We start from the raw sequence: 72,089 nt of genomic DNA, 5'->3' as shown, positions 1-72,089 counted from the left end.
TATATATATATATATATATATATTTATATATATATATATATATATATATATATATATATTATATATTATATATATTATATATATATATATTATATATATATATTATATATATATATGTCGTACCTAGTAGCTAGAACGCACTTCTCGGCCTACTATGCATGGCCCGATTTGCCTAATAAGCCAAGTTTTCCTGAAATAATATATTTTCTCTTATTTTTTTCTTATGAAATGATAAAGCTACCCATTTCATTATGTATGAGGTCAATTTTTTTTTATTGAAGTTAAAATTAACGTAGATATATGACCGAACCTAACCAACCCTACCTAACCTAACCTAACCTATCTCTATAGGTTAGGTTAGGTTAAGTAGTCAAAAAAGTTAGGTTAGGTTAGGTTAGGTAGGTTAGGTAGTCGAAAAACAATTAATTCATGAAAACTTGGCTTATTAGGCAAATATGGCCTTGCATTGTAGGCAGAGAAGTGCGTTCTGGCTACTAGGTACGACATATATATATATATATATATATATATATATATATATATATATATATATATATATATATATATATATATATATATATATATATATATATATATATATATATATATATATATATATATATATATATATATATATATATATATATATGAATGAAAACTCACACCCCAGAAGTGACTCGAACCCATACTCCCAGAAGCAACGCAACTGGTAACTACAGGGCGCCTTAATCCGCTTGACCATCACGGCCGTCAAAAGGAAGTGATAGCCGAGGCTATTTGAGCCACTTCCCCGACGGCAACTCGGATGGTAATCTTGGGCATAGCATTTCACCAAATCACCTCATTCTTTGGGGCACACGTGAGGAACACAAATGCGAACAAGCCTGAATGGTCCCCAGGACTATATGCGAATGAAAACTCACACCCCAGAAGTGACTCGAACCCATACTCCCAGAAGCAACGCAACTGGTAACTACAGGGCGCCTTAATCCGCTTGACCATCAAGCATCAAAGAATGAGGTGATTTGGTGAAATGCTATGCCCAAGATTACCATCCGAGTTGCCGTCGGGGAAGTGGCTCAAATAGCCTCGGCTATCACTTCCTTTTGACGGCCGTGATGGTCAAGCGGATTAAGGCGCCCTGTAGTTACCAGTTGCGTTGCTTCTGGGAGTATGGGTTCGAGTCACTTCTGGGGTGTGAGTTTTCATTCGCATATAGTCCTGGGGACCATTCAGGCTTGTTCGCATATATATATATATATATATATATATATATATATTTATATATATATATATATATATATATATATATATATATATATATATATATATATATATATATATATATATATATATATCCTCCTGTTTTGATAGTAATTATAGGAAGGATGAAGACTATAGAATATATACCGACCTACAACACAATAATAAAGTAGAGATCGGTACTATTGAATTTGGTCAAACAGATAAACGATTTTCTTCTTTTATTGTAAAGACAAATTAAACTAACCTAATTTTTTTAGGTCTAGTACACACTATCTGAGGCCTAATATAGTACATATGTATGCTACTATACTAGGTCTAGGAATATTTAAGTATGTTTTTAGCTTATTTTTTCCTGACTATAAAGTGAATAATACAAAATTCTATTATCTAATTGATTAGTATGTCAATGTTTGTACAATGGTGCACGTAGTTACATAAAGTACTATCTAAGCTGGAGGATGGGTTGATATGTCAGCAGGGTTACCTATGCTTGTGGCAGTCAACACCTTAGGGAGAGATTACCCAAATCCAGTTTGGCTGTCGCTGTTGTTGTTTTAGATTTAGCTACTCAGAACGAAATGTCCATGTAGCACTGGCTATCGTGAGCCCGTATTTTTTGGCTGTCCCACCTGCATGTTTAACTACCTCTTTCTCTTTCTCTCTACACCTCACTTTTCTCTAAATTCGATATGTACCATTACAAGTGTGCACATATTCAGTCTCTATTAATACTACTGATAATTACTATAATGATGCTTCATGATAGCCCTCCAATAATGCAAAGATGATAGTCACTGTTTTAGCGGCAATCACGAACTTATTAGTTCATGTTTGCCGCTAAAAATGTAATTGAATTTGATCTGTGAGAATTATAATTTTTTTTTTTGCATAAAAGAAATACACAATGTACAAAACAGACACCCGCCGAATGAACAATTCATGAACACACAGGAGCCAGGGGAAAACATAAAAATCACATCCACACACAAGCACGCCAAAACACACCCACAGGAGCAACTTGTGGAATATGTGCACACAACCACAACAGAAACAAAACAACCACACACACACACCCCGCCCATCCCCCGCCGAGGAGGCCCACCGGAGGACCGGGGACCTAAGACAAACCGGAACAAGACCCACCCAACCATCCCACAGCAAACATCCACGAGCCCAACCCACGACCAATCACTCAAAAGCAGCCCCACGAACATACGCACCAGTAAACCAACCGCAAAAATCATCCGGAAAAGCACACTGCAGCCACCACCAGGTGTACCGTAAGTGGCCTCTCAAAAACCTCAAAACCCTATCAACCCCATAACCCTGCCTCTGGCCAACCCACACACAATACACATATTCAGCGACAAGAAGACATAGCGATTTACGCACCCGGCGAGAGCCCGGCGGAAAAGACAAAAACAAAAACCACAAAAAACCACCCGACATCCCGGCCCACAAACCACGGCCAACACAGCACGAAACCAATCAAGAAAACCACTCAACCTCTCACAAAAATAGAAAACATGCAACTGAGTCTCGGGCAAACCACAGCGGATGTACGCGTCAGAGGCGCGCAAACCCAACATGCACAACCAGTCAATTGTCGCCAACGACAAATGCAACTTGCGGTACAACAAATCCCGCTGCTGCAGCGCCAAAAACCGCGCCCCTAACGCCGCCCACACCTCCTCCCAATCCCAACACGGGAATAAAGTCTCCACCTGTGGCCGAACACGACAAAATAGAACCCCATAAATCGCCTTCACAGAAAGAGACAGATAACCCGGACAACGACAGACAGCCCGAAGAATGTCAGGAGTAAACAGGAGGGGTACAAAAGGCCACCTCCCGACAAACACCGCAATCCACCTAAAAACTAAACCGGACCGAACAATAAAAAAATACACAAAGCATTGAGCCCCCCACCCAACCCTGACGCAACGAGACCCACAACAGCGCCCGAGCCCTGGTAAACACCAGGAATGCCAACCCCACCCTCCCACACAGCTAACATCAACGTCGAGTGACGAACCGGGTGGTAACGACCGCACCACACGTACCTATAAACCTGTCGTTCGATCCCCAGAGCCAGCCAGCGATCTAGGGGGAAACACCGAGCCACGAACCAGACACGTGACAAAACTTTGCAAGTAACAAGCAATACCCGCTGATAAATCGTCAACAGGCGCGCAGCCAACAACCCAACCGCAACACCAACACTACGAGAAACCGCTCCCCAATTAAATTCCAAAGATCTCTCATAAGAAGCGAACCAGGTGATCCCCAGAACATGCAGAGAGGAGACCACCGGAAACCAAGACCCCTCCCACATAAGTCGAGAGGACCACCCACCGATACCCATAAGACCAGACTTGGCACGATTGACCCGGGCCCCAGTGGCCAATTCAAACCTCTCAACCAAGACCTGGAACAGAAGAACAGACCCAAACAGAACCCGCTGAGGCCACGAACAGGATGGTATCATCTGCATAACTGCAGATGGGTAACCGAAGAGCAGACGGCAGCCGGGGGAAACGGATCAACGCACAAGCTTTGACCGCCCAAAAAAAAGGCAGCGACAGCAGATGGCTGCACCACCGCACCAGAATCAGGAACACCACAGGGCTGGCCTTCAGGAGACACTGTATCAACACCACCCCCGGCCCCGGGAAGCGCACCAGCCACTGCACACGGGCCGCCCGCCGGCACCACACCACACGCGTCGGACTCCAAGGAGACACTCGGGTCGCGATGAACCTCCGCCGCCACCAACACAGGCGCACCCGAAGCAGGAGCCGCGAGACCAGTAGAGTCAACAGACAAAGCAGAGAACCCAGCAGCAGACGGAGAGGCAAGGACAGCAGGGGAAAACGTCTCCAGAGGCACACCCATAGAGCCCGGACCCACCGGGAGCGCCCCAGCCTCCGGCATAAGCGGAAAATCATCCGCATGGAACACCGATGGGTCCTCCGCGCGAGGGACACGGCAAGCTGCAGCAAAATGGCCCACCTCACCACACCGGAAACAGGAGCGAGTCTGCCCCTGGTAAAACACAAACACGTAAAACCCACACACAGCCACCCGGGAGGGAATAGCCCCAGAGAGCCGCATGCACAAAGTACACGCACCCATACGGAGCCCCTTCAGGCGCCCACTAAGCAGACAGGTATGACAGTGCCCCACCACTTCACCATACTGACGGAACGCAGCGGGCAGCTCATCCTCTGGAAACTGCACCGGCGCACCATGGATGCTTACAAACGTTAGGGGTTCCCACGGATTGGAGACCTCCACCGTCACAGCAGAACCCGGAAGTACATGCGTCAGCGTACCCCAGTGGCGCACAAACAGTTGATACACACACGCCGAGGAGAACGTCACCACCACCCGGGTAGGGGAAAGTTTCTCTAAACCGTAGAGATCAGGGTACTCCACTTGCAGGACGTCCATAAAGCCAACCTCCACCAAGGGCCAGTCAACGGGCGCCGAGAAATCAAGACGGGCAGTGTCGACCCGGCGAACACGGCCAGCACTAGCCGACGCCATAACACCCGCCGGGTCCCGGCTAATGGCCACACCACACCGTCAACAAGACGACCACCACACAGCAGCTACAGGTCAACACTGACAGCCCGGGCCGAACGTCAGCGCCCTCCGGTAGCAGAGCGGCGAATCCATTGCCCCTAAAAATGCAATTGAGTTTGATCTGTGAGAATTAGTAAGGACATTTCAAGTTCAAGTATGTTTATTGAGACAAGAAAGAAATACATCTCAAAGGGATAGAGTAGCTTAGGCTATTCACCTGTTCTTGGCGAATTTTACTAATCCCATTCCTGATGCTAAGCCACATATATATTTGTAAAACCTAGTCTCCCAATAAAGGGTAATGACAGCAATTTACAGATTAGTGGCGCATCAAACAACCCATTTTGAACTAACATGATTTCTTGGAGAATCCCTATATCGCATGGCTACCCCTGGCCAACATTTAAAGTTGAATGAATAGAAAAAGTATATATAGCAAACTATTATTTACGAACATGTATATAAATATTAAAACTGATGGGGAGAAAGGAGATTTCAATACAAACACGAATTATTTATTATTGAATGCATGCTTGTTGGTAGAATAGGAATGCTGGAGAGGGTAGGGAGTTCTATGGAATCCCATGGTGGCGACCGTGTGACTTTTTTTTCTAGGGATATTTCTGCACGGACCCTAAACCTCTGACTGGCCCACTAAGTGTTGCTTGTTTCTGTTTTACTTAGGCGGAGTATGAGTATTTTAGACGCGTATGGTCGCTTCAGAAAGATTTTGCTCCATGTCTTTAACAACTTCTCCTGCTCTGTTTAATCTAAGGGGCCATGGTACCAGGATTTAAAAAATTGTTGTAGGGTATTCATAATTTATTATCCTGATACATGTGAAAGGTGCTGCACCTAGGCCATGTTTCAGCATCTCAGCCTAAATAGAGACGGAGAAAAAAAGAAAAAAAAAAAAAGAAGAATTTTTCAACCATGTTCAATTGATTTCACAGCCCACAATTGTGAACCAAAATCATTTATACGACACTCAGCTATGACCTTACTATATAATAAAGATTTGCATGTCACATCATTATCCCATATGTATTTAGTGCAATAATACAGATTTATAAAAGTTTCCAAAAACGTATGCAACAAAATGAAGTGTATCATTACTTATAAAATCAATAAATCTACGTAGATAAGAATAATGACATGCTTTTATAGAGGCGTAAACTCTACATATAATGTGCAAGTTTCATGTAAATTGAATAATAAATAAAGGCTGTGAAACGAGATCTAGTTGTAAAAGTTGGAGTTGCGTAGCGCGCTCGACAAGTTTACTCAACCTGCGGTCACTCGTGACTGGTGATTTACGCATTGCGGCCAGCTCGTATGGAGAGCTCGCATGCATCTAGCTGTCAATGCTTTTCTCTTGTTCGTTTGGTAAGTCATATTGCAGTACAAATAGCAAAAATAGCATGTTCTGGGAGATATTGTGTGAGCGCGTCAGCATACATCCTCTCTCCATGAGAGACACGCAGTCACTGACGGCACCACCCTGTGTCAGACGATACTGTTGCCATATGTGTTAGTTTATATTCATTTTATGCATAACATGTTATTTTCAACGCTATTACGAAAAATAAGACATCTACAACGTAAGATACAATACCCCGCGGCGTACTCACGGCGCGAGGACCAGATTCACGAAAGCTGCAGCGGGAAATTTGACTCTAATTACGTTATTTTTCAAGATATCATTAAACGGTTTGGACCACAGTGTTGCCAGAACGTTGTAGTATTTTTCGTAATTTTTCGTAAATATTCCATTTTTCATCGGAATTTCGGGTACCATGGGCCCTAAGTTGAAATCTTAATGGGTTTGTAATAACTGCACTGTGTTAGATAATGTTCCAGTGGTCTGTCGGGCATTTCTCCACAGAGCTGACATTTCCTCTTATCTTCTGGAATCTGTAAGCCTATTTCCCGTGAACATGGGTATCCAAGCCTGATGCGCTATAAGTGTACTTATGTCGTTGTATAGACTTGAGAATGGTCCAGGGTGGACCGAAACGTCGTCGTCCCGTCACCTTCTAGTGTGTGGTCTTGTCAACTTGTTTTACTGCCTTCTTTTCTTCAAAATAAGTGTTTCGTAGAAGGTTGAATTTTCTTTTACCAACCAGCAGATTCTGATGTTGCAACTGCTGCGTTGCAGTCTCTGTACATCTTTTGCATTGCTCTATTTATAATTATTTTCTTAATCTGTGATAGACTCTGTGGAATGTAAATGTCTACATTTGTTCTCTTAGTTGCAAGTTTTGCAGCTTCGTCTGCAATGTCATTTCTTATTTTTCCCATATGACTTGGCACCCAGTTGATAAGTACCCGATGGCCTTGACATTTGAGTGTCTGCAGTAATGATATGACATTTGTGATCAGATGGATGTTGTCATGTATGTGTTCTTGTTGCATGTTGTTGGTGTTCAGCAAGAGCATGTTCCAAAGCTTTTTGAATGGCTAGCATCTCTGTTTGTAGAGATGAACACCCATTTGCGAGTCTCCAACTATTTACAAAGTTGCCTGCCTTAAATGCAGCTCCGGTTTCTTGTCCGTGCTGGTCTACTGACCCATCTGTGAAGTAAGTGAAGCTGTCAGATGCCAAGTTTGCTTCTATATGCATCTGTACAATATTACGTAGTAGATGAGGATTAGTCTGGTTCCTTGTTTCTTTCAAGAGCTATAATCTTAAAGTCTGCTGGCAGTGATTCCCAAAGGGATTGCATAACGAAGTCTGTGTGATTTTGCTCAGATATTGATTTTGCTTGTTGAATGTCATTTTAGAATCTATCCACACTCCGAGATATTGATATTGTGTAACCCGCTGAAGGTTAATGTCTTGGATGCGTAATGCCTTTCTGGAGTGTTGCCACCTAGTCTCATTGCCTTAGACTTCTGTGCAGATATTTTTAGCCCTAAAATGCAGCATTCAGATGTTACTTTATCTGACGCCCCCTTGTGCTTTATTTAAAAGTGAAGGAACTACAACAACTAATGCTATATCATCAGAATAGCTTAGCAATTTAACCCCTGCAAATGTCATGGTATAAGGATAATAAATATCCTTTCCCATAACGATATTAAAAAGACTAGGACTGAGGACTCCTCCTTGTGGAGTCCGATTCTCATGCAAGTGGTACTCCGACACTTGTCCTTGCAACTTTACTCTGGCATACCTGTGACTTAGGGAATCTTGAATTCATAATAGCATATTTTCATTTACAACTTTTTTAACTAGGGTGTGTCAACTTGCTTGTGGACTTGCAAGTTCGAATGCTTTTTCTAGATCAAGGAAGATCAACTCTTCCTAGTAATGTTGCTATGCAGTTGGCAGTACCTACTTCTCTAGTGAAGCCAAATATGTGTTTATGCAGGTCTCCAGTCTTCCACAGTAGAGTATTTAAGACCATCCGTTCTTCAGTTTTTACTAATGCATATGTTAATGAAAGGGCTCTGTAATTGCCAGGTTTTTTCGGCTTAGGAATCGAATTGATGTCTGCTTTCTTCCAAGAGGTCGGTTGTTTGCCTAGCTGCCAAGATCCATTGATGACGTCCAGTATTCCTTGCTCTCCAGCAGGACCTGCGTGTGCGATCATTGAATATGTAATGCTATCAGCACCTGGTGCAGTGTCCTTACCACCTTTTTTGGCTCTGATTAGTTCTTGTTTGGTGAAAGGGACAATCACATTTGTCATTTGTAGCTACACTCTCATGAATGGCTGTTAACCTCTCTCTTGTTTTAATTGTTCTTGCTGCCTTCTGACCATTGCAGGAAGCTGATATGAAGCTGCTGTTTCTACAAATTGGAGAGCAAGTCTCTAAGTTTCCTGCAATGGTTGAATACATGCCTGTGGTCGGGCTGGTCGACCTGATATGGTTTTAATCTGACCCCATATCTTGCCAAGACTACTATGTTCATTTAGAGTTTGACATCACTCAAACCATCTTGCCTCCTTTACCTCTCTAGAAACTCGTCTTGCTTCAGATATCACCGCTCTTAGCAGAGTTCTTCCTTCTGGTGGGTTATTTCTCTTTAGATGTTTTTTGTAGATGTTGACTCTGGTTTTGTTCTCTAACTTCATTACTATAGAACCAATAGTTGTATCGTTTTGTGTTTTGGGGGATAATTATTGGAATAGCTTTGTTTGCAGCAGCTGCAATGGCTTCCTGGAGATTGGTCTCTTGTATGTTCAAATCCTCAGGTGACGTGTATAGTGCATACCATTTTTCAAGTTCCTCTTGGTATATATTCCACTTGGCCTTTTTAAAATTTCAACTAGGTTGTGTAGGAGGTCGTTCTATGTTTAATGTTGTGACAGTAGGGTAGTGGTCACTGGTGATCACCGGGTCTACCTCCCACTTCGCCTGATGCTTGAGTACTGTAGAGATTTATGTAAGAGCAAGGGAACCCCGTTTGAATGTGAGCGAGTTCCCAGTGTTAAGAAGTTTAATTTCAGGTACTTTTCGCAGAGCTGTAGCTAAAAGGCGAATATCTGTATTGGCTGGCCCAGTCGCACCAGCCAATACACTCTTGATGATGAGCATTAAAATCTCAAGCAATAATTTCATTTTCATGCATGGCCAAACCAAGCACTGCCTCTGCTTCTAATTTATGCCATGGGGGGCTTACATACGTTGTATATGAGGAGCTCAGTATTAGGCATTTTCACTGTTACTGCAAACACCTCTACTCTATCCACATGAAACTGTGTCTATTTCCTTGCTGTATATGGTGTTCATAAACCCTCTTTGTCTCCCCTGTTCATACGGTATAGTATAGTGCTTGTGGGAAAACTTGACTCATGTAATTCATTTAAATTAATTATAATTTTTGATAGCTGCGAAGGACCACCAGTTTTTGAGAAAAAGTGGAGAACAGGGTAGAGCTAGTGGTTGAATATTTTACTCCAGAAACTAGTGTCCTATGGATGTTATTAATTAATATTATATTGAATATTTAAAGGGACTGTATTATGAGTCAACTTCTCTCACCCAAAATGGGGGGGGGTTATTACTAGAAATTTATATATATATATATGTAGGAACTAGTGTGGTTCGTCGCCAGTTCATTAAGGACGTTAGTAAAGATTATAGAATCCGAAATTGAATGTAGATTCTAAAAGATCATAATATAATAAATGATTAAATGTATGAAAAATTATCCAATCATAGGAAATAATAGGTGCAAACTTATTGAGCACTGAGCAGTAAATTATTGATTTATGTTACTCCTCTTGAATATTATGTGCATAAGAAATTACATATTAGAAATAATAATAGTAAAGGTCAAATATTCTACGAAATGAGAGTTAAGGTTTAGCTGTAAGAAGACTTCACTAAACCATTTTACTACTCGTAGCCGTGATCACATCATCCAAATAAAGGAAGAAACACCAGTGGTGAACATCGTAGGTGGAGGAAGGAGTGCTTGGTTCATCCTCGCCTACACGCTGTAATCAGGGAAAATTCAGTAACATTTGACTAGGCTAGAAAATTATTCCACTATTCGCTGAAATTGGAGAATAACGTTGAAAGAAACTAACGTTGTGTTTGTGGTCGGCGGATGTTATAACGACAGGCTACCCACAGTAATAAACTATAGAATGATGCATCAAACTACAATGTATACTTAACGTAGGCATATTGGAGCACTTATGCCTGCCGATATCACGTCTGTTGGTCCCTGACGCTCACTGCTGTGGATGATTAATTGCGGGACATGACTATCTTCGTATACGCGTAATTAAACAACAACTAGTGTTGGACGACCAAGTGATCTTGATATAATGGCTGCCACTTGCAGAGGCGTGTGCGCTCGTGGCAGAGCCGAATGCTTGAAAGGCGCCTCCTCTCATGTCTCAGAGTAAGAGTAGAATGCGCCCTTGGTCAGTTAAAAGCAATGACCGATCTTCAGGCCAATTAACGACCTGTCCTCTGAAAAAGAACGTCGCTTTTGGCCGTTTGCCCGTATGGCCGAATTTGGACGTAATTTGAAAATGAATAAAAAATGAAAATAAATTTGGGATTTTTTTTTTCAACAACAGTAAATTAAGGGTCCTCTGATAGGTTAGGTGGGCAGGAAATTCTCATAAAGTTTCAAAACGTTATGAAAAACGTTAATTTAAAGTGTCCTCTTATAACCTCTGCGTGTACACCGGACGACTCAAATAGAAAACGGAACAGAACGTCACTTTTGTGAGTCGATTTCGTTTCAAATTACGTCCAAATTTGGCCATAGTGCGCATACGGGCCAAAAGTGACGTTATTTTTAAGATGACGGGTTGCATTAAACGCAAAGGCCATAATGTTGGGCGCAGGCGCTGTTCAGAACACGCCTCACTGGGGAATGCTTCTCCCTTGCACGCTGCTAATATGGCGTCTCCTTCCCTGGCTGCAATACACATGCACAGTCTGCTCAAAGTGTTCTTGAGCTTAAAGTATTTTATTTTACTTATAATTATTCAGGGAAGAAAGGACTGGTGACAAATGCTTATGTCACTAATAAATGTATTAAGTTGCAATATATTTTTGCGCAATGTAAGTTAGCCTATTAAAACTGCATTAAGAAATTTTATATAAATCGATTTATACTAAAATAATTTCCACTGTAGTTATTAATACACCTAAATGAACGAGTTCAGTAAGCAATAATATGCTATGTAAATAATCAACTAAATAAACGATTATCCTTAGTAAAGGAATGTAATTAACTAAACTCTGTTTAGATGCAACTAAATGTGGAGAGATTCATGTTTTAGCCTGTCGTTCCTCACGTCGTCACTCTGACTAGGAAGAATTTGGCAAATATATTGCTTCGTAATAAAAACATTATTTGAATTAATTCTACATTAGTAGTGTTAGTATTTACTATGGGTTAATACAATAATGATGTATTATAATACAATAATGATGTATTAGTGTTGGAAGATTTCCAACAGTGCTGATATCCAGCTAATCTGAAGGACTTCGTGGCTGGGAAAACAGTTTCTTCCAAAACGATTATATCTGCCTTCGTACTGATTACAGCTTTTTGAAGGGTGTGATTTTTATTTCCAAGAACTTGTATGTTCCATTACAGTATTCGCAATGGCCAGACGATGTTTCGGTTGGTGTTGCATGTTCTAGTAGAACTCCTCTTCGGAATCGACGTCTACATTTTCCACCTCGCTAGCCGTGTCGCTGCAAATCGGGCTGCATTGACTGCTCATGGTCACCCCCCTTCATTGTTGGAATCTGAAAATCCCTGTTGTCCATCACTTTACTGTTGGTATTGCTGCACATCGGACTGCATTGATTGCTCGTGTCTGTTTCTTGTGTTGTCGGAATCTGTGCATCTCTGCCATCCAGTACTTTGTTGTTGATAATGCTGCATATTGAGCTGCATTGATTGTTCATGCTCGCCTTTTGTGTTCATGGAACCTGTGCATCTCTGCTGTTCAATACTACTTTGTTCGTGTTGTAGCATATCAGACGGCATTGGCTGTTGATGTCTGTCTCTTGTGCTGTAAGATTCTGTTGGTCACTGCTTCTTGCAGTTGTTTTTGTGAATGTTGATGGTCTGGTGTCTTGACTACCCGACTGTTGTTGGTAGTCTGTATGTCCTTGTCGCGTTGTTTCTCCTCTTGTGTTTCGTCTTGTCTCAGACTGTCTAGGTCTTGAGTAACGGTGGTCTCCTGCACGATCTTGTCCATTATTTCACAAGTGATTTCTTGAGTCTGTTGTTGCGAGGCATTATACGTCATCTGTAGGCAATTGATAATGGTCTCTGCCATGATCTTTATGATGTTTTTCAACTGGACCTCGGAAAAACTGTAAATTTGTTGTGTTGATTCCGAAAGTAATTGATTTCTGCTATTTTGCTTTTGTTGTATTTCTGCAGCATTTGTGTGTATTTTCTGATTGGGAATGAATAGATTCGGGAAATTTAGTTCTGTGAGAGTGAGTCTCTGATATGGGTGTGGACGATTGATCCAGACTTTGGTGTTGGTGTGTGTAGTGCTGGTCTATGTGTTTATCCTAGCCTGAGCTGTCTGTACCTTTTCTTTCCTTGCAGAGCAGGTTGTGCTCCAGGCATGACGTTTGCCTTTACAATTTGGACATTTGGCTGTTGTGGTCTGGTTTGCCTTGTGCTTGGCCATACAGTCTTAGGTTGGATGCCTCAGGCTGCACACTCCGCATCTCTCCTGTCCAGTGCAGGGTGATTGATGATGGCCGTACTTCTGACATCTGAAGCACCGCAGGGGTTCCGGGACGTATGGTCGCTGTCGGTACATTCTCCAATTTCCTTGGTTGAATGTTTCTAGCACAAGTCCCTTGACGGTCACCAGAACCCGACGGGTCGCTGCTTTGTCTACTTTTGTGGGGCATCGTTCCGCATTCAGGATTTGCTGGGGTTCTAGTACTGGATCCAATGGAAAGTTGATTGTGTATCCCAAAAGCACGACTCGTGTGTGTCATTCTAAAGGGTCCAGCTTTTCTAAACAAACAGGTTTTCCCTGCAGGACTGTTACCTTTTCTAAGTAATTTGCAGTCTGTTGGTCTCGTGGTGTCATTATAATCTCTCCTCTCAGGTTGACGTCGATGGAAAGTTTGAGCTCTGGTTATTCCTTTTCCATTGCCGTTACTATTCCATATGCAGTAGGCAAGTGGTCTGTCTGCATTATCTTGAATTTAGGAAGATGTGCAGAGTCTAACGATGACTGGTGGTGTCCTCTCCTGTCTCATACTGTTGTCCTGTGGCTAGACTGTGGGGATAGGTACATTGTCTGACACTGGCTGGAGTGTGACTGGTATTATACTCTCCTTTCTCATACTGTCGTCTTGAGGCTGGGTTGTGGTCAGAGAAGCACTCTCTGACACTGGCTGGTGTGTGACTGGTGCTGTCTTCTCTAGGTCCATTATGTCTAGTGTCTTGATGGTAGAAGTACTTTGTGAAACCTCGATAGCAATTTTCTTCGGTGATTGCTGCACCTCGGTCCACTGTCCCTTGTTGGGATCGAACTACTGGGTAAGGAGTTCACCCAACACATTTACCGTCAAGCACGATATGATATTGATGTCAAGTTGTCTTCATGAGGTTTAACCATTTAGTAGGGCATGGTCAGGTGTCTTCCCAACCTAGCCTATCGTCAGGTGCGACACACTTCATTGACTGGGTCCTGACTAATTATGTCCACGAATTAAAACACTTTGATATGAATGTATCACCAGCTACTTTAAATTATCCAAATTAATCATAAATGCACACTATGTATAATATGTACAGATATATAGGTTGCGTCATGAAATACGAACACATTATTCATCCCCAAGCAGTCACAACATTTCACACAGCACCAACAGTTCATCAGACTATTTCGTCTTCCTTAATTCCATGTCAGTACTGTGTGCTATCCTCAGGAGACACGTAAAACGAAGATATAATACACTGTCACAGAGTAGGGGCAAGGATGGAATCACATCCGTCGACGTCAACCAGTAAGGACGTCATATCGACGGGGTGGGAGTGAGTAGAGTACTGTCTGCTCCAGTTTCTGCCGGCGCTCATTATCTCGTCCGGTGACTCCGATTGGCCATCAGAATTCCCGCAACCGGACGAGCCATGCCGCGCTTGTTAAACAACCCTCACGGTCGTTGACCTCGGTCCTCCTGTAATAACAATATATACATGAACGATTTGTAATTTATTTTGTACTTCTTATCGCCGGTGGAATTTAAATTCTTCCTAAGCGTGACGAATTAACACTTTTCTCACTCCCTGTACGTAACACCCTCCTCGTCTGAAAGCTGCATCCATTGCCTCTTTCTCTTTGGCTTCCCCATGACGTCTCCACGTAGTAAGGACTGATTCACTGCCTTACTTAATGCCTGAGACACTCCTAAGCCTGGAGAAAGTCATTCCCCTTGAACGATGGTCATAAAATGATTCCTCCAGGTGGAATCAGGGATACCTAACACCTAATTGAGCTGTTTGGTCTACCTTTCCCTGTTAGGCTAAGTAGACCTCCTAAGGTGCCCCCTTGTGGCGATGCCACTAGGGTATCGCCTTGCCCTGCAGAGTAGGACTATATAGTGACCAAGTCTGACTATATAGTGATATGGCCCTTACAAAAAAAAATCTGTCATGGGCAATGAGTACGGTACTACAGTTTGGGTCCCCTGCATACTGGGTTGCACAGAATGCCAGCCAGCTGGGCAGCAGATAATAAACAACGTTGTTTGTCCATCAGTTGTAGACAAAATCGGCATTGTTTCTTTCCAAACAAGATATTCTCTGGATCTCGGAGTTTTGATGAGTTCTTCCTCGTAAAACTGCGATGATTTGAGTTGATGGGTGCTCAGAATCTCAAGTTTTCCAAGGAACGAAACCATGTGAGGTTAGCTTGCGATGACACCAGCAGTGAGTCACCTGTCTGACTTCACCAGCTAACATTTTAAGAGCCCATCCTTACAGCAAATCCATTCCCATAGGAAACCACAATCCCCTTCAAGCCACGTGGATAGTTATCTCGATACTTGTGATGATCTGAAAGCATATTGCGCTTCCAGTAATAGTTTACATGTTAATTGGCAAGTGACCATTTGTCATAAACAGAGATTATTCTCAAGTTATAATGTTATTTCATTACTAATCTTTGATACAATATATAAAAATTGTATGCTGAAAACGATTTCTTTGAAGAATTAGATTTTCTGCAAATGGAATTCACGGGCACACTGAAACAGTTTTTGAAGTCCATATTTCACATTATCGTCAATATTACACCGTAATAATGTGAACAAATGTACTGAAAATTAATCTAACCTAACCAAACCAAACCTTAACCTACAGTTACCTTAACCTAAAATATCCATGGATATAGAGTAGATAATAGCACTAATTATGTAGTCTTTTCTAAACCATTTCCTAGAGCGGATCTCCTCCCTGAAGATATGTTGCATTTTAAAGCAGAAGGAATATTTTATAGCAGAGTGTATATATAAACAATTATCTACAAAGATGTACGTATTTAAATCTTTTAACTAAATCCTAAGTTAATTTCAATACAATACACGAATAATCATTGAATGAATGCTTGGTATAACAGTGTGGCATGGCAAGGTGTACTAATTGTTGGGAAGTTTTGGTGAGGGGAAGAGGGAGGGGGGGAGGGTTTGTCCCACACCCTCACTGCTATACTCAGCCAATATTTAAAGTTAAATGAATAGAGGGGGAGTATATATAGCAATCAATTATTTACAAACACGTATATAACTATTTTAATTGGTGGGAAGATCTCAATACAAACACGAATAATATATTATTGAATTCATGCTGGGCAGGTTGGCTGGCGGGGGATAGTGGATGGTACCTCCAACACCCACGTCTACACCCTACTACCCACATTCGGGAAATTCGGGCCCACCCCCCCCCCCCCGGTGAGTACCGGGGGGTGGGCCCTTCCACGGCCCACCCCTGGTACTCACCCTTGACCCCGCCCCTATCACCCTTACCCCCCCCCCCCTCCCCAACATTCAAACAACTTGCCTGTAGACCCCAGGGGCATAAACCCAAGGGATACCCGCTGACATTCACACAAAATTCGACATTGCCAAATCGGTTTTGACAAAAAAAAAATTCGCACGGGTGTTGACCTCATTGCTCCTACTGGGTGTTAATATCAATGGTTCTGTAAGTGCGATCCATCAGTGTATTAACAAGGCCAACGCCTACCTGCTGATTGTTCACAGGTGGGGTATTTAAAGCGTAGTTCAACGTATGATGTTTGCTCACGCAGTGAGTCAAGGTACGTATCGTTGAAACTTGACAGTAACTGGATGGGTAAGTGAACGAGTAACCTTAGTCTTCGTTAACGAGCCATTATATCTCCGTTTACCTCAGCCCATCACTATTCACCTAAACACACATACAACCATACACCTCAGTGTACCAAAATACTACTTAGCACTGTATACACATCAACATCTATCTATAACACTAAGAACATCATTATATGCTTCAGCATATGACTATACACTTCATCACATATAAATTCACCTGTTACGAACCCGGATCCAGCGTCCATGCCTGGAGCAGTGACAAACACGCCATCTGTGGGTCAGCTCCCGAAACCCCCGCCAAACGAACGACGACACCTAGTGAGGACAGCGTGTACTGGCCTCGAGGACCAGTTTCCAGTCTGGTTCAGCGCTCAACACCGCCGCTCCTGACCTCTGGTGAGGTGGTGCTCCGAAGACAGCGCCATCTATGGAGTGGATATGTCGGGCGTTTGTATCTGAGCCTGTGAGTGTGGTGTTTTAGTGTCCCTGTTATTGATGACGTGTCTGCTTACAGAGCCGACCTGGGACCACTGTGTTGAAGGTGGAGTCAGTCTACCCGAGGCAGCTAGTCTCCATACAGTGAAGTTTGCTGCAGCTTTTGTGACGTCGTCCCCCTGGAAGAACACTGTGGTGTGTTAAGCCTGCCAGTGGAGTGGCAGTGGAAGGATTTACCCGGGACCGACGGTTGGAGACGATAATCCACTGGGGTATTGAGGACAGGAGGGTGATTGGTGATATCACACGAGACTCCTGTCTAGGGCGTACCCCTTTTATCGTTCGTGGAGTGGCCGTGCCAGCCTTGGTGGCTCAGTACCTGCCAGCAGACCTGCTGGACGTGTGGTTGACGGCCTCCACGACGGTGCCCCCAGTGGACCTGTGTTGTGGCTGACCTGTGGCCAGGGTAGACTCGGCGTTCTCAGAGGACACGTCTTGAGGCCACGAAGAAAGCACCGCGGACTCAGCACCTAGCTTCGAGGATCCATAGTCTCCAGCAGAAGACTACAGTGTTGATCCCCTTTGTAAAGTGTTAATACCCCTCCCCCTTGTGTACTCTTTTACTTTTATATATTTAAATGGTGATGGTTATATTATATTATATTAAGTTCTTACCTTTCTTTCCCTACTCCCTTTAAGTTACTTGCGTCACGGATCGCATCCCTTGATAGCCTCTACTGGCTTGGGGCCGGATATATATATCTTCCTCTAACTACATCAGAGTAAGAACCCCGTTGCGTCCCGAGAGGGCCGTAACATCACCTCAGCACTTATCCATAAACATCACATCTCCTTACTCCTCAGCATATCACCACATTTTTCAACACTTTGTCACATTTGCTATTCGTAGTCAGTCGAGGCATTCCTATAAATGTAATATTACGGGCTCAGGATTCTAAGGGATAATTGAGGTATATGTGTTTATGTAACCAGATACTTTCAGACGCAATTTATGATATTCATTGCAACATTAAAAATTCCCTCCTAATCTTTCTTATGATTCATAGGTTCTTAAATGAGCTCCAGTGCATCAGTGTTAATTCTTTCCAGAAGCAGTACCACAAGTACAGGAAGTGATGATGTTGCTGGTTATTATGCTGCTGAAGGTGGTGGCAACGCTGCTGGTGGCGGTGGTAGTAATATAGCTGAAGGTCGTGGTAACACTACTGTTGGTGGTGGTAGTAGCACTGCTGAAGGTGGTGGTAACACTACTGTTGGTGGTGGTAGTAGCACTGCTGAAGGTGGTGGTAACACTACTGTTGGTGGTGGTAGTAGCACTGCTGAAGGTGGCGGTTACACTGCTAGTGGTGGAAGAACCAGCCAGGCTCCTGCCAGGAGCGAACACTGGGTTTTGTTGGGAGACTCTCACATGCGTTTCGTCCTGGCATCTTTGGTCACACGCTTCAGAAGCCCCACACTCCAGTACCGAATAGGAGAAAAGGTGAGTAATATTAAGAAGAGGCATAGCTTTTGTCACGAGGCTAGTTGTACTATCAAGACGTGACACTCATGAGGCTAGTTGTACTATCAAGACGTGACAGTCATGAGGCTAGTTGTACTATCAAGACGTGACAGTCGTGAGGCTAGTTGTACTATCAAGACGTGACAATCGTGAGGCTAGTTGTACTATCAGGACGTGACAGTCTTAATAGTACAACTCTGCAGCGTCCACAATTAATTCACTGCGGCTGTCTGTTGCAGAACAGTAGTAGAAATTTATAGTGATTCATTTGCAGTGACAAAAAGAATAATGAAACAAATATGCGATGAAAATTTTACTGACCTATTAATTTACAAAATCTGAAAGCTGAAGCATTAAATAGTATGACGAATACAGGAGGAGACATATATATAGTTGGAACTAATAGAGCATAAACTCGACAATGCTATGCTATAGGGGAGAAAATATCTCTGGGATAAAGATGTTTCTGGAGGCTTCTTTAAATTCAAATGTCGAATCCACAATGCGCGTCAACTTCATGAAAGAGAAAACATGCATTCCCTTGAGCATTATATTGTAGAATGTCCCTTATTGACCGAGTTCCAATCCCCTGGGTTGAGATATACAGAACTCAGTATATACTATCTGAATAATTGAACACTTGATAATACAGTGGACCTGTAACCAAGATTTATTATATAATAAACCAATTATGTAATGCATGCAATAACGTGATCTTGTAAAAGTTCTTTAATTACAGTCTGTGGCCTAGTGCTTGCCTTTCTGTGATATTATATGGTCAAATTATCCCTTTGATGGCCCCCGCCTGCAGTTCAGACTGCTGCTGAATAATAAGGGCAACATAATAAACTCTTTCATCCAAAGTTAGATCTTGAGTGACAAGACCATATTGTAAACTCAAGAAATATATTACAAGAAAACAACAACAACTACACTGTAAATTTTCTTTAGACTAACCTAAACTGTGCCTGTATATTCCTGTTGATTGGTCAACAGGTGAGTCGGAGTAGTTTTGGATGAATCAAGTCACCAAGAAACAGTACATTTAATCTAGTAATTAAGCCGGGGGAATGAGTTGGACAGTGGCAGCCAATGGGTGTAGTCGTCTGTCACTCCTGGCTGCTGTTACTGTCTAGTAAGCCCGCTACGTCTCCTGGGCCAACCCGTCCTCACACAAGGTTGTTTAAAGCAGCGACCGTCCTCCCCCAGACCCATTCTTAAATTTTATTATACTTATATTAAAAATTGGTTTGTTCTCATATATAAATTAATATTATTATACATAAAAAAATGTGTATAGTTAGGCGTAGGTTGGGGTTTGGTTAGGCATTTAGGTTCTGTTTGCGATTATTTTTATTTGAAGTGACTTACCTTGCGGTTACCTGTAAGGATTTCGGATTCAACGTCCCCGCGGCCCAGTCCTCGACCAAGCCTCCTCGTTGTTCGACTGGTCAATCAGGCTGTTGGTCGCGGCTACTCGCAGCCTGACGTATGAATTACAGCCTGGTTGATCAAGTATCCTTTGAAGGTGTTTATCAAGTTCTCTCTTGAACACTGTGGGGTCGGCCAGTTATACCCCTAATGTGTAGTGGAAGCATGTTGAACGTTCTGGGGCTCTGATGCTGATAGAATACTCTTTTAGAGTACCTATTGCTCCTCTGATTTTCAATTAGAGAATTCTGCACATCCTGCCATGCCTTCTGATATCATGTGATGTTTTTTATGCCCTCTAATATTTCCCAAGTGTAAATTATTATGTATCCCGCTTGCGCTCAAGTTATCAAGTTATTTTCAATCGGTTATTTTTCATGCAGCTGTGACGGCTACATTATTGTTTTCATTAAAGTTCTTCCGATATAAGTACACCCAAATCCTTTACATTGTTTTTTTTTCGTTATATGTTATGATTTGACTGCGTTTTGTACGTGGTTTCTGTTTTTATAGTTTTATTTTTTCCGTAGTGTAAGAGCTGGACTTATCTTCATTATATACCATAATATTTTCTGTAGCCCATTGAAAGACCTGATTTACTGTTGATTGGAGGTTTGCTGTGTCCTCTATGTTATCTACTCTCATAAAAGCCGTAGTGACATCTGCAAAGGATGATATGGTACTATAGTTTGTGTCCTTGTCTATGTCTGATATAAGGATGAAAAAGAGTACTGGAGCAAGCACCAGTACCAGTTCCCTGGGGAACTGAGCTCTTCAAGGTTGATTGTCTGGATTTTTGTTGACTTATACATTGAGTTCTGTTAGTAAAAAAAAAAGTAGATCTATCTGCATATTTTTCCAGGAATTCCCTTTGAACGCATTTTAAGTTGCATTCTTACACCATGGTCACATTTGTCGAAGGATTTTGGAAAATCTATGTAAATTACATTAGCGTTTTGTCTTCCATGGCATCTAAGGCGATGTCATAGTGGTCCAGCAACTGTGATAGGTAAGAGTGCCCTGTTCTGAAATCATGTTGTTCAGGGTTATGGAGATGCTGTAATTCCATGTATTTTGTGATCTTACTTCATAGCACTCTTTCAAAGATTTTTATGATGGGTGATGTTAGTGCTGTGGGAACCGACCTCTGAGATTTATATTAACATTAATTTATGTTTTTCGATAGCAATTTGTATGATGTTAGGGGACTGTATTTCTGCAATAATCTCACAAATCGAGTCTTACACATTAGAGGGGGTTTATATTAAATTTATATATATGCAGCCAATCAAACTACAGTATTAAACTACATATATTAGTATAATAAAATTATGAGGCCTTAGCAACTGTACTGCTTCCTCTTCTATTATTCCTGTCAAAGGGCACTAGCTGTAAAGCCTGAATCCTAATATATGACAGCTGTATCAGATGAAACATTTGTTATATTATTTGATAAGGACCAAGGATTAATTACCTGTATTGAGTCATTGCCTCAGGTACTAACCAGAATTAATCCTATTTACCTAACATTACTGGCCAATAGGATTTCGGAAAGACACTTCCCTTGTTTTGGCGTTGACTGCGTGTTGATGGTAGAAGCACTAATTTGATCTCCATAACACTTTGTCCAAGGGAACATATAGGAGCTGAACTCACTCCCCAGTGACTCTGTTCTTAACAATGGCTGACCTCACTCACCACTGATGCCTCGCTCTCCTTGTCCATATGTCAATAAGTGATAGAAGGGTCACATTTACTCTATTTTGATACTGATAATGAAGTAAATTCAAATGAGATGATTTACGATGTTATAAGTCCAAAGACTATGGCATTTAAGAATAATTCCCAACAGAACAGCTGGTGAATTTATAGCGCTATGTGGCAATAATATCTTGTTTTCTATTGATGGAAATTTCCACTGTGCTACATTTTCTATGGGTTAACTTGTGTATACAACAGCAGCAATATTATCTGTTTATTGTATTTAATATTAGTAAATGGTGTCGGGTTTTCCGACATAATTCCTGGGGGACTGCTCACGGGTCGAAATCCTATTTAGAACAGATGAACACCGATGCTCCTCCTTTGAATTATTAGATTAATTTGATGTTAGTAGTTAGTAATCACACATTTGTGCGTCTGTTCGTACAGGACGGATGTCCCGTACTCAAGTTGCAGGGGTTAGAAGTCTAATGCAGTTTTATTTCCCTGTTAACTCTTTGGGATGCTAAAATTCTAGCCTAATTACATATCAACCAAGAAGATGGAATGTGATCAAGTACTACAGTCAACAAACAAATCGACAAGGGCCGTGACGAGGATTCGAACCTGCATCCGAGAGCATCCCAGACGCTGCCCTAATTGACTGAGCTATGACATGTTCAAAAGGAGTTGAAACCGAAGTTCTACTGAACTTACTGGAGCCTGCAGCCTCTCCGAGGCACAAACTAGGGTTTTACACAACTCCCCCCCCCCCACTGGTTTGTTCCTCGGAGAGGCTGCAGGATCCAGTAAGTTCAGTAGAACTTCAGTTTCAACTCCTTTTGACCATGTCGTAGCTCAATCGATTAAGGCAGCGTCTGGGATGCTCTAGGACACAGGTTCGAATCCTCTTCACGGCCCGTGTTGATTTGCTCATTTGATGCATCATGCAATTGTGATTTCTGTGTGTACTACAGTCAAGTATGATGTGAATGAAAAAAAATGTGAAGGGCCTGTGATAGTGTTTTTATTACAGTTCTTGATGAATATAAAGTTAAAAAAATCAGGGCCTGGTGCAGAGTGCATAGGCATACTGTCTATGGCTTCTTAAAAATCAAGTGGGTACAGGGTGACATTAGATATATGATTTGATGTTGGTATCACATCCATTAAAAAATCCTTTTGTGTTATTAATCTTCAGTGTGTTTAGCGGCTCGCTGAAAACAGAGTTGTTCTGATTCCTCATTATTTCGTTCATTTCTTTGATGTCATTAGTGAAAGTTTCATCTCCCTTTCGAAGGGGCCCGATAATAAATGTAGTTTTTTTATCTTGGTTTTGCATAGGAGAAAAAATATTTCGGATTTCTCCCTATTTCACTGATGGCCTTTTGCTTTTTTTGTCTCCTGGATTTTGAAGGATTCTTGTAGCCTTAGATCAATCTTTTTTTTTTTTGAGATATATACAAGAATTATTACATTCTTGTATAGCCACTAGTACGCATAGCGTTTCGGGCAAGTCCTTAATCTTATGGTCCCTGGAATACGACCCTCCATGAAGAATCGTTTTTACAACCATGTACCCATTTTACTTTTGAGTTAAACAGAGGCTACAGTTAAGGATTTGCACCCAGTAAATCCTCCCCGGCCAGGATACGAACTCAGGACAAAGCGCTCATGGAACACCAGGCGAGTGTCTTACCACTACAACATAGAGATTATATCTCATATTTTTCTATTTTGACTATTTTTTTCTAAAATTGACTATTTTTATTTTTCTACCTAGCCTTCTTCGTCGTTCTTGAGATAGGCTGTGACTCTCAAGTTTTTCTGAGATTCGTTTTCTTCCCTTATAGGGGGAAAGCCGTTCATTTTTCAATCTGCAACTCTTCCTCTTTTTTTTCTTAGGGGTATGCGGTTGAGCATATTTCTAGTGCTACAGAACTTAATTTTTCGAGGCATTGGTTCAGGTTTGCATTTTCAAGTTGTTGTTCCAAGCTTATTTCTCTGAGCTCTTGGTTTATTTGCTTCCAGTTTATCTGTTAATTATTTAAATTGAATTTGCTGAATTCTCCTCCTTTGGGATTCGGGACTGGTTATGCAGGCCTACTCCCCTCGCTTGTCAGAACTTCAATTATGTTGTGATCCGAGTAACAGGTATTTGTAATCATTATGTTCCTGATCAATTCATCATTATTAGTGAAAATGAGGTCCAGTGTGTTCTCTTTTCTAGTTGATTATACTATTTGCTGGTTTATGGCAAATCTGTCGCTCATCCGTAGCAGGTCGTCTGCATATGACGTCATATAGGCTACTTTCCCTATTCTCCTATTTTCTCGAGGATAACTGTATTAGCTATGGTCCTTCCATTTCAGATGCCGTAGGTTGAAGTCCCCAAGTAGAATGATGTTTGGGGCGGGAATTTGGAGGTTTTCTAAGCACTGTTCTATTTTCATTAGTTGGCAATTAAACTGCTGAGGATTTGCCACCGGGGACTTATATACATGAGAAATAACTACATTTAGGATATCTATTTTGGTTATCAGAACTTCCACCATATCGTTTGTGGTGTTCTGGTTGATCTGAGGCTCTGGAAGGGAGGCCACTGTATTTGTGTCCTCTCTAGCATTTTAACGAGTTGGTGGTAGAGTCTGGACATATGTAGTCATTTGTAGTCCTCTTCCACTTGCTAAAATATCATCCAGATAAATATAGGTGTAGCTGTTTTCATCGTGACGACCTGTCGGTTTTATTCGCTTGGTACCTCTTATATGAAAAGCTGGACATTCTGTGTTGAGACATTTTTTTCTGATTTACAGAGTTCTTGCAAAGTTCTGGGTAAAAAAATCACAGATTTTAGTACATAAACCTGAACTTAGAAGGTTTCTGCATTTTCTAGGATGATCGTATTTACATATTCCTATTTGTTCTTCTCGATATCGCATGTTTACAGATACTTTATTTATAATATCAACAGGTTTTGGGGGCCTTGTTTTGTTGGTTTCTCTTTGCCCGACCCTGTCAAGACAGCGCCTGGTTCTGGCGCTGATACCACGCCCAATTCTGGCGCCAAGACCGAACTCTGCTCATGACTACATAGGTGAAGTATTTATAGAATTGGGGTTCGAACAGAGGACGTGAGTGAAGCACTTGTTCCGGAATTGTTCGGACGTCATTAGTTGTGTGTCGTGTGTAAACTGCTTTTTATTCATAAACAAGGGGTTTGGCGTCTGGATTATCGAGTTTGGATCTTTGTATGCAAAGCCAGGCTGCCTTTGGAGGTGCATACGCAGGTATTCCGCCTTCTAGTACCCCTTGGTGCATCAACGGAGCGTGTTCTACTATAGCTCACAGTCCATCTATGGTGTTTAGACAGACTTTGTCGGCAAGCCTTGAGTTCACCAGACCCCGGTCCTTATTGAAGACTTCAAGTTGTCGATTGCTGCAACCCGTCCTCAGGCTAAGTTTATTCCATCCAGCAGACGACCCTAAAGGCGCACTCATAAACTTTAACATGCTATTCATTCAAAATAGGAACTTTCTCAAATATAAATAAATATTATTATGCATTAGCATATTGTGCATATTTAGGCAGTGGTTACATTAGGTTAGTTGTTTAGGTTCTGGTGGTAATTATGTGTATTTGTAGTAAGTGAGTGAAGCATTTCAACCCTCTTCGCATACAAAGATCTTACGGACCTACGAAGCAAGTTCTGTCTAGAAGCAGGAATGTGAGCACGAAGATAGTGAAAGGGATTCCGTCGTCGTTGTCTGTGGCAGGGAGCATGGTTCATGTAGTATATCAAGGGTAAGAGAAGACCTGTTTCCAGTGCCGACGGCTTAGTCATATGGCTGCTATGATCATATGGCTCCAGAAGATCATGCGGCTGAATTCACGGAAGCAGACAATCCGCCAATGGCGGGTTGCGTACAGAATAGGAAATGTATTCCTTTATCCTTCAGTTTCGTGGATCGTGCAAAATGGGACCAATGCATTTGTTGTTGTTGTAGTACTGGGTTAGATTATGAATGAATCGGCGCTTTGTAACGACGAGTCTCATTGGTCAAAACACCACACATCAATTGATATAATTCACACTGCTATCAAAGAGAAAACTAGTATAGAGCAGTAAATAAAATGAATATATGTAGATTAGTGAAGAAGGGAGGGAACACGTACTCGAACGAACACGAAAAAGGGTACTCTACTTTTGTACTTAAGAGTTTATTAACGTTTTATGAAAACGATGTAACGTATGATCATTTTACTTATTGGCATTTGGCTGTTGAGGCAGAGAAGACGTGACGTCATACACAAACGTTACCTTGATCGTTGTTGACCGTCAGTCAACAACACAGAGAACGTTCTTTAAAGTTGAAAGCGGTTTGCAAAAATGTACATTTGCGAATATAGTTGATATACTACAGGAGACTACTAGTGGTCGGTCTCGAGCGATGAAGACTATTTGCATTGAATTTTGTAACTAGCTCATCATGATTGTAACTTGCTCAGCTAAATGAATTTTGGGGTTCAGTCCCTGAGCCCTTTATGTGCCTCTGTAACTCTTCCACTACCCACCACAGGTTGATTATGGGGTGCATAATAAATTAACTAAACAATACTAGTTGATATTCTTAATACAAATAATGGTATTAAGCACCAATTACTCATCAATATCTGAAGAATACAGGAGACTTATAGAGTATTATAATTAATTAATATTTAACATTACTGACCGCTGGAAGACAAAGTGAAATGAATTGGGACTATGTGCCATATGTATTTGATTCGTGATTACAACTATTATTAAATTAATTAATTAAGTACTTAAATACATTATGAAATAGTATGTACAATTCATCAAATAATTAGGTGAAACAGAGACTCGCAAAGGAAGACACACAAGAGACTGACACACAGAGACACCCAAAAGACACACACACAGACACAAAAACACACACACACAAAAGTATCACAAGTGAAAAAGCAACATAAGAGACACACAAGAAGCCTCACAAGAGACAAACAAGAGACATATAAGAGGCATAGAGACACACAAAAGACACAGAGACACACAAGAGAAACATGGACACACACACATGAGACACACAACAGACACAGAGACACACATGAGACACAGACGAACACGAGAGACACACAAGAGACACAGATACATACAAGAGAAACAGACACACAAGAGAAAAATAAACACACTAGAAACACACAAGGGACACAGAGACACACAAGAGACAAAGAGAGACACACAAGAGACACATAAATATACAAGAGACACAAGAGACACAGCAACACACTGGAGACATACAAATGACACGCAAAAGGCACACAAGCGACACAGAGAAACAAAAGAGACACAAGAGATACATTAAAAACACATAGACCAACAAGAGACACATTTCGTACACACAGAACCACAAGAGACTGACACACATGATGCAGACACACACGAGACATATATTAATATACACAGAGGCACAAAAGGGGGGGACACACAAGGGTCAAAGAAACAAACAAAAGACACCTAAAAGAAACACAAGAAGAACACAAGACACTCAAAGACACACAAGAGACACAAAGACACAAAAACACACAGGAGAGACCCACAAGAGTCATACAAGAGACACACAAGAGACACATAGATACACAACAGACACACACGAGTCATACAAAAGACACACAGATACACAAGAGACACAGATTCACTCAAGTGATAGTCAAGAGACACACAAGAGGCACAGTGATACACAGCAGACACATAGGAGACATAAGAGACACAGACACTCACTAGAAACAAGAGACACAGACACTCACTAGAAACAAGAGACACAGACACTCACTAGAAACAAGAGACACAGACACTCACTAGAAACAAGAGACACAGACACTCACTAGAAAGAACAAGAGACACAGAGACACAGAAGAGACACACAAGAGACACAGATACATATAAGGGACACAGAGACACAAAAAAACATTGAAACATAAGAGACACAGAGACACACAAGAGGCACAGAAACACACAAGAGAAACACACAAAGAGCCCAGACGTACAAGAGACACACAAGAGACTCACAAGAGACACAGAGATACACAAGAGATACACATACGATACACAGAGACAGACTTACAAATGACAGACACAAAGAGACACACCGAGACACACACAATAGATAAGCAAGACTCACAGAGACACACAAGAGACTCAGAAACACACAAAAGACACACAAGAGACAAAAGAGACACATACGACACACAAACACACACAAGAAGAACAGAGACACATAATGAAAACAAAGACACACAAAATACACAGGAGAAAAAAGAGACACACAAGAGATACTGAGACACAGATCCACACAAGAGACATACAGACACACAAGAGACACAGAGACACACAAGAGACACAGAGACAAAAGAGACACACAAGAGACAAACACAAGACACAGATGCACACCAAAGACACCAGAGATAAAAAAGAGAAACAGAGGCACACAAGAGATACACAAGAGACACAAAGAGACACACACACAAGAGACACAGAAGAGGCAGAGAGGCACACAAAATACATAAAGACACATAAGAGATACACACACACACACGCACACACATGAGACACAGAGACACACAAGATTCACATACATACACGAAACAGAAAGTTACCCATACAGTCACACAAGATTATACACAAAGTTATACACAGTCACACAAGAGACTCACAATAAACAGATACTCGCAAGACACACAGAGAAACACAAGAGACACAAAGACACGCAAAAAGCAAACAGGCACACAACAAACGCAGAGACACACAAGACACACATAAGTCACAAACGAGGCACAGACACACACAAAAGACAGAGAGACGCACCAGAGACACAAAAGAGACACAATTGAAACAGACACCCACAGGAGACACAGGGATAAAAAAAAGAGACACTCAAGATACAAAAGAGTGACAGAAACACAAAAGAGATACAGAGACACACAAAAGACCCTTAAGAGACACAAGAGACACAGACCCACACAAGAGACACATAGACACATAAGAGACATAGATTCACGCTAGAGACACAGACATTCAAAAGACATTTTGAAATACAAGAGCCACAGAGACAATCAAGAAACACAAAGACACATAAGAGACACACAAGAGACACACAAAAACACAGATACACTCGAGAGACACAGATTCACACAAGAGACATACAAGAGACACTCAAGAGACACAGACATTCAAGAGACACACAAGAGACACAGACATACAAGAGACACAGACATCCAAGAGACTCAAAAAGAGACACAGACACACAAGAGACACAGAGGCACACAAGGCATAGTCACAAAAGAGTCAGACACAACGAGACACAGAGAGACACACAAGAGACACAGCGACACACAAGAGACACAGCGACACACATGATATATTTAAGAGACAGAGGAGACACAGAGACACTCAAGAGACACAGAGACCAACAAAAGACACATAGACACACAAGACACAAAATATACACACAAAAGACAAAAAGAGACAAAAAAGACAGACACACAAGAGACACAAAGGCACATAAAAGTCTGACACACAAGAGACACAAAGGCACATAAAAGACTGACACGACAAGATTCAGACACAAAGCGACACGGAGACACAAAACAGACACACAAGAGGCACATAAAAAACACACACAAGAGGCACATAAAAAACACACACAAGAGACGCACAACAGACATACACACACGACACACACAAGAGACACAGAGACATATACGAGACACACACAAGAGGCACAGTGACACACAAGAGGCACAGTGACACACAACAGATATAGAGAAAAAAAGATTCACAAAAGACCCAGAGAAACACAAGTGATACAGACACACAAGAGACAAACAAGAGACACACAAGAGAAACAGAAAAATACAAGAGACACACACTCGTAATACAGAAACACACAAAAGACACATACGAGAAACTGAGACACACAAGAGTCAGACAAGAGACACAAGATATACAGAGACACACTCGAGACAGAAAGACACTCAAGAGACAAAGAGACACAGAAACAGAAAAGAGACATATGGACACACAGAAGACACACAAGAGACACACAGGAGACACAGATACACTGAAAAGACACAAAAGAACACAGAGACACACAAGATATACAGAAACAGAAAAGTTACATATGGACACACAAGAGACACAAAAGTGAAACACAGGAGTCACAGATAAACAGAAAAGACACAGAGACACACAAGATAGACACAAGAGACACAGCGACAAACAAGAGACACACAAGAGACATACAAGAGACACGGAGACACACGAGACACAAAGACAAGCAGAAGATTGCGTGACACACAAGAGACAGTGAGACACACAGGAGACACAGAGACACACAAAAGACAGAGATACACACAAGAGACACTGGGACACACCAGATACACAAAAGAAGGACAGATATACACAAAAGATATAGAGACAATCAAGAGATACAGAGACTCACATGAAACACATAGACAAGCAAGAGACACAACAGGCACACAAGAGACACATAGACAAACAAGAGACAGATAGACAAACAAGAGACACAACAGGCACACAAGAGACACAACAGGCACACAAGAGACACAGGAGCACAGAACAGGCTCGGAGACACACAAGAGACTCTGAGACACACAAGAGACTTAGGAGATACAGAGACACACAAGCAACAAAGAGATACACACAAGAGTCATAAAGACACACACAAGAAACTCAGATATACACACAAGAGAAACAGAGAAACACAAGAGACACACAAAAGGCACAGAGACACACAAGAGACACAGAGGCACACAAGAGACACATAAGAGACACAGAAAGAAACAAACACGAGGCCCAGAGACACACAAGATAAACAAAGACATCAAGAGACACAGAGAAACACAAGAGACACAATGACAAACAAGAGATACCAAGAGACACACAAGAGACATACAAGAGACACAATAGATACAGAGGCACACAAGATACAAATAAGAGACGTAAGAAACACAAGAAACACGGAGACACACAAGTGACACAAGAAACACACACGAGACACATATACACACACAAGAGACATAGAAATACACTAGAGAAACTCAAGAAACTCTGAGACATACAGGAGACATAGAGACACAAAAGCGACACACAAGAGACGCTCAAAAGACACACAAAAGACATAAAGACACACAAGAGACACTAGAGACAGACAAGGGACACACAAGAGATACACAAGATACACAGATACACACACAGGGGGCACACAATAGATATAATAAAGACACATTGGGTACTTACAGGCACACAAGAGACATACACACAGGATGCAGACACACAAGAGAAAGACACACCAGAGAGAGACACAAAGAGACACAGAGTCACACAAGCGACACAATGACACTCAAAAGACACACAAGAGTCGAAGACAAAGAGACACAAAGACCCACAAGAGAGACACAAAAGACATACACAATGAGACAAAGAGAGACACACAAGAGACACTGAAACACACAAGAGAGACACACAAGAATCATACACAATGAAACACACAAGAGAGACACACAAGAATCATACACAATGAAACACACAAGAGAGACAAAATTGAAATGCACAAAGAGACACACAAGAGACACACATGTGGCACATAAGAGGCACACAAGACACAGACACCTAGACGCCTAATAGACACAAAAAGAGACACACAAAAGAATCTCAAAAGACACACATCGAGACACACAAGTGACACACAAGCGACACACACAAGACGCACTAGAGACACACAATAGACACAGAGACACTCAAGAGACACAAAAGAGACACATAAACAAACAAGAGACACACAAGAGTCACACAAGAGACACGAAAGACACAGACACACTCAAGAGAGACACAGATACACACAAGAGACACATAAAATACACATAAGAGACACAGACATACAAGAGACACACAAGACACAGACACAAAGAGACACAGAGTTACAAAAGAGACACATAGACACAAAAGAGACACTCAAGAAATACACGAGACACACAGAGACACAATGAAAACATAAAAACACAAAAGGCACACAAGAGACACACAAGAGAGACATAGACACACAAGAGACACACAAGAGACACAGACACATACAAGAGACACACAAGAGACACAGACACATACTAGAGACACACAAGAGACACAGACACATACAAGAGACACACAAGAGACACAGACACATACAAGAGACACACAAGAGACTCGCAAGAGACACACACGAGAAACAAAGAAACACAAGAGACACATAAGAGACACAGAAACACTCAAGAAACCACCAAGAGGAACAGAGACACACAAGAGACACAGATACTTAAAATAGACAAAAAAGAGACACACAAGAGAAACAACAGACACAGAGACAGACAAAAGATACACAGATACACACAAGAGGTAAAGAGACACACAAGATACACAGAGAACATAAGAGTTACACCTCAGACACACACGGGACTCAGATACCCGTAAGAGACACAGAGACAAACAATAGACACAAAGACTCACAAGAAACACACAAGAGGCCCAGAGAAACAAGAGACAGATACACACATTAGACAAACAAAAAAAACACAAGAGACACAAGGGACACAGAGACACACAAGCGGAACAGAGACACACAAGAGGAACAGAAACAAACTGTAGTCTCAAAGAGGGAATCAAAACAGAGCCACACACAGAAACTATTTGGATAGAATTAAACGAAAAAGCTAATAATATTATAATAGGAGTAATATATAGGCCACCAAATTTAGACAGAATGGAAGCAAAGCACCTATGGGATGAAATATCTAGAGCATCTAGATCTTACAGTATTTATGTCATGGGTGACTTTAATTTTAGCGGAATAAACTGGTTGAACAAAACAGGGAATAGAGAAGCAGAAGATTTTCTAGAATTAATTGACGATTGCTTTCTTACGCAACACATTAAGGAACCAACACGGGAAAATAATATTTTAGATTTAGTGTTAACTAACAGGGAAACGCAAATTAATGACATCGAAATAGGGAGTGAGCTAGGGAGCAGTGATCACAAAGAAATCAGATTTAGCATAGAATGGAATAGACCAGTAGGAGAAAATTCTGTTAAAGTGCCAGATTTTCGAAAAGCTGATTTTAATAGCCTAAGAAATTTTTTGGGTCAAATTGATTGGAAAGTCTTGGGTATGGGGTGTGGGCCGGTCTTGGAGCGAGACATGAACCCAGCGATAGGTGACTTAAATGGGGATTTCGATGTGGATTCAATATATAACTTATTTAAGAATATTCTAAACAAAGCACAGGAACGTAGTATACCATACAAATTGAATAGATCGAATACTAATGACCCAAAGTGGATAACAAAGAATTTGAAGAACCTTATAGGTAAAAAGAGAGCTTGGTACAAAAGGATTAAAAATGGGGAGGTCACTTTAGAACAGGAATTCGTACAACTGGTTAGAAATGTTAAAAAAGAGATAAGGAAAGCAAAAAGAAACTATGAAGTTCGCATAGCAGGGCAAGCAAAGACAAATCCTAAAGGGTTTTTTCAGTTATATCGTACTAAGACTAGGGAAAGGATAGGTCCATTAAAAACTGATACAGGTCAAATAACAGATAGTGATGAAGAGATGAGTAGTATTTTTAATAAATATTTTGTATCTGTATTTACTAAAGAGGAACTTAACAATATGCCTTCAGCTGAACAAGTCTATGTGGGTGGGGACGAGGACAGGTTGACGAGTTTAGCAGTTACCAGGGAGGATGTTCTTAAACAAATAGTAAAACTCAAACCAAACAAATCCCCAGGGCCGGATGAAGTGTTTGCCAGGGTGCTTAAAGAATGCAAAGGGGAGCTTCGTGACCCACTGTCAACCATATTTAATAAATCAATAGAGTCAGGCAGAGTGCCAGAGTTTTGGAAAGTTGCTAATGTGATACCAGTTTTTAAGAAAGGAGATAGATCACTTGCGTCTAACTATCGACCAATTAGCCTAACGTCTATTGTGGGAAAGTTACTCGAATCTATAATAGCAAATAAAATTCGTCTTCATCTTGAAAAACATAAATTAATAATTGAGTCTCAACATGGTTTTATAAATGGCCGGTCATGTTTAACAAATTTGTTATCTTTTTATTCTAGCATTGTTGAGGCAGTTGATAGTGGTAAGGATTGCGATGTTGTATACCTTGACTTTAGCAAAGCTTTTGATACAGTGCCACATGAAAGACTGATTAAAAAGATAGAGTCTCATGGTATTGGGGGAGCTATATTAAGCTGGATTAGGGCATGGCTATACCAAAGGAAACAGAGAGTTAGTATAAATGGAATCAAGTCAGAGTGGGAAAATGTTGTAAGTGGAGTGCCTCAAGGCTCTGTCCTGGGACCTCTGTTGTTTATAATATATATAAATGATTTAGATTCAGGTTTGAGTAGCAACATTTGCAAATTTGCCGATGATACGAAAATCGGTAGGGAAATTAATTCGGAGGAGGACTCACTATCACTTCAAGTTGATCTAGATAGGGTTTTGAAATGGTCAAAGGATTGGCAGATGCAGTTTAATGCTGATAAATGTAAAGTTCTGAGGTTAGGTAATGATGATAGAGTTACAAGATACGAGCTAGATGGTGTTGTGATTGCGAAGTCGGATTGCGAAAGGGATCTGGGAGTTATGATTAGTAAGAATTTAAAACAAAAGGATCAATGCATAAATGTTCGTAATAAGGCAAATCGGACACTTGGATTTATTAATCGCAGCGTTAGTAACAAGACACCTGGTGTGGTTCTCAAGCTATATCTTGCTCTAGTTAGGCCCCATTTAGATTATGCAGTTCAGTTTTGGTCGCCATATTATAGAATGGATATAAATTCACTTGAACGTGTCCAGCGTAGGATGACTAAGTTAATTCCCCAAATTAGAAATCTTTCATATGAAGAAAGATTAACAAAGCTTAAGTTGCATTCACTGGAAAGGCGAAGAGTTAGGGGCGACATGATAGAGGTTTACAAGTGGGTGAATGGACATAACAAGGGGGATATTAATAGGGTATTAAAAGTATCAACACAGGACAGAACACGAAACAATGGGTATAAATTGGATAAGTTTAGATTTAGGAAAGACTTGGGTAAATACTGGTTCAGTAACAGGGTTGTTGATTTGTGGAACCAATTGCCGCGTAACGTGGTGGAGGCGGGGTCCCTCGATTGTTTCAAGCGCGGATTGGACAAGTATATGAGTGAGATTGGGTGGTTATAGAATAGGAGCTGCCTCGAATGGGCCAATAGGCCTTCTGCAGTTACCTTTGTTCTTATGTTCTTATGTTCTTAAACTCGAGACTCAGACACACAAGAGAATCAGGGAAGCACAAGAGATACTCAACAGACACGCAAGGAACACAGATACACACAAGAGACACAAAGACACACACAAGACATACACAAGAGACACAGATACACATAATAGAGAGTCAAAAGACAAACAAGAGACTCCACAGACTCAGAGACACACAAGATGAATAGAACATAAGAACATAAGAACAAAGGCAACTGCAGAAGGCCTATAGGCCCATACGAGGCAGCTCCTATTTATAACCACCCAATCCCACTCATACATGTCCAACCAATGCTTGAAACAATCGAGGGACCCCACCTCCACAATGTTACGCGGCAATTGGTTCCACAAATCAACAACCCTGTTACTGAACCAGTATTTACCCAAGTCTTTCCTAAATCTAAACTTATCCAATTTATACCCATTGTTTCGTGTTCTGTCTTGTGTTGATACTTTTAATACCCTATTAATATCCCCTTTGTTATGTCCATTCACCCACTTGTAAACCTCTATCATGTCACCCCTAACTCTTTGCCTTTCCAGTGAATGCAACTTAAGCTTTGTTAATCTTTCTTCATATGAAACATTTCTAATTTGGGGAATTAACTTAGTCATCCTACGCTGGACACGTTCAAGTGAATTTATATCCATTCTATAATATGGCGACCAAAACTGAACTGCAAAATCTAAATGGGGCCTAACTAGAGCAAGATATTGCTTGAGAACCACACCAGGTGTCTTGTTACTAACGCTGTGATTAATAAATCCAAGTGTCCGATTTGCCTTATTACGAACATTTATGCATTGATCCTTTTGTTTTAAATTCTTACTAATCATAACTCCCAGATCCCTTTCGCAATCCGACCTCGCAATCTCAACACCATCTAGCTCGTATCTTGTAACTCTATCATCATTACCTAACCTCAGAACTTTACATTTATCAGCATTAAACTGCATCTGCCAATCCTTTGACCATTTCAAAACCCTATCTAGATCAACTTGAAGTGATAGTGAGTCCTCCTCCGAATTAATTTCCCTACCGATTTTCGTATCATCGGCAAATTTGCAAATGTTGCTACTCAAACCTGAATCTAAATCATTTATATATATTATAAACAACAGAGGTCCCAGGACAGAGCCTTGAGGCACTCCACTTACAACATTTTCCCACTCTGACTTGACTCCATTTATACTAACTCTCTGTTTCCTTTGGTATAGCCATGCCCTAATCCAGTTTAATATAGCACCCCCAATACCATGAGCCTCTATCTTTTTAATCAGTCTTTCATGTGGCACTGTATCAAAAGCTTTGCTAAAGTCAAGGTACACAACATCACAATCCTTACCACTATCAACTGCCTTAACTATGCTAGAATAAAAAGATAACAAATTTGTTAAACATGAACGGCCATTTATAAAACCATGTTGTGACTCAATTATTAATTTATGTTTTTCAAGATGAAGACGAATTTTATTTGCTATTATAGATTCGAGTAACTTTCCCACAATAGACGTTAGGCTAATTGGTCGATAGTTAGACGCAAGTGATCTATCTCCTTTCTTAAAAACTGGCATCACATTAGCAACTTTCCAAAACTCTGGCACTCTGCCTGACCCTATTGATTTATTAAATATGGTTGACAGTGGGTCACAAAGCTCCTCTTTGCATTCTTTAAGCACCCTGGCAAACACTTCATCCGGCCCTGGGGATTTGTTTGGTTTGAGTTTTACTATTTGTTTAAGAACATCCTCCCTGGTAACTGTTAAACTCGTCAACCTGTTCTCGGCCCCACCCACATAGATTTGTTCGGCTGAAGGCATATTGTTAAGTTCCTCTTTAGTAAATACAGATACAAAATATTTATTAAAAATACTACTCATCTCTTCATCACTATCTGTTATTTGACCTGTCTCAGTTTTTAATGGACCTATCCTTTCCCTAGTCTTAGTACGATATAACTGAAAAAACCCTTTAGGATTTGTCTTTGCTTGCCCTGCTATGCGAACTTCATAGTTTCTTTTTGCTTTCCTTATCTCTTTTTTAACATTTCTAACCAGTTGTACGAATTCCTGTTCTAAAGTGACCTCCCCATTTTTAATCCTTTTGTACCAAGCTCTCTTTTTACCTATAAGGTTCTTCAAATTCTTTGTTATCCACTTTGGGTCATTAGTATTTGATCTATTCAATTTGTATGGTATACTACGTTCCTGTGCTTTGTTTAGAATATTCTTAAATAAGTTATATATTGAATTCACATCGAAATCCCCATTTACGTCACCTATCGCTGGGTTCATGTTTCGCTCCAAGACCGGCCCACACCCAATACCCAAGACTTTCCAATCAATTTGACCCAAAGAATTTCTTAGGCTATTCAAATCAGCTTTTCGAAAATCTGGCACTGTAACAGAATTTTCTCCTACAGGTCTATTCCATTCTATGCTAAATCTGATTTCTTTGTGACCACTGTTCCCTAGCTCACTCCCTATTTCGTTGTCATTAATTTGTGTTTCCCTGTTAGTTCAACCTGTCCTCTTAAAAAGAACGTCAACATTTGCCGTTTGACTCTACGGCTGTTTTTGGACGTTATTTTGTGTAAAACTACGTCTATTTTCGCTTCCATGGACTATCTCTTGTTATACAATGAAATACCACACTCTTATTATTCTATAACTCACTGACTATGCTCTGATATTTGTTCTTCAAGTAAAAATATATATATTTTTGCCTTAATTAGGCCATAATCCAGAAAATTCCAGCCTATCGATCTTTATATTTAGGAAAACATCTAATAAATTTGGAAATGAATTTTTCGTTCGCCGACAGTTGCCTGTTACTATTTAACCCTCTATGCTTTAATGTCGCTGGTCATTGTGACTTTCCCAGGATTTATATATGTTTTGTAGTAGCATTTAGTCAGACTACAGTAATTTAACTAATGGGAAACCTCTATAGTTGTCGTAAATTAATAATAATCATTTATCAAATAATAAATTAGCAAACATATGCAACATTTTATGTTACGACTTTTCGGGTAGGCCGTTCTGTTTGTTTACAACCCCAATGGTTCAAAATACACAATACTTTTAATATATAAGTGACTACTTATGCTCTAATATATGGTCCTCAATGAAAATTATCGTTTTTTTTTTGTTAATTTGTCCATAGTGAATAAGATTCCTTACTGTTGATCTTTATATTAAGAAAAACATCTAAACAAATTGGTATTGTGTTTTCGTTCAGATAAAGTTTCCAGATACTATTTCCTAGTTATCAATTAATGTAGGTGGTTATTTTAATTCGCGGCTACCAGGGGCTTTCTCCCATTATACAATATAAATGTACTCACTAACTATTCTCTGGTATCTGTTCTTCAAGTAAAATTACCTATTTTTTTGTTTAATTAGTCCATAATTCATAAAATTCCTTCAGGTCGATCTTTATATTTAGAAAAACATCTAATCAATTTGGAATTTAATTTTTCGTTCACCTGCAGTTACCAGCTACTATTTCATTGTTATATTTTATGTCGCTGGTCATTACAATTTTCCAAGAATTTAAACAGCTAAACAGCAAGTAGCATCTTGTTAGAGTACAGGAATTTACCTATGGAGAACCTCGATAGCTGCCGAAAATTATTAATGATTATATATGTAATTTAAAATAATGAATTATATACCATTTCGTATGTTACGTCTTTGGCGGGTAGGCCGTTCTGCGGGTTTACAACCGAATTGTTTTAAAATCACACTGTTTTAAATGTATGAGTCACTAGTATGCTCTGATATATGTTCTGCAATGAAAATAAAGATTGTTTTGTTGTTAATTACTCCATAAATGTGTAATGTGTTAATTCAGTCTAAAATCTTTTTGCAACGTTTATATGCGATATACGTAGCTGGAAACTACCTAATATTTAAAAATAATAGTTACAACATTCTATTAATATATAATGTTGAAATAAATATCACACAAAGTCTGTATATCTGTTTATAGATGTCTTATAAAAAAAAATTTAAAATAGTATTAATGATGTTTGTGAATCTTGAGTAAAAATTATGTTAATTATTATTAATCTAATTGTTATTATTTTAAGTAAAAGAATTGCAAGTATTCGCATAACCACGGGATCTCTGTTTGTGTATGAATGCACGGATTTGTTTTTGTTATGAGAGGGACGCCTTAGAAAGCATGGTGTAGGCCACCTGTGGCTCACATCCGATCCCACGATCGTCGTCGCCCCTAAATCAATACAACAGGTATTTAGTATTTACGATTATAATAAGTAATATTTCTTTTATAATAATATTGCAGCAGGTGGTGTAGTGGTAGGACACTCGCCTGGCGTTCCGCGAGCGCTATGTCATGGGTTCGTATCCTGGCCGGGGAGGATTTACTGGGCGCAATTCCTTAACTGTAGCCTCTGTTTAACGCAACAGTAAAATGTGTACTTGGATGAAAAAACGATTCTTCGCGGCGGTTATCGTATTCCAGGGACCTGCCCGAAACGCTACTCGTACTAGTGGCTGTACAAGAATGTAACAACTCTTGTATATATCTCAGGTTAGGGGCTAGGCATTTACACTCTTAGGTCAGCAAACTAGCTAGAAGGTTAGACTATTAGACTCCACTGGTCAATCGGGGCCCTGCATGACTCAGCTTATCCTAACCTAGCCCAGCTTAAACCATCTTAGCATAGTTCATTCTAGCTGTGCATAGTGCTTGCACAGCCTTGCTTATCCTAGTTTACCTCTTCCTAGCCTACCGTAGCCAAGCCTATCCCAGTATACCCTTACCTAGTCTTGCCTAGCCTAACCCTGCCCTGCTTTTAAACATGACCAGTCCTTCCTACCCTAGCCAAGCCCTGACCAGCTTAGCCAAGCCAATCCCTGCCAAGATTTAGCATAGCCTTGCCTTTTTATTAATATATAGAGGGTACCACCTCTGGTTGAGTATGTAGGAACCCTCCACTTATAGGGTTGAGGGTTCCATATATATATATATATATATATATATATATATATATATATATATATATATATATATATATATATATATATATATATATACATATATATATATATATATATATATATATATATATATATATATATATATATATATATATATATATATATATATGCGGAAAATTCACAGAGAAATATGCAATGAGGTGAACGTTTCGGCTTTGTTAAAGCCTTTGTCAACACCAGACTGACCACGGGATCAGTTAGATCAGTTGCGTTAGGTCAGTCTGGTGTTGACAAAGGCTTTAACAAAGCCGAAACGTTCACCTCATTTCATATTTCTCTGTGGATTTTCCGCATAAAATGATCAGTGTTTTGTGATCGTCAATTGCATATATATATATATATATATATATATATATATATATATATATATATATATATATATATATATATATATATATATATATATATATATATATAATATAAATAATGTGTGTGTAAACATGCCACGTGTGTGTAAATCACAAAAATTGACACTTGATGAAAAATGTGACAGTGTCAGACCACGGAGGAAGAATTGAAACAGGAATTTCCTTAAGTACTTTCATATATTAATACATCTTCAGAAGGAATAATTTTTTATATAAATTAAATTAAAAAAAAATCATTCCTCCATGGCCTGACACTCATATATATATATATATATATATATATATATATATATATATATATATATATATATATATATATATATATATATATATATATATATATATATAATGTGCGTGTGTACTCACCTAGTTGTGCTTGCGGTGGTTGAGCTCTGGCTCTTTGTCATGTATGTATGTATTCATATACTGTATATATATATATATATATATATATATATATATATATATATATATATATATATATATATATATATATATATATATATATACATATATATAATATTTTATATATCCTGCCTGAAATGCTGCGTGTACTAGTGGCTTTACAAGATACTTCTTATAAAGATAGCATTTTGTGGTTATTCTCTATATCTGGTTCACCTAACAGTAAATAAGTACCTGGGAGTTAGACAGCTGCTATGGGCTGCTTCCTAGGGATGTGTGTGTGTGTTTGTATTCATGTTGAATTTTACAAAGTAGGAAGAGATGTTTGTAAAAAAAAAATCAAATATTTTTGAAAGTATAAGTAGATTTGATATTTTTCTTTAATTGTTTATGTCTGCTGTCTCGCCTCCTTTATAAAATGGCATCATTCTTGCTTTTTTAAGGATATCAGGAAAAGTAAGGCACTCCAGAGATTTGTTGACTCCTTCCTAGTGTTGCCTAGCCCAGCCCAGCCTAGACAAGGCAGGCTGGGTATCCTAGCCTCACACAGCTTAGCCCCAACCTACATGTAGCATCCCAGTCCATCCTAAGTGATCATTACCTTACTGGCTGTGTTTTCTCTTCAGCCCTGAATGTAATGTGGTGGAACATAAGCAGATACATATCAGGTCTTAGAGAATCTGTACTTCATACATTTCTTAATAATGTCTCACAAATATTTAAATAATTAAGCAAAAATTGTATAATAACTTCATATTATTCTTGCAATTTATTTTTGCATTTTTATTATACAAAATTTACATTTTAAAAGATTACCTCTATTTTTAGATTGATGACTTGAAGACTACAGTGCCATCCACAGCAAATCATGGTCTTAAAATATCTCCTAGCAATGACGAGACCAATTTTCACAGAGATCAAATTTTTGCTAAGCAGTAGTCACAGGTAAATATATATTATATATATAATATTATATATATAAAATTAACTACTTCATTGCTCAAAGCACCTTTAGACATTCTGAGAGTTGTGCTATTTTATTAATGAATTAATTAGGCTATATTTTAATGTTTTGTAATGTTTTCATTACTTTTTTTGTTTTGAAATATAAATTGCTGAGTTTTGAAACATTTTGACATTAACTATACCTGAATATTTATAAACAAAAAAATACCAGAACTATGTCCTTGACAATTGCACTAAGAAGTCTTTGCCAAAATCAGGTGCTCAGTGCAGTAGTTAAAAACTTAAAAGTTGTACCACCTCTGGTGCAAGATTAGGGACCCATAGCCTCAGAGAAGAAAATAGAGAGTACTCAGAGAAGGCCTTGAATAATAGGCAGGCTGTTTGTGTGTGTTTCGACGGTAAGCTTGCTGACACGAAATGTAGTTACCTAAGTGTAGTTACAGGATTAGAGCTACGCTCGTGGTGTCCCGTCTACCCAGCACTCTTTGTCACATAATGCTTTGAAACTACTGACGGTCTTGGCCGCCACCACCTTCTCACTTAACTTGTTCCAACCGTGTACCACTCTGTATGCGAAAGGAAATTTTTTTATATTTCTTTGGCATCTTTGTTTAGTTAGTTTAAATCTATGACCTTTTGTTCTTGAAGTTCCAGGTCTCGGGAAATCTTCCCTATCGATTTTATCAATTCCTGTTACTATTTTGTACATAGTGATTTTATCACCTCTTTTTGTTGTCTTCTAGTTTTGGCATATATAATGCCTCTGACCTCTCCACATAGCTCTTGCCCTTTAGTTCTGGGAGCCACTTAGTAGCATGTCTTTGCACCTTTTCCAGTTTGTTGATGTGTTTCTTAAGATATGGGCACCACACAACCGCTGCATATTCTAGCCTTGGCCGAACAAAACTCGTGAACAATTTCTTTAGTATTTCGCCATCCATGTATTTAAACGAAATTCTGAAGTTAGAAAGCGTGGCATAGGCTCCTCACACAACGTTCTTTATGTGGGCCTCAAGTGATAGTTTTCTATCTAGAATCAACCCTAGACCTCTTTCTTATATCAGAATTATATAAAGATTTCTCACATAATTTGTAGGTTGTGTGGGATCTATGTTCTATTCCACATTCCATAACATGGCATTTATTCACATTAAATTTCATTTGCCAAGTGGTGCTCCATATACTTATTTTGTCCAGGTCTTCTTGAAGGGCATGACAATCATCTAAATTTCTTATCCATCCCATTATCTTAGCATCATCAGCAAACATGTTTATATAATTCTGTATTCCAACTGGTAGATCATTTATGTAGACAATGAACATTTCTGGTGCATGTACTGTGGTACTCCACTTGTGACACTTCTCCAGTCCGATTGCCTCTGATTACTGCCCTCATTTTTCTATCAGTCAGAAAATTTTTCATCCATGTTAGAAGCTTACCTGTCACCCATCCAAAATTTTCTAGTTTCCAGAACAACCTCTTATGTGGAACTCTGTCGAAAGCCTTTTTTATGTCTAGATAGATGCAGTCGACCCAACTACCTTTTTCCTTTAAAATCTCTGTGGCTCAATCATAGAAACTGAGTAAATTCGATACACAGGATCTTCCAGATCGAAAACAATACTGTCTGTGTGATATTATATAATTTCTCTCAAGGTGTTCTACCCATTTAGTTTTTATTATTTTTTTTCAATCTTTTCACTGTTACACTTGTCAATGATTCAGGTCTATAACTGAGAGGGGTGGGGTCTTCCCTGTTGCCACTTTTGTAGATTGGAACTATGTTAGCCTTTTTCCACATGTTTGCTATGACTCCTATACACAGGGATGCCTGAAAGATCAGGTGAAGTGAAAGGCTGAGCTCAGAGGCACATTCTCTCAGAACCCATGGTGAAACTCCATCTGGACCAACTGCTTTGTTCTTACTTAGCTACTTTAGCATATTTTCCACTTCATCTCTAGACACCTCTATACGCTCTATGATGTTCTCAGAAATTCTTATTGGTCTGGTTCTCTTAAGATTTCATTTTGTATAAACACACTTTGGAACTTTTGGTTTAATGTTTCACACATTGCATTATCATTTTCTGTGAATCTGTTTCCTATTTTCAACCTCTGGATATTATCCTTTACCTGCAATTTGTTGTTTATGAATTTGTAGAATAGGCCCAGTTCTGTTTTATTTTTATCCATTATCCCTTTTTAAAAATTTCTTTCTGCCTCTCCCCTTACTGCTGTATAGTTGTTTCTCGCATCTTTGTATCGCTGGTATGATTGGGGGTTTGGCTTCTTTCTATGTTGATACCTGCTTGATGGGGTTCTGCTCTTCTACTCCCCAAGCCCGGCCCGAGGCCAGGCTCGACTTGTGAGAGTTTAGTCCACCAGGCTGTTGCTTGGAGCGGCCCGCAGGGCCACATACCCACCACAGCCCGGCTGATCCGGAACTTCTCTTAGAAAACAGTCCAGTTTTCTCCTAAAGATGTCCACGGTTGTTCCGGCAATATTTCTTATAGTCGCTGGGAGGACGTTGAACAACCGCGGACCTCTGATGTTTATACAGTGCTCTCTGATTGTGCCTGTGGCACCTCTGCTCTTCACTGGTTCAATCTTGCATTTTTTTCCATATCGTTCACTCCAGTACGTTGTTATTTTACTGTGTAGATTTGGGACCTGGCCCTCCAGTATCTTCCATGTGTATATTATTTGGTATCTCTCTCGTCTCCTTTCTTGAGAGTACATTTGGAGAGCTTTGAGACGATCCCAATAATTTAGGTGTTTTATCTCGTCTATGCGTGCCGTATATGTTCTCTGTATTCCCTCTATTTCAGCAATCTCTCCTGCTCTGAAGGGGGAAGTGAATACTGAGCAGTACTCGAGACGGGACAACATAAGTGACTTGAAGAGTACAACCATTTGTGATGGGATCCCTGGATTTGAAAGTTCTCATAATCCATCCGATCATTTTTCTGGCTGACGCAATATTTGCTTGGTTATGCTCCCTAAACATTAGATCGTCGGACATCATTATTCCCAAATCCTTGACATGCTGTTTTTCTACTATGGGAAGATTCGATTGTGTTTTGTACCCTGTATTATGTTTCAGATCCTCATTTTTGCCATACCTGAAATTTATCACTGTTAAACATCATGTTATTTTCTGCTGCCCAATCGAAAACTTTGTTGACATCTGCTTGTAGTTTTTCAATGTCTTTCATTCCATTTTTGTGTCTTTTGGGATGTGGCCCTCTCTCAATTTCTGTTGAACCAGTCCTGTTTTTTGGCCCTGCATCTCTGTTTTGGTATGAATGTTTGTGTGCCTTCATTGTATATTTTGCAAAATTTGGCATACATTTAATTTACTTCCCTGTCTAGCAACAAGTCTGCCTAATTACTTATTAAAAAAAAATTGAAGTTCCCCATAGTGACCTCTCTCTCTTGAAATCAAGTTTATCAACTGTTTCAATGTCCCCATTTTCTGTGTGTGTGTGTTTGGAGGCTAAGCTTGCTGATACCATGTGTGTGTGTGTTTGGAGGCTAAGCTTGCTGATACCATGTGTGTGTGTGTGTGTGTGTTTGGAGGCTAAGCTTGCTGATACCATGTGTGTGTGTGTGTTTGGAGGCTAAGCTTGCTGATACCGTGTGTGTCTGTGTTTGGAGGCTAAGCTTGCTGATACCATGTATGTGTGTGTGTGTGTGTGTGTGTTTGGAGGCTAAGCTTGCTGATACCGTTTGTGTGTGTGTGTGTGTGTTTAGAGGCTAAGCTTGATGATACCATGTGTGTATTTGGAGGCTAAGCTTGCTGATACCATGTGTGTGTGTGTGTTTGGAGGCTAAGCTTGCTGATACCATGTGTGTGTGTGTGTGTTTGGAGGCTAAGCTTGCTGATACCATGTGTGTGTGTGTGTTTGGAGGCTAAGCTTGCTGATACCATGTGTGTGTGTGTGTGTGTGTGTTTGGAGGCTAAGCTTGCTGATACCGTTTGTGTGTGTGTGTGTGTGTGTGTTTAGAGGCTAAGCTTGCTGATACCATGTGTGTATTTGGAGGCTAAGCTTGCTGATACCATGTGTGTGTGTGTTCGGAGGCTAAGCTTGCTGATACCATGTGTGTGTGTGTGTTTGGAGGCTAAGTTTGCTAACACCGTGTGTGTACTCACCTGTTTAAATAATAATAGGGGTGTGTACCACCTCTGGTGCAATTGTAGGGACCCACAGCCTTGAAGAAAATAGAGTATTCAGAGAAGACCTTGTGGATTCTCACTGAACACTAATCTTTTCTTCTCCTATCACCCCTCTTATTTTGTTTTATGCTGTATTCTATTATATATCATATAAATACATAGCCAAATGGCAATATTTATTATGTCTATACAAAAAGAAGACATCCACTTTATTTTTTTTCTCTCCTTTGTTTCTATGTGGATTTTGTTGTGACTAATGATTCTCCTCCTTCCCATCAACAGGTCTTCCTCACTGGGCTTGCTCGGCTTTTGTGTTACTGTGAGGGTGCCATCATCGTTTACCCTTCAAGACTGACTCATGCTGTCATTGCATTTGTGGACTTCCCTTCACAGTAAACAGTCCTTCTCCATATGGTGATTGTCCAGGGCAAGCAGGGTGTGACTGCCATCTTGGAGAAGCAGGGTCTTTTAATATGAAGAATCTTCCGTCTTCTCTACTTACGCCAGCTTGTGCCGGCCTTGCATTCTTGTTACTTCATGGCCCTTGGGCCTTTTTTATTTATTTTACATAATAAATTTTTTTATTAATACCCGTGTTTCACAAGAGATCCTTAACATTTTAAGCACCAATTGTATTGACATTTTAAGCACCAAATGTACGTCTTGTAACCTTTAAGACATAAATAGACAAGACATAGATAAATGAGTGAATAATACTGAGTGACTAGGTTAGGGCGAGGAACATAGTACAGTGTCTGGCTTTGGAAGAATGCCTACTGTTTTAGAAACCTTATTGCCATGATCATAATCGTATGGGTTAAAAAGCATTTGTTGTCACTCCTACACTGTGGCTTGTTGAGCTTGAAACCTTTGCTCCTTGTTCGTGTTACATCTGACCTTTTGAAGAAATTGTATGAATCAATATCCTCCAAATTGTTCAGTATTTTAAAGGTTTCGCTCTATTAGTCTCTCATTTGCATATATCTAAGTATATAGATTAGATATAGATTTAGATTAGATTTTTTAGTCAGGTAAAGGTACATACATTGCAGATGAGTTACAAAGGGAAAGACATTGACTAGAGTTCACTAGCTCTATTGGAAGAGAAACGTCTGCAAGACAAGTGTGGGCAAAAATTAAGGTAGCAGCGGCTCACAACGACCCCCAACGGCTTCATTTTGTATCTTCTCCAACTTGCCCATCCTACCTTTACCAAAACAAGAAATGACAGGTGCAGCATAATCAATAAGAAATCTTACAGTACTCAAGTACATCATTCGTAGCACTTGGACTCCCACTCCTTTCCACAGCATGCCAAGGCCTTCAGAGGTTGTAATCTCTTCCGACATTGACTCAACAGTCTGTTCATCTCAGTTTCCAAACTCTCATAGGTATATCCAACATATATGCCTAAATATTTATATATATTAACTAGATTTTTACCGTTTATTTCCAATATAATGGGCCTCCTACTTCTACATTCAAACTTTAGTTTTGTCTTCATTAACCACTAGTCCCATGTGGTGACACTGGTTTCCGAAATTGTCCAACACTGTTTGAATCTTTGAAATATCTTTGCCCTGAAACAAAATATACCATCAGCATATATGATTGGAGTTACCCAATTTGAGTATTTCTCAGATGCTATCTTATTCATTAGTACATTAAACAGGGTGAGACTCAACACTCCTCCCTGAGGTGTGCAGAGTTCTTGACCTTGATACCTTGAACCATACAACCTTGATACCACACCTGAGCCTTCCTTTCCTGAAGATAATCCCCTATCCAGCGCAATAATCTCCCTTCAACACCAAGACCAGCTAATTCATATAAAATAACCTCTTTGTTGGCTTTATCAAAAGCTCCTTATAAATCAATAAAAATTCTATAATAATCATTACCATTAGCTAGACATTTAATAATACAGTCAGAGGTACTTTTTCCTCTGAGGAACCCGAAAAATTATTAGACAGCTGATCACCTATTATATACAAAAGTTTATTTAAAATGATCCTCTCCATCATTTTACAAAAACACGAGGTTAAAGACACAGGTCTGTACTCTCCATTGGCTTTAGGGATAAGGATGATCATAGTTCTTTTTCATTTACTGGGAATTCTGCCCTCTTTATAACTAATATTAAAGAGGTCTAACAGCGGGCTTTTCGTCATAATGGCAAGTTCATTAAGTATTTCATAAGTTACTCCATCCTCCCCAGGGGGCGGTAGATTTCCCAACTTTAATCGCCGTTATTAGTTCTTCTCTGGTAATACCTGTGCAAGTGACATCACCACTGTTACCTGCTGTAAGTATAAAAATCTTTCTTAGATCTTTCCAAGAATCAAACGACTCTCTCGTTACAGCGGGTAATTAAATGAACTAAGTTTGGCAGCTTCCGCCCATTTGTTTACGAGACCTTTTGCAATTCCTTATGGGTCAGGATGTGCAACAAAATTATGCTTTTTACCCCTTATTTCATTTATGTCTTGCCGGATTTCCTTCAAGTTTGTTACTCCTAACTTTCTCTGCAAACTCCTGCCAATACTTGCTCCAAATTTCCTTTCTCTTCTCCGCAAACTTTTATGGGGGGATGCTTTTCTATACCAGATGTTTTCCGGTTCAATGTTGCATTAAATACATCTACCTCCTTAATTAAATCTTAATAAAATGCTTCTGCCGAAACTGGCTTATAAGTATCATACCAAGACTTAATATGACCAACAAGACCCCTTAATTCTCCCTTATTAAACTTTAAGCTTTTCCTCTGAAGGCAGGCATGCTTTTTATCTAGTTTAAGCTGTATTTGTAATGCAAAATCTCTTAGCATTTCATCCACAGTAAGACAATTCTCCTCTATGCCCTCAGCATTTATCAAACAAGCATAATCTAATCTCCCTCCCCTCAGATGAGTAGGAGAGGGCTCGCCCAGCAGTTGAACATCTTCATGTTCAACATGTTCATCTTCATGTTCAGATTGTTACCATCCCTATCCCCAGTTTCCTGGAGTTCTGCTATGTTAATATTCTCTCTAAGAGTATAATAGTGTACATCCACCGCTCTAGTTTTTAATCCATTAACGTTCCAAGATAATATTATCAATCTACTTTCATCCATGAACTCCGTAATATTTTTTCTTTCTCCTCACTTGCACAACTACTACTAACATCGAAGGTAATAGTATTCATATATATTTTCTTTGTTATTTCTGTATACCTTTTTACTTTAACGAAGGTACCCCCCAGGTGTAGGGAGGAATGATCTTTTCCAGGTATATTTTGAAAATCAGCATCGTTTTGCCACGTACCGCTTCGGTGGGAAGGCGGTTCCATGAGTTAATAACTCTGTGGGTGAAAAAGTATCTCCTGTAACTGGTAACTGGCTATTCAGACGAAGGACTTCGGGTAGATGTAGTTTACATGGACCTGAACAACGGTCGTAGTCTGCTGTCTGCTCTGTGTCGAGGCTGTAGCGTCTTGGGTCGATTAGAACTGTACACGCCGAGTGCTACATTCTTGACTGGAGATTGTACTGTGTGCTATTCGATTGATTGATGAAGATTAAGCCCCCCAAGAGGTGACACGGGCATGAATACCCCGTAAGTGGTGGCCCTTTTGAGCCATTACCAATATCAAGAGCTGATACTGGAGATCTGTGGAGGTGCGACTGCACCCTGCGTGACGGGAGATGTCTCCCGTGTGGTGTGTGCTATTCTGATTTATTTATAAAGATTAAGCCACCCAAGAGGTGGCACGGGCATGAATAGCCCGTAATGTGCTATTCTCAAGTCGCTTGCAACACCTCACAGTAAGATATAGAAGGGTGGAAAACCGTTACCTGTAAATAGGGATAGGATTAATGCTTGTGTAATTAGTTATGCCATTATGATGATGAGATAATGGAGTATAAGGATTACTCGATCACTACATCACCTTCAACTATTACTAGGGGAACTATTCCATGGTCCAGCGATTTTCTGAATAGGAGTTTCACTGGCAAGCATAGTGAATTAAGAGCATAAGAATAAAGGTAACTGCAGAAGGCCTATTGGCCCATACGAGGCAGCTCCTATCTATAACCACCCAAACCCACTCATATACATGTCCAACCCACGCTTGAAACAATCGAGGGACCCCACCTCCACCACGTTACGCGGTAATTGGTTCCACAAATCAACAACCCTGTTGCCAAACCAGTATTTACCCAAGTCTTTCCTAAATCTAAACTTATCCAATTTATACCCATTGTTTTGTGTTCTGTCATGTGTTGATACTTTTAATACCCTACTAATATCCCCTTTGTTATGTCCATTCATCCACTTGTAAACCTCTATCATATCACCCCTAACTCCTCGCTTTTCCAGTGAATGCAATTTAAGCTTTGTTAATCTTTCTTCACATAAAAGATTTCTATTTTGGGGAATTAACTTAGTCACCCTACTCTAGACACGTTCAAGTGAATTTATATTCATTCTATAATATGGCGACCAAAACTGAGCTGCATAATGTAAATGGGGCCTAACCAGAGCAAGATATAGCTGAAGAACCACACCAGAACATAAGAACATAAGAACATAAGAACAAAGGTAACTGCAGAAGGCCTATTGGCCCATACGAGGCAGCTCCTATTCTATAACCACCCAATCCCACTCATATACTTGTCCAACCCGTGCTTGAAACAATCGAGGGACCCCACCTCCACAATGTTACGCGGCAATTGGTTCCACAAATCAACAACCCTGTTACTGAACCAGTATTTACCCAAATCTTTCCTAAATCTAAACTTATCCAATTTATACCCATTGTTTCGTGTTCTGTCCTGTGTTGATACTTTTAATACCCTATTAATATCCCCCCGGTTATGTCCATTCATCCACTTGTAAACCTCTATCATGTCACCCCTAACTCTTCGCCTTTCCAGTGAATGCAACTTAAGCTTTGTTAATCTTTCTTCATATGAAAGATTTCTAATTTGGGGAATTAACTTAGTCATCCTACGCTGGACACGTTCAAGTGAATTTATATCCATTCTATAATATGGCGACCAAAACTGAACTGCATAATCTAAATGGGGCCTAACTAGAGCAAGATATAGCTTGAGAACCACACCAGGTGTCTTGTTACTAACGCTGCGATTAATAAATCCAAGTGTCCGATTTGCCCCATTACGAACATTTATGCATTGATCCTTTTGTTTTAAATTCTTACTAATCATAACTCCCAGATCCCTTTCGCAATCACAACACCATCTAGCTCGTATCTTGTAACTCTATCATCATTACCTAACCTCAGAACTTTACATTTATCAGCATTAAACTGCATCTGCCAATCCTTTGACCATTTCAAAACCCTATCTAGATCAACTTGAAGTGATAGGGAGTCCTCCTCCGAATTAATTTCCCTACCGATTTTCGTATCATCGGCAAATTTGCAAATGTTGCTACTCAAACCTGAATCTAAATCATTTATATATATTATAAACAACAGAGGTCCCAGGACAGAGCCTTGAGGCACTCCACTTACAACATTTTCCCACTCTGACTTGATTCCATTTATACTAACTCTCTGTTTCCTTTGGTATAGCCATGCCCTAATCCAGCTTAATATAGCACCCCCAATACCATGAGACTCTATCTTTTTAATCAGTCTTTCATGTGGCACTGTATCAAAAGCTTTGCTAAAGTCAAGGTATACAACATCGCAATCCTTACCACTATCAACTGCCTCAACAATGCTAGAATAAAAAGATAACAAATTTGTTAAACATGAACGGCCATTTATAAAACCATGTTGCGACTCAATTATTAATTTATGTTTTTCAAGATGAAGACGAATTTTATTTGCTATTATAGATTCGAGTAACTTTCCCACAATAGACGTTAGGCTAATTGGTCGATAGTTAGACGCAAGTGATCTATCTCCTTTCTTAAAAACTGGTATCACATTAGCAACTTTCCAAAACTCTGGCACTCTGCCTGACTCTATTGATTTATTAAATATGGTTGACAGTGGGTCACAAAGCTCCTCTTTGCATTCTTTAAGCACCCTGGCAAACACTTCATCCGGCCCTGGGGATTTGTTTGGTTTGAGTTTTACTATTTGTTTAAGAACATCCTCCCTGGTAACTGTTAAACTCGTCAACCTGTCCTCGTCCCCACCCACATAGACTTGTTCGGCTGAAGGCATATTGTTAAGTTCCTCTTTAGTAAATACAGATACAAAATATTTATTAAAAATACTACTCATCTCTTCATCACTATCTGTTATTTGACCTGTCTCAGTTTTTAATGGACCTATCCTTTCCCTAGTCTTAGTACGATATAACTGAAAAAACCCTTTAGGATTTGTCTTTGCTTGCCCTGCTATGCGAACTTCATAGTTTCTTTTTGCTTTCCTTATCTCTTTTTTAACATTTCTAACCAGTTGTACGAATTCCTGTTCTAAAGTGACCTCCCCATTTTTAATCCTTTTGTACCAAGCTCTCTTTTTACCTATAAGGTTCTTCAAATTCTTTGTTATCCACTTTGGGTCATTAGTATTCGATCTATTCAATTTGTATGGTATACTACGTTCCTGTGCTTTGTTTAGAATATTCTTAAATAAGTTATATATTGAATCCACATCGAAATCCCCATTTAAGTCACCTATCGCTGGGTTCATGTCTCGCTCCAAGACCGGCCCACACCCCATACCCAAGACTTTCCAATCAATTTGACCCAAAAAATTTCTTAGGCTATTAAAATCAGCTTTTCGAAAATTTGGCACTTTAACAGAATTTTCTCCTACTGGTCTATTCCATTCTATGCTAAATCTGATTTCTTTGTGATCACTGCTCCCTAGCTCACTCCCTATTTCGATGTCATTAATTTGCGTTTCCCTGTTAGATTTAACACTAAATCTAAAATATTATTTTCCCGTGTTGGTTCCTTAATGTGTTGCGTAAGAAAGCAATCGTCAATTAATTCTAGAAAATCTTCTGCTTCACTATTCCCTGTTTTGTTCAACCAGTTTATTCCGCTAAAATTAAAGTCACCCATGACATAAATACTGTTAGATCTAGATGCTCTAGATATTTCATCCCATAGATGCTTTGCTTCCATTCTGTCTAAATTTGGTGGCCTATATATTACTCCTATTATAATATTATTAGCTTTTTCGTTTAATTCAATCCAAATAGTTTCTGTGTGTGGCTCTGTTTTGATTCCCTCTTTGAGACTACATTTCAAATTGTCCCTAACATATATGGCTACTCCACCTCCTCGTCTAATATATCTATCTGTGTGAAATAGTTGAAATCCATATATTTGATATTCAGCTAATAGTTCTCTATTTTCTACATTCATCCACGTTTCGGTAAGTGCAATAATATCTATTTTTTCTGTGCAGACAAGAGCATTTAATTCGTTAATTTTATTTCTTAGACTTCTACTGTTAGTGTAATATACCCTAAGTGAATTGTTATTTTGCGGACCTTCTCTTTCCCTGGTCGTTTTGCCAATTCCTTTCTCCCACAAACACATACTTTTATTACCTCCTTCCTCCAAATCAATTCCCATACCTCTATCTACTAACAGTTTAAACCCAAACAAACACCTCTAACCACTTCTTCTAACGAGTTCGCAACAGCAACAACCCCAGCTCTCGATAGATGCACCCCATCACGAGCATACATTTCATTTCTTCCATAGAAGTGTTCCCAGTTGTCTATGAAAGATATTGCATTTGATTTGCAATATCTACCCAGCCGGCAATTGACACCAAGTGCCCTCGATATCCATTCATTTCCCACTCCCTTTCTTGGAAGAATGCCACATATGATCGGGATTCCTCCCTTGCTCCTAACTAACTCTATGGCTGTTTTATACCTCTGAATCAGTTCCTCACTCCTAACTCGACCAACATCATTTCCTCCCACGCTAATGCAAATAATGGGATTGTTCCCATTACCAGCCATAATATCATTCATGTTGTTTATAATATCACCAATGCCAGCTCCGGGATAGCAAACCCTTAACCTGTTCCCCCTATCTCTAGCACAAAACGTTCTATCCAAATACCTTATCTGGGAATCTCCCACAACTAATGTTTGCTTAGGTACTTCCTTTACCCTCTGAGGGGCCTGCGCTTCCTTTCTCTTCGTTGCTTTCCCTTTTGCGCGATCCACAGTCTCTCCACAGCACTCGTCCTCCAAAACGTCAAATGAATTAGAGGTTGCTATGGCGTTTGAAGGCGGCTTTATCAAAGTCTTCTTAAGGCCCCTGTCTTTCACAACTCCCAGACACCAGGTGTCTTGTTACTAACACTTCGATTAATAAATCCCAGTGTCCTATTTGCCTTATTACGAGCATTCATGCATTGATCCTTTTGTTTTAAATTCTTACTAATCATAACTCCCAGATCCCTTTCACAATCCGACTTCGCAATCTCAACACCATCTAGCTCGTATCTTGTAACTATCATCATTACCTAGTCTCAAAACTTTACATTTATCAGCATTAAACTGCATCTGTCAATCTTTTGACCATTTCAAAACCCTATTTAGATCAACTTGAAGTGATAGTGAGTCTTCTTCCGTGTTAATTTCCCTACCTATTTTTGTATCATCTGCAAATTTGCAAATGTTGCTACTCAACATAAGAACACAAGAACACAAGAACAAAGGCAACTGCAGAAGGCCCACTGGCCCATACGAGGCAGCTCCTACCTACAACCACCCAATTAATTTGCCAGTTCCTTTACGACTTGGGACTTAAATCCATTTACACTTTGGGCTTCTGAGTCTTTTAGTTTGTCAATGCTCTTCCTGATTGTGTCGCGTGTAATTGGTATTTCTCTTAATTCATTCTCCTTACCTCCGACAAACATTTGTGTTGGTGATGGGATGTCATTCAAGCTTTCTAGTGTGAACACTGATGTTAGGTATTCATTGAGAGTGTTTGCCGCCCTTTTATGATACAACTTAAAATTGTTAGTCTCATCTTTTATGGGTCCTACGGAGTCAGTTCTTTGTTTGGGTTTTACTTCGTATATACTTGCCCGAAACGCTATGCGTATTAGTGGCTTTAGGTATTGTATTTTAAATTTTAAAATTTTGCCCCGAGGTGCGAGTTTATTGGGAGTACTTAGCTGTATCATTAGCAAGGTAATTAACTATAGTTTGCTGTCCTCCGTCCTTTAACAAATCCATTGATCCCTCCCCTAACCTGCCTATTTTGTGCAATAGTCGGTTTAGGATGATCCTTTCAAGCATCTTCCAAGTGCATTACATGAGACTGATAGGTCTATAATTGCCAGGGTCATTGGGTTTCGGTATTGGGACCATTATTGCATGTTTCCATTGTGTGGGCAACACTCCACATAGGAATGACTTGTTAAACAGGTGGAGTAGTGGATTGCCAGACACTTCACACAGTGCATTGAGTATGTCGTAGGTGACGCCATCTTCACCAGGTGCTGTACTTTTACCCTTTTCATAGCCCCCTTTACTTCCTTGGCTGTAATTGGTTCCCCATACTCGTCATCACTAGATTGTGCTCTTGTTATCCTAATCCTTCTGTCATTATGTCGGAGGAGCTGTTCCCTGCTTACTTCTGCAGGGAGGGAGGAGGATGATGCTGCATCACTCCACTTGTGAATTAGTTCTTCAGCCTTACCCTGGGGGTCGTTGTGAGCCGCAGGCCGGGCTCTGCTCCCCTTAGCTACCTTAATTTTTGCCCACACTTGTCTTGCAGACGTTTCTCTTCCAATAGAGCTAGTGAACTCTAGTCAATGTCTTTCCCTTTGTAACTCATCTGCAATGTATGTACCTTTACCTGACTAAAAAATCTAATCTAAATCTATATCTAATCTATATGCTTAGATATATACAAATGAGAGACTAATAGAGCGAAACCTTTAAAATACTGAACAATTTGGAGGATATTGATTCATACAATTTCTTCAAAAGGTCAGATGTAACATGAACAAGGAGCAAAGGTTTCAAGCTCAACAAGCCACAGTGTAGGAGTGACAACAAATGCTTTTTAACCCATACGATTATGATCATGGCAATAAGGTTTCTAAAACAGTAGGCATTCTTCCAAAGCCAGACACTGTACTATGTTCCTCGCCCTAACCTAGTCACTCAGTATTATTCACTCATTTATCTATGTCTTGTCTATTTATGTCTTAAAGGTTACAAGACGTACATTAGTCAATACAATTGGTGCTTAAAATGTTAAGGATCTCTTGTGAAACACGGGTATTAATAAAAAAATTTATTATGTAAAATAAATAAAAAAGGCCCAAGGGCCATGAAGTAACAAGAATGCAAGGCCGGCACAAGCTGGCGTAAATAGAGAAGACGGAAGATTCTTCATATTAAAAGACCCTGCTTCTCCAAGATGGCAGTCACACCCTGCTTGCCCTGGACAATCACCATATGGAGAAGGACTGTTTACTGTGAAGGGAAGTCCACAAATGCAATGACAGCATGAGTCAGTCTTGAAGGGTAAACGATGATGGCACCCTCACAGTAACACAAAAGCCGAGCAAGCCCAGTGAGGGAGACCTGTTGATGGGAAAGGAGGAGAATCATTAGTCACAACAAAATCCACATAGAAACAAAGGAGAGAAAAAAAATAAAGTGGATGTCTTCTTTTTGTATAGACATAATAAATATTGCCATTTGGCTATGTATTTATATGATATATAATAGAATACAGCATAAAACAAAATAAGAGGGGTGATAGGAGAAGAAAAGATTAGTGTTCAGTGAGAATCCACAAGGTCTTCTCTGAATACTCTATTTTCTTCAAGGCTGTGGGTCCCTACAATTGCACCAGAGGTGGTACACACCCCTATTATTATTTAAACAGGTGAGTACACACACGGTGTTAGCAAACTTAGCCTCCAAACACACACACACACATGGTATCAGCAAGCTTAGCCTCCAAACACACACACACATGGTATCAGCAAGCTTAGCCTCCAAATACACACATGGTATCAGCAAGCTTAGCCTCTAAACACACACACACACACACAAACGGTATCAGCAAGCTTAGCCTCCAAACACACACACACACACACACACACACATACATGGTATCAGCAAGCTTAGCCTCCAAACACAGACACACACGGTATCAGCAAGCTTAGCCTCCAAACACACACACACACATGGTATCAGCAAGCTTAGCCTCCAAACACACACACACACATGGTATCAGCAAGCTTAGCCTCCAAACACACACACACACACACACATGGTATCAGCCAGCTTAGCCTCCAAACACACACACACATGGTATCAGCAAGCTTAGCCTCCAAACACACACACACAGAAAATGGGGACATTGAAACAGTTGATAAACTTGATTTCAAGAGAGAGAGGTCACTATGGGGAACTTCAAATTTTTTTTAATAAGTAATTAGGCAGACTTGTTGCTAGACAGGGAAGTAAATTAAATGTATGCCAAATTTTGCAAAATATACAATGAAGGCACACAAACATTCATACCAAAACAGAGATGCAGGGCCAGAAAACAGGATTGGTTCAACAGAAATTGAGAGAGGGCCACAGACCAAAAGACACAAAAATGGAATGAAAGACATTGAAAAACTACAAGCAGATGTCAACAAAGTTTTCGATTGGGCAGCAGAAAATAACATGATGTTTAACAGTGATAAATTTCAGGTATGGCAAAAATGAGGATCTGAAACATAATACAGGGTACAAAACACAATCGAATCTTCCCATAGTAGAAAAACAGCATGTCAAGGATTTGGGAATAATGATGTCCGACGATCTAATGTTTAGGGAGCATAACCAAGCAAATATTGCGTCGGCCAGAAAAATGATCGGATGGATTATGAGAACTTTCAAATCCAGGGATCCCATCACAATGGTTGTACTCTTCAAGTCACTTATGTTGTCCCGTCTCGAGTACTGCTCAGTATTCACTTTCCCCTTCAGAGCACGGTTGCACGGTTGTTCCTGCCGGAACAACCGTGGACATCTTCAGAAGAAAACTGGACTGTTTTCTAAGAGAAGTTCCGGATCAGCCGGGATGTTGTGGGTATGTGGCCCTGCGGGCCGCTCCAAGCAACAGCCTGGTGGACCAAACTCTCACAAGTCGAGCCTGGCCTCGGGCCGGGCTTGGGGAGTAGAAGAGCAGAACCCCATCAAGCAGATATCAAAATAGAAAGAAGCCAAACCCCCAATCATACCAGCGATACAAAGATGCGAGAAACAACTATACAGCAGTAAGGGAAGAGGCAGAAAGAAATTTTTAAAAAGGGATAATGGATAAATGTAAAACAGAACTGGGCCTATTCTACAAATTCATAAACAACAAATTGCAGGTAAAGGATAATATCCAGAGGTTGAAAATAGGAAACAGATTCACAGAAAATGATAATGCAATGTGTGAAACATTAAACCAAAAGTTCCAAAGTGTGTTTATACAAAATGAAATCTTAAGAGAACCAGACACAATAAGAATTTCTGAGAACATCATAGAGCGTATAGAGGTGTCTAGAGATGAAGTGGAAAATATGCTAAAGTAGCTAAGTAAGAACAAAGCAGTTGGTCCAGATGGAGTTTCACCATGGGTTCTGAGAGAATGTGCATCTGAGCTCAGCCTTCCACTTCACCTGATCTTTCAGGCATCCCTGTGTACAGGAGTCATAGCAAACATGTGGAAAAAGGCTAACATAGTTCCAATCTACAAAAGTGGCAACAGGGAAGACCCCACCTCTCTCAGTTATAGACCTGAATCATTGACAAGTGTAACAGTGAAAGGATTGAAAACAAAAAAAAAATAATAAAAACTAAATGGGTAGAACACCTTGAGAGAAATTATATAATATCACACAGACAGTATTGTTTTCGATCTGGAAGATCCTGTGTATCGAATTTACTCAGTTTCTATGATTGAGCCACAGAGATTTTAAAGGAAAAAGGTAGTTGGGTTGACTGCATCTATCTAGACATAAAAAAGGCTTTCGACAGAGTTCCACATTAGAGGTTGTTCTGGAAACTAGAAAATTTTGGATGGGTGACAGGTAAGCTTCTTACATGGATGAAAAATTTTCTGACTGATAGAAAAATGAGGGCAGTAATCAGAGGCAATCGGACTGGAGAAGTGTCACAAGTGGAGTACCACAGTACATGCACCAGAAATGTTCATTGTCTACATAAATGATCTACCAGTTGGAATACAGAATTATATAAACATGTTTGCTGATGATGCTAAGATAATGGGATGGATAAGAAATTTAGATGATTGTCATGCCCTTCAAGAAGACCTGGACAAAATAAGTATATGGAGCACCACTTGGCAAATGAAATTTAATGTGAATAAATGCCATGTTATGGAATGTGGAATAGAACATAGATCCCACACAACCTACAAATTATGTGAGAAATCTTTATATAATTCTGATAAAAGAAAGAGGTCTAGGGTTGATTCTAGATAGAAACACACACAAACAGCCTGCCTATTATTCAAGGCCTTCTCTGAGTACTCTCTATTTTCTTCTCTGAGGCTATGGGTCCCTAATCTTGCACCAGAGGTGGTACAACTTTTAAGTTTTTAACTACTGCACTGAGCACCTGATTTTGGCAAAGACTTCTTAGTGCAATTGTCAAGGACATAGTTCTGGTATTTTTTTGTTTATAAATATTCAGGTATAGTTAATGTCAAAATGTTTCAAAACTCAGCAATTTATATTTCAAAACAAAAAAAGTAATGAAAACATTACAAAACATTAAAATATAGCCTAATTAATTCATTAATAAAATAGCACAACTCTCAGAATGTCTAAAGGTGCTTTGAGCAATGAAGTAGTTAATTTTATATATATAATATTATATATATAATATATATTTACCTGTGACTACTGCTTAGCAAAAATTTGATCTCTGTGAAAATTGGTCTCGTCATTGCTAGGAGATATTTTAAGACCATGATTTGCTGTGGATGGCACTGTAGTCTTCAAGTCATCAATCTAAAAATAGAGGTAATCTTTTAAAATGTAAATTTTGTATAAAAAAATGCAAAAATAAATTGCAAGAATAATATGAAGTTATTATACAATTTTTTTTTAATTATTTAAATATTTGTGAGACATTATTAAGAAATGTATGAAGTACAGATTCTCCAAGACCTGATATGTATCTGCTTATGTTCCACCACATTACATTCAGGGCTGAAGAGAAAACACAGCCAGTAAGGTAATGATCACTTAGGATGGACTGGGATGCTACATGTAGGTTGGGGCTAAGCTGTGTGAGGCTAGGATGCCCAGCCTGCCTTGTCTAGGCTGGGCTGGGCTAGGCAACACTAGGAAGGAGTCAACAAATCTCTGGAGTGCCTTACTTTTCCTGATATCCTTAAAAAAGCAAGAATGATGCCATTTTATAAAGGAGGCGAGACAGCAGACATAAACAATTAAAGAAAAATATCAAATCTACTTATACTTTCAAAAATATTTGATTTTTTTTTTACAAACATCTCTTCCTACTTTGTAAAATTCAACATGAATACAAACACACACACACATCCCTAGGAAGCAGCCCATAGCAGCTGTCTAACTCCCAGGTACTTATTTACTGTTAGGTGAACCAGATATAGAGAATAACCACAAAATCTTGTAAAGCCACTAGTACACGCAGCATTTCAGGCAGGATATATAATATTAATATTATATATATATATATATATATATATATATATATATATATATATATATATATATATATATATATATATATATATATATATATATATATATATATATATATATATATATATATATATATATATATATATATTTTATTAAATATGACCGAAAAAGTAAGATTAATAATTCTAACACGAATTTTCTCAATCTTTCGTACATTATGCTTCACTGTTGGAGGTAAATCAAAAATCACTTCTCCAAAATTCATTTTTATTTCTAGTCTGACGCGACACGGGCGCGTTTCGTAAAACTTATTACATTTTCAAAGACTTCACAAATACACAACTGATTAGAACTTGCGTTTCCCTGATTTTATATCTACATTTGAGTGAGGTGGGAAGGGTGATGTGGCATTACATTTGAGTAAGGTGGGAAGGATGATGTGGCATTAGAGGATATTAATAGGGTATTAAAAGTATCAACACAAGACAGAACACGAAACAATGGATATTGAATAGAAGTGTTTGTAGAAAGCCTATTGGTCCATATTTCTTGATGCTTCTATATTGGAGCGGAGTCTTGAGGTGGGTAGAATATAGTTGTGCAATAATTGGCTGTTGATTGCTGGTGTTGACTTCTTGATGTGTAGTGCCTCGCAAACGTCGAGCCGCCTGCTATCGCTGTATCTATCGATGATTTCTGTGTTGTTTAACAACAACAACACAGAAACAACAGTAAACAACACAGAAACAAAGTAAACAACACAGAAATCATCGATAGATACAGCGATAGCAGGCGGCTCGACGTTTGCGAGGCACTACACATCAAGAAGTCAACACCAGCAATCAACAGCCAATTATTGCACAACTATATTCTACCCACCTCAAGACTCCGCTCCAATATAGAAGCATCAAGAAATATGGACCAATAGGCTTTCTACAAACACTTCTATTCAATATCCATTGTTTCGTGTTCTGTCTTGTGTTGATACTTTTAATACCCTATTAATATCCTCTAATGCCACATCATCCTTCCCACCTTACTCAAATGTAATGCCACATCACCCTTCCCACCTCACTCAAATGTAGATATAAAATCAGGGAAACGCAAGTTCTAATCAGTTGTGTATTTGTGAAGTCTTTGAAAATGTAATAAGTTTTACGAAACGCGCCCGTGTCGCGTCAGACTAGAAATAAAAATGAATTTTGGAGAAGTGATTTTTGATTTACCTCCAACAGTGAAGCATAATGTACGAAAGATTGAGAAAATTCGTGTTAGAATTATTAATCTTACTTTTTCGGTCATATTTAATAAAATATGTCTACAGGAAAGACTGCTACCAAAATATACTAATATATATATATATATATATATATATATAACTGAAAACTCACACCCCAGAAGTGACTCGAACCCATATGCTATGCCCAAGATTACCATCCGAGTGCCAGCGGGGAAGTGGGTCAAATAGCCTCGGCTATCACTTCCTTATGTCTGGTCGTGATGGTCAAGCGGATTAAGGCGTCCCTGTACATACCAGTTGCGTTGCTCCTGGCAGTATTGGGTTCGAGTCACTTCTGGGGTGTGAGTTTTCAGTTGCATATTGTCCTGGGGACCATTCAGGCTTGTTCGCATTTGTGTTCCTCACGTGTTGCCCCAAAAATGAGGTGATTTGATAAAATGCTATGCCCAAGATTACCATCCGAGTGCCAGCGGGGAAGTGGGTCAAATAGCCTCGGCTATCACTTCCTTATGTCTGGTCGTGATGGTCAAGCGGATTAAGGCGTCCCTGTACATACCAGTTGCGTTGCTCCTGGCAGTATGGGTTCGAGTCACTTCTGGGGTGTGAGTTTTCAGTTGCATATTGTCCTGGGGACCATTCAGGCTTGTTCGCATATATATATATATATATACATATATATATATATATATATATATATATATATATATATATATATATATGAATACATACATACGGGACAAAGAGCCAGAGCTCAACCACCGCAAGCACAACTAGGTGAGTACACACACACACACATTATATATATATATATATATATATATATATATATATATATATATATATATATATATATAGTGCGAAATAACCGAAATACCCGAAATATATATATATATATATATATATATATATATATATATATATATATATATATATATATATATATATATATATATATATATATATATATATATATATATATATATATGAAATAAACCGAAATAACCGAAATATATATATATATAGTGCGAAATAACCTCCACCAACCAGCACATAATAGAGCAAATAAAGGTTGTTTTGCCTGACATTCATACAACCAACCCTGAGGACAGCACACTCCTAGGTGCTCCTCTTGGAAGGAATGCCATCGACGGGGTCCTTGGTAAGAAGATCACTGACCTGAAGAGGATGAACGAGAGGATTGAAGACATCGATGCTCATGATGCACTTTACCTCATCACCAGATGCTTGTCCCTTCCCAGGCTGACCTACTTTCTAAGATGTTCGCCATCTTTCAACAATATTAAATTAGAAGAGTATGACAGCTTGCTGAAATCAACACTAGAAAAAGCCCTCAATCTTTCCCTCAGCGACTCACAGTGGAAACAGGCCTCCCTTCCTGTCAGACTCGGGGGCCTTGGCGTGCGCACAGCAACACAAATTGCTGTACCAGCATTCCTGTCCTCTTCAGTGGGGTCTGACAACCTGGTGAAGGAAATCCTACCTGAGCACCTAGTTCAACAGGCAGGGGTGCATGATCCCAGCTTCACAGACTGCACAACCAAATGGGTCTCTCTCGCAGGACCAGCACCCCAACCACCGCCTTCTGAAGCCCATAAGCAATCCAGCTGGGATCGCCCCATTGCCGACCAAGAAGCTGCAACTTTGCTAGAAGCTGCGACGACACCACATGACACTGCCCGACTTAGAGCTGTAGCAGCTCCCCATGCAGGTGATTTCCTATTAGCAACCCCAATGTCAGCAACTGGCACCCGTCTCACACCGCAGGCCCTCCGAATTGCCGTGGCTCTTCGCCTAGCTGCCCCAATCCACACCGAATACAGGTGTATTTGCGGCGAGGCAGAGGCCGACAGATATGGACGGCATGGCCTTCTTTGCCAAAGGACCGGAGGATGGCATGCAAGACACGGCGAGGTTAATGACATTATTAAGAGAAGCCTTACCACAGCCGGTTGTCCAGCAGAGAGAGAGCCCCGTTACCTAATGTCCCGCAACTCTGATGAGCCTGTCGGTCGCCCAGACGGAATTACGGTGAACCCCTGGAAGAATTGTAGACAGTTGGTGTGGGACTACACTTGCGTTTCAACTTTAGCCAATACCTATGTTGACTTCAGTGCTACACAAGCAGGAGGAGCTGCCAATCACCGGGAAGCGGCCAAGTCACGTAAATACAGAGACCTTGAGCACCACTACAATTTTGTCCCCATTGCCTCAGAGACGCTTGGTGCCTGGGGTAAAAGTGCTGCTAGCTTTTTAAAGGAGTTTGGGTCTAAGCTAATCGAAACAACTAGAGACCCCAGAGCTGCCAGTTTTCTTTTTCAGCGCCTTAGTGTGGCAATCCAGAGAGGAAATGCTCACTGCATCCATGGTTCGTGCCCGCCATCTGAGGAGCTGGAGGAGCTATTCAACTTATGACAAGCAGCCTTGTACCCTGTATGTAATCAATATTGTAACTTTTTTTGTGTAATGACATTTTCAAATAAAGTTAGATAAATATACACACTTAACAAAAGAATAGGGGTGGTAGGAGAAGAAAATATCAAAGTGTTCAGTGAGGATCCAAAAGGTCTTCTCTGAGTACTCTTTATTTTCTTCTCTGAGGCTATGGGTCCCTACATTTGCACCAGAGGTGGTACCAATAAAAAAAAAAAAAAAAAAAAAAAAATATATATATATATATATATATATATATATATATATATATATATATATATATATATATATATATATATTATATATATATATATATATATATATATATATATATATATATATATATATATATATATATATATATATATATATATATATATATATATATATATATATATATGAGTGTCAGACGATGGAGGAATGATTTTTTTTTAATTTAATTTATATAAAAAATTATTCCTTCTGAAGATGTATTAATATATGAAAGTACTTAAGGAAATTCCTGTTTCAATTCTTCCTCCGTGGTCTGACACTGTCACATTTTTCATCAAGTGTTAATTTTTGTGATTTACAGACACGTGGCATGTTTACACACACATTATTTATATTATATATATATATATATATATATATATATATATATATATATATATATATATATATATATATATATATATATATATATATATATATATATATATATATATATATATATATATATATATATATGTCGTACCTAATAGCCAGAACGCACTTCTCTGCCTACTATGCAAGGCCCGATTTGCCTAATAAGCCAAGTTTTCATGAATTAATTGTTTTTCGACTACCTAACCAAACGTAACCTAACTTTTTCAGCTACCTAACCTAACCTAAAAAGATAGGTTAGGTTAGGTTAGGTTAGGTAGGGTTGGTTAGGTTTGGTCATATATCTACGTTAATTTTAACTCCAATAAAAAAATATTGACCTCATACATAATGAAATGGGTAGCTTTATCATCTCATAAGAAAAAAAATTGAGAAAATATAATAATTCAGGAAAACTTGGCTTATTAGGGAAATCAGGCCTTGCATAGTAGGCCGAGAAGTGCGTTCTGGCAACAAGGTACGACATATATATATATATATATATATATATATATATATATATATATATATATATATGTCGTACCTAATAGCCAGAACGCACTTCTCAGCCTACTATTCAAGGCCCGATTTGCCTAATAAGCCAAGTTTTCATGAATTAATGTTTTTTCGTCTACCTAACCTAACCTAGCTTTTTTTGGCTACCTAACCTAACCTTACCTATAAATATAGGTTAGGTTAGGTTAGGTAGGGTTGGTTAGGTTCGGTCATATATCTACGTTAATTTTAACTCCAATAAAAAAAAATTGACCTCATACATAGAGAAAAGGGTTGCTTTATCATTTCATAAGAAAAAAATTATAGTAAATATAATAATTCAGGAAAACTAGGCTTATTAGGCAAATCGGGCCTTGAATAGTAGGCTGAGAAGTGAGTTCTGGCTACTAGGTACGACATATATATATATATATATATATATATATATATATATATATATATATATATATATATATATATATATATATATATGTCGTACCTAGTAGCCAGAACGCACTTCTCAGCCTACTATGCAAGGCCCGATTTGCCTAATAAGCCAAGTTTTCATGAATTAATTGTTTTTCGACTACCTAACCTACCTAACCTAACCTAACCTAACTTTTTCGGCTACCTAACCTAACCTAACCTATAAAGATAGGTTAGGTTAGGTTAGGTAGGGCTGGTTAGGTTCAGTCACATATCTACGTTAATTTTAACTCCAATAAAAAAAAATTGACCTCATACATAATGAAATGGGTAGCTTTATCATTTCATAAGAAAAAAATTATAGAAAATATATTAATTCATGAAAACTTTGCTTATTAGGCAAATCGGGCCTTGCATAGTAGGCCGAGATGTGCGTTCTGGCTACTAGGTACGACATATACCTCCTCCTCCACACACCCAGCTGATGCCTCCACACCCAGCCGCGGCCTCCACACCCAGCTGATGCCGCCACACCCAGCCGCGGCCTCGACACCCAGCTGATGCCTCCACACCCAGCCGCGGCCTCCACACCCAGCTGATGCCTCCACACCCGGCCGCGGCCTCCACACCCAGCTGATGCCGCCACACCCAGCTGATGCCTCCACACCCAGTTGATGCCTCCACACCCAGCCGCGGCCTCCACACCCAGTTGCTGGCTCCACACCCAGTTGCTGGCTCCACACCCAGTTGATGCCTCCACACCCAGTTGCTGGCTCCACACCCAGTTGATGCCTCCACACCCAGTTGCTGGCTCCACACCCAGTTGTTGGCTCCACACCCAGTTGCTTGGCCATGACCCAGTGTGTTTGCCCCCCTCTATAGAATAATGCACAGTTTAACTCGGCCAACCGAGTTGAAATGGAAGGGGTCCCAGCGGTCGGGCAGGACTCCACAAGCCTTGAGGTGCCAACAACTGCTCCTAAAAGAGGTTTTTGCCGAGTATGCAACAAAAACACCGCCATAAACTCCATCGGTGGTGTTATCCGCTTTCACACCTTCAACGAGGAAAGATGCAGTGGTTCCCACCAGCTTCCGAAGGGAAGCAATGGCCAGCTGCCATTAACAGTTAGGGAAGAGACTCCCATTAACCTAATCTCATCTGAGAACCTCACCCAAGCGATCATAGCGACGTCTGCTAGAACATTACCACACATCCCAAAAGCAGCCCGCCCAAATGCAGCAGCCAAACTTTGTAATCTTCTGAAAAGGGTCAATGATGCACCGGAAAACATTCAAGCGTGGCATAATGTCCTTCTGTTTGGCAATGTATGCCTCACCGTCCCTCCAAGGAGGGACAAATCACTTGCTTCCTCGGTCCTGAGGGCGATAAATGAATACCCAAGGGGGGACAACCTAGTTCGCCTGCCTCTCCGAGCAAAACACATCCACCGCAGAAATGGTAACAACAACATACCGGAAACGTACAAAATCAGAGCACAAATCACCAAGAAAATTGAAGAGGGAAATACCGCAAGTGCTATTAGAGTCCTCACCAGTGACGAGAAAATTGCTCCTCGAAACTCAGCCACAGCACGGGCCCTGCAAAGCAAGCACCCACCCAGAGCCCCTCAAGGCGACAACATCGTTCCGCCATCAGCCGACACCATTTCAGACCCATTAACCGTTGGTGAATCTGAGGTCTACAAAGCAGCCCTTTCTTTTCCACCTGGGTCAGCAGGCGGCTTTACAGGGTTAAAACCTCAACATATCAAGCAAATGTTAAATCCTGCGGTTGGTGATGCTGCACAAGATCTTCTTATGGAACTCACAAGGTTCGTCAACATGTGTCTGGCTGGTGAGATACCTGAGGTCATCAGGCCTCTCTTTTTTGGTGCCTCCCTCTGTGCTCTCAAAAAGAAGGACGAAGGAATCAGGCCAATCGCTGTTGGCAACACTCTCCGACGCCTGATTGCCAAGGCTGCTACGAGGGTTGTCAGCCAGCAAGCGGCTGAATTGCTGAAACCAATCCAGCTAGGATTTGGAATCCCCCAAGGCTGTGAAGCGGCTGCCCATGCAGCACGAGCATACATCACAAACATTTCTGATGAAAAGGCCCTGCTCAAACTGGACTTTAAGAATGCCTTCAACATGGTAAGAAGAGATGCAGTACTTTGTGCCGTACATCGCCATTTCCGGCCCCTCTACCCGTTCATACTCTCGTGCTACAGTGGCGAGTCAAAACTGCTCTTTGGTGAACATGAAATCAGATCATGTGAAGGTGTTCAGCAAGGTGATCCTCTTGCTCCCCTTCTTTTCTGCTTAGTCTTAAAAGAAATCACCGAAAGCTTGTCCAGCGAGTTCAACATCTGGTTTTTGGATGATGGCACTATAGCTGGCACCGTAGACCACCTCTTGTCAGATATCAGGAAAATAAGGGAGCAAGAAGTAAGCCTGGGTCTCGTCCTGAACCCTTCCAAGTGTGAAGTAGTCTCCTCCAACCCAGACATCGTAGCTAGAATAAGGTCTGCCTTGCCTGGAGCCCATGTCATTAGGGCCGAGAACAGCACCCTCCTTGGAGCTCCCCTCGGGTCTAACGCCATTGAGGAGATCCTCGACAAGAAAATCGCAGACCTTAGGAGGATGGAAGACAGAATAGGTGACATCGATGCCCACGATGCTTTTTATCTCCTCACCAAATGCCTATCCCTTCCGAGGCTAACCTACTTTCTGAGGTGCGCCCCATCTTACAACAACCCAAAGCTTGACGAGTATGACCTCCTACTGAAGACCATGCTGGAAAAAGTTGTTAACCTCTCTCTCAACGAATGCCAGTGGAAACAAGCCACTCTTCCTGTCAGGCTCGGTGGCTTGGGTGTCCGCACCGCCACCCAAATTGCAGTCCCAGCCTTCCTGTCTTCCTCCTCAGCATCAGATGACCTGGTTAAGGAAATTCTACCTGACACCCTGAGTGATGTAGCGGGGATACAGGACCCCCACTACACGGAATGTGACACGAAATGGGGTGCCATGACAGACCCAGCACTCAGACCAGCCATGCCGAAAGCCAAGAAACAATCCAGTTGGGACAGCCCCATTGTAGACAAAGAAGCCACAGCTTTGCTGGAGGCAGCAACAACCCCCAGTGATCGTGCACGCCTCACAGCTGTGCAGGCTCCCCATGCAGGGGACTTCCTTCTGGCAGTCCCTATGTCTGCGACAGGCACACGTCTTGATCCGCAGGAGCTCCGTATTGCAGTCGCTCTCCGCCTTGCTGCCCCTATCCACACTGTTCACAGGTGTATTTGCGGCGAGGCAGATGCTGACGAATATGGATTGCATGGCCTGCACTGTGGAAAATCGGGTGGTTGGCACACTAGACACGACGAAGTCAACGACATCATTAAAAGAAGCCTTGCCTCTGCTCAGTGTCCAGCGGAGAGAGAGCCCCGCAACCTACTGAACCGTGACTCTGTTAGCTTTGCCGGCCGACCAGACGGAATCACACTGCGTCCGTGGAAGGGTGGCAGGCAGTTAGCATGGGACTATACTTGCGTATCCACCCTGGCAACGACATACATCACCCTCTCTGCCGGCACGGCAGGAGCCGCAGCGACACACAGAGAAAAACAAAAGTCAGTCAAGTACAGGCAATTAGATCAAAGGTACAATTTCGTTCCAATAGGGTCTGAGACCCTAGGCCCATGGGGTGAGAGTGCAAGAAGGTTTCTTAAGGATCTTGGTTCCAAGCTCATTGACACCACAAGAGACCCTAGAGCAGCAAGTTTTCTCTTTCAGCGCCTCAGTGTCGCGATCCAGAGGGGAAATGCCCGCTGCATCCTCGGTTCCTGCCCGGCGTCGGAGGAGTTCGAGGAAATCTACAGCCTCTAGGAAGCGAACTTTTTCTTGTGTCCTCTTAATGTTCATTTTTTGTATAAAATCAGATATGTAACTGTATAACCTTGCATAATAAAGTGTACATCATAATAATAAAAAAAAAAGGGGGTGGTAGGAGAAGTGAACACTCTTTCGTATTCAGAGTTAAATGTCAAGTTTTTCCCTGAGTGCTCTGTGTTCCCTTCTCTGAGGCTGTGGGTCCCTATAATTACACCAGTGGTGGTACCCCCCTATATATATATATATATTTATATATATATATATATATATATATATATATATATGGAACCCTGAACCCTATAAGTGGAGGGTTCCTACAAACTCAACCAGAGGTGGTACCCTCTATATATTAATAAAAAGGCAAGGCTATGCTAAATCTAGGCAGGGATTGGCTTGGCTAAGCTGGTCAGGGCTTGGCTAGGGTAGGAAGGACTGGTCATGTTTAAAAGCAAGGCAGGGTTAGGCTAGGCAAGACTAGGTAAGGGTATACTGGGATAGGCTTGGCTACGGTAGGCTAGGAAGAGGTAAACTAGGATAAGCAAGGCTGTGCAAGCACTATGCACAGCTAGAATGAACTATGCTAAGATGGTTTAAGCTGGGCTAGGTTAAGATAAGCTGAGTCATGCAGGGCCCCGATTGACCAGTGGAGTCTAATAGTCTAACCTTCTAGCTAGTTTGCTGACCTAAGAGTGTAAATGCCTAGCCCCTAACCTGAGATATATACAAGAGTTGTTACATTCTTGTACAGCCACTAGTACGAGTAGCGTTTCGGGCAGGTCCCTGGAATACGATCCCCGCCGCGAAGAATCGTTGTTTCATCCAAGTACACATTTTACTGTTGCGTTAAACAGAGGCTACAGTTAAGGAATTGCGCCCAGTAAATCCTCCCCGGCCAGGATACGAACCCATGACATGGCGCTCGCGGAACGCCAGGCGAGTGTCCTACCACTACACCACCTGCTGCAATATTATTATAAAAGAAATATTACTTATTATAATCGTAAATACTAAATACCTGTTGTGTTGATTTAGGGGCGACGACGATCGTGGGATCGGATGCGAGCCACAGGTGGCCTACACCATGCTTTCTAAGGCGTCCCTCTCATAACAAAAACAAATCTGTGCATTCATACACAAACAGAGATCCCGTGGTTATGCGAATACTTGCAATTCTTTTACTTAAAATAATAACAATTAGATTAATAATAATTAACATAATTTTTACTCAAGATTCATAAAAATCATTAATACTATTTTAAAAGAAGATTTATAAGACATCTAAAAACAGATATACAGACTTTGTGTGATATTTATTTCAACATTATATATTAATAGAATGTTGTAACTATTATTTTTAAATATTAGGTAGTTTCCAGCTACGTATATCGCATATAAACGTTGCAAAAAGATTTTAGACTGAATTAACACATTACACATTTATGGAGTAATTAACAACAAAACAATCTTTATTTTCATTGCAGAACATATATCAGAGCATACTAGTGACTCATACATTTAAAACAGTGTGATTTTTAAACAATTCGGTTGTAAACCCGCAGAACGGCCTACCCGCCAAAGACGTAACATACGAAATGGTATATAATTCATTATTTTAAATTACATATATAATCATTAATAATTTTCGGCAGCTATCGAGGTTCTCCATAGGTAAATTCCTGTACTCTAACAAGATGCTACTTGCTGTTTAGCTGTTTAAATTCTTGGAAAATTGTAATGACCAGCGACATAAAATATAACAATGAAATAGTAGCTGGTAACTGCAGGTGAACGAAAAATTAAATTCCAAATTGATTAGATGTTTTTCTAAATATAAAGATCGATCTGAAGGAATTTTATGAATTATGGACTAATTAAACAAAAAAATAGGTAATTTTACTTGAAGAACAGATACCAGAGAATAGTTAGTGAGTACATTTATATTGTATAATGGGAGAAAGCCCCTGGTAGCCGCGAATTAAAATAACCACCTACATTAATTGATAACTAGGAAATAGTATCTGGAAACTTTATCTGAACGAAAACACAATACCAATTTGTTTAGATGTTTTTCTTAATATAAAGATCAACAGTAAGGAATCTTATTCACTATGGACAAATTAACAAAAAAAAACGATAATTTTCATTGAGGACCATATATTAGAGCATAAGTAGTCACTTATATATTAAAAGTAT

At 40.0% G+C, this 72,089-nt stretch overlaps 2 long non-coding RNA genes across 2 annotated transcripts; one reads left to right on the top strand and one right to left on the bottom strand.

The window, feature by feature from the left end:
* Positions 1 to 39,305: 39,305 nt before the first annotated feature.
* On the top strand, positions 39,306 to 46,630 carry LOC138356489 (uncharacterized). The gene is made up of 3 exons (XR_011224473.1): positions 39,306 to 39,409; positions 41,785 to 41,901; positions 46,383 to 46,630. It is a non-coding gene; the product is annotated as an uncharacterized lncRNA (long non-coding RNA).
* A 9,773-nt stretch (positions 46,631 to 56,403) lies between these two features.
* On the bottom strand, positions 56,404 to 70,990 carry LOC138356488 (uncharacterized). Its single transcript, XR_011224472.1, has 3 exons — positions 70,912 to 70,990; positions 59,972 to 60,088; positions 56,404 to 56,645 (listed from the first exon to the last, which is right to left on the bottom strand). It is a non-coding gene; the product is annotated as an uncharacterized lncRNA (long non-coding RNA).
* Positions 70,991 to 72,089: the final 1,099 nt, after the last annotated feature.

This window comes from Procambarus clarkii, chromosome 72, assembly GCF_040958095.1.
Source record: "Procambarus clarkii isolate CNS0578487 chromosome 72, FALCON_Pclarkii_2.0, whole genome shotgun sequence".
NCBI lineage: Eukaryota > Metazoa > Arthropoda > Malacostraca > Decapoda > Cambaridae > Procambarus > Procambarus clarkii.
Note: the sequence above shows the minus strand (reverse complement) of the source record. Positions and strands in the feature narration are given on the sequence as shown.